The 72,089-nt window shown below is 37.7% G+C and overlaps 1 non-coding gene across 1 annotated transcript; it reads left to right on the top strand.

Annotated features, from left to right (window-relative positions):
- Window positions 1-30,316: 30,316 nt before the first annotated feature.
- LOC131250396 (small nucleolar RNA R71) lies at window positions 30,317-30,423 on the top strand. The gene has a single exon (XR_009173321.1). It is a non-coding gene; the product is annotated as a small nucleolar RNA R71 (small nucleolar RNA).
- Window positions 30,424-72,089: the final 41,666 nt, after the last annotated feature.

The following is a 72,089-nucleotide window of genomic DNA, read 5'->3' as shown; positions in this document are numbered from 1 at the left end:
AGTCAATGTTACAACTGCTATGAATATGGGCATTTAGCAAACAAGTGTCCTAAAAAGGACAAACATAAAAGGAAAGAAATGTTGGCTACTTGGGATGAATCTTTGGGCTCTGAAGCCTCTTCTGAATCAGAAGATTCTGAAACCGAGTTGGGTAATGAAGTCAATGAATAGTGATCATGAAAATGAAGAAGATCTTCAAGATGCTTATAATGCCCTTTACAAGGAAAGTTGTAAAATTTCTGTTAAACTAAAACTTCAAAACGAAAAGTTTTCAAAACTTAAAGATAATTTTGATTCTCTTGTTTTAGAAAAATCTCATATTTCAAATTGTTTTGAAAAAACTAAATGCGATTTAAATTTCAAAACTTCTCTTATTGAAAATCTTAAATCTAAAAATGAAAAACTTAAACTTGAAGTCTCTTCACTTTTGAGTTTAAAGGATACATGGAGGTATGCCCAAGGTGATCCAAAGTTAGAAAAGCTTCTTTCCGGATCTAGAAAATGTAGTGACCGATCCGGATTGGGCTACGACAAAAGTATTCCTCCCAAACATAAGAATACTCCTCCTAAATTTGTGAGAGGGGAGTCTTCAAACTCAAAAGGGAATAGTTTGAATCAAAATTATGCTAAACAGTCTAATACTTTTCAAAACTATAAACCTAAAAGCAACCATATCAACTATAAAAATTAGAACCGAAACCCTTTAGCAGAGAAAATAGTTGATTTACTCAAGGAGCTCTTAAAATCTAACTCAGTAGGTCAGTCTTACAATAACTACAAATACAAGAAGACCAACTATACTCTTAAACCCAAAACAGTTATGAAATGGGCTCCTAAGGTTACTAGCTTGGTTGCCCACACCACTTTCAAAGCTTCAAGCCATTCAAAGTGGTACCTAGATAGTGGATGCTCCAGGCACATGAATGGTGACAAAGGTCTGTTCACCACTCTTAAAGACATGACTAATGGTTCAGTCACATTTGGTGATGATAGCAACTGCAGGATTATTGGCCAAGGTACGGTTCAACTTTCTAACCTCCCTTTATTTGAGAATGTCTTATATGTAAAAGGTTTAAAACATAACTTATTAAGCATTTCTCAAATATGCAATAGAAATCATAGTGTAAAATTTTCTAACCTAGGATGTGAAATTTTAAATAAAAAGGATTCTGTAATATTAACTGGTTGCAGAACTTCTAAAAACTGCTATATTGTAAGCGACTCTAGCTCATCTAATTTATTGTGTTACATGGTCCATACCGATGAGACCAAATTATGGCATAAATGCCTTGAACATGTACACTACTGCAATTTGTATAGATTGAGCAAAAGAAAAATGATAAAAGGTCTACCTAAATTATAAAAAGTAGACAAAATATGTGGCGAATGCCAGATTGGCAAACAAACTAGGAGTGCTCACAAAAAGGTGGACTCCAATGCCACATCCAAACCGCTCGAACTTCTTCACATGGATCTTAAAGGACCAACCAGGACGGAGAGTCGAGGTGGCAAAAAATACATACTGGTAATCGTGGAAGATTTTACCAGATTCACTTGGGTAGCCTTCTTAAGAGATAAATCAGAAACCCTTGATGAAGTAAAAAGGATTCCTAAATGGATCCAAACGGAAAAAGGTTCTCAAGTCTGTAAGATCCGTAGTGATCATGGATCAGAATTTGAGAATAGTAGTTTTGAAAAATTCTATAGCGATCAGGGAATATCACATGAATTCTATGCACCCAAAATACCACAACAAAATGGAATTATTGAAAGAAAAAATAGAATGCTTCAAGAAATGGCAAATGTAATGTTGAATAGTATGAAGCTCCCTAGAAATCTTTGGGCTGAAGCCATAAATACTGCCTATTATATAATTAACCAGGTTTATACAAGTAAGTCAAATAATAAAATGACTTATGAAATGTGGTTTGATAAGAAGCCTACTGTCAAATACTTTCGAGTTTTTAGTAGCAATTGCTATATTTTACGTGACCATGAAAATCTGGGTAAGTTTGACACCAAAAGTGATGAAGGGATCTTTTTAGGATATGCTTTAAATAGTCGAGCGTATCGAGTACTGAATAAGAAGACTAGTGTAATTCAAGAGTTCATTAATGTGGTCATTGACGATCACTTGAATACACCTGCTTTAAGTTCAGATAATGATGAAATTTTTCTAATTGACAAACCAGATACTTCATCAAGTCAAAATAACTCTGAACTAAGGACTGTTAAAGATCATCCAACCACTTAGATTCTTGAAAACCCTCTCACAGGTGTGCACACTCGTAGACAACTAGAAGATATATGTAATTATGTATGCTTTACATCTCAGATAGAACTGGCTAACATAAAAGAAGTTCTTAGTGATGAAAACTAGTTTTTTTTTGTGATGCAAGAAGAGCTTAATCAATTTGTTAAAAATGATGTTTGGTACTTAGTTCCTGGACCTAAAGGTAAACATATTATCGGAACTAAGTGGATTTTTAAAAATAAGTCTGATGAACTTGGTAATATAATAAGAAACAAGGCTAGACTGGTTGTACAAGGGTACACTCAAATTGAAGGAATCGACTAGGATGACACCTTTACCCCAGTAGCTCATCTTGAATCAATCAGACTATTTATATCCATTTCATACTTTAGAAAGTTCAAAATATATCAAATGGATGTAAAAAGTGCCTTCTTAAATGGTGATCTGCATGAAGAAGTGTATGTTGAACAACCAATGGGTTTTGAAGACCCTAAGAATGCTGATCATGTTTATCGCCTAAAAAAGGCTCTCTATGGGTTGAAACAAGCTCCCAGGGCATGGTACGCAAAATTGACTAAATTTCTACTAAGTCATAATTTTCTAATGGGAAGTGTTGATAAGACTCTTTTTGTTAAGAAACATAATGATCATATCTTATTAGTGCAGATCTATGTTAATGATATTAGTTATGGATCTACCTGTACTAACATGACTGTTGAGTTTGCAGATCTTATGAAATCTAAGTTTGAAATGAGCATAGTTGGGGAATTGAATTATTTCATAGGGTTGCAAGTTAAACAACAACCTGATGGTATCTTTATTTCTCAAACCAAATATGCTCTGAACTTAGTTAAAAAGTTAGGATTTGAGAATGGGAAAATTTTTAATACTCCTATGAGTACAACATTAAGACTCTCAAAGGACTCTACAAGTAAAAATGTGGATCCTAAATTATATCGCAGTATGATTGGTAGTTTACTTTATTTAACTGCAAGTAGACCTAATATTGCTTTTAGCGTTGGAATTTACGTTAAATATCAATCTAACCCTAAAGAGTCACATTTAATTGTTGTTAAGCGGATTATGCTATATGTCGCAAGCACAACAAATTTGGGTCTCTAATATCCACATGATACTAGTGTTCAATTGGCTGGTTTCACAAATGTTGCTTGGGCTAGTAACGTTGATGATAGGAAATCAACCAGTGGTGGTTGTTTCTATGTTGGGAACTGCTTAGTTTCTTGGCAAAGTAAGAAACAAAGTTCGTATCTCTCTCCACTGCTGAAGTTGAATACATAGCAGCGGGTAATGCATGTACTCAGCTTGTATGGATGAATAGAATGTTAAACGATTACGGAATTGCACAGGATTTAATGATTTTATATTGTGATAATTTTAATACAATTAATATATCTAAAAATCCAATCCAGCATTCATGAACCAAGCACATTGATATTAGATATCATTATATTCATGAATTAGTGGAAGAAAAGCTAATTTCTTTGGAATACATTCTGACTGAGACTCAACTTGCTGACATTTTCACTAAACTGCTCGACAAAAACAGGTTTAACAAATTGAAATTTGATCTTAGAATGTGTAATTTAAATTGATTATTCATGCATTTCTGTATTATAGTATATATATTTGTTAATTTATTTGTTTAAATTTTAAATTTATGTGAAAAATGTATATTTTTAGCTATGCACGACCAATCGAGGACGTACTCGACTGGTCGAGGACGTCCCATGACCACTCGTGTTGCGATTTACCTCCAGATGATATAAACATAAATGATATCTTTAATGAGATTGAATCAGATTCTGAGGATGACCCTGACTATCAACCTTCTGATTTCGATGAGAGGTTGCATTCTCTTGAGGAACAGGTGGCTGAGATACGTGTAAACCAGAATTCTCAATTTGTTTATATGCATAAATATATGAGTTGCATTAACGAGGGTTTACACCAAATTGATCCATCTATTCATGCTCCCTCTTCTGGATCTGATTAAGTGTTTTCTCATTTGGCCTATAATAACTCTTATAATACTTTCCTTTCTTTTAGTTTGTGAGACTGACTTTGGAAGTACTTGGTTCATATTGGTTACTTAAATGTGAACATTATTTGCTTCTATCTTTCATATCTTGACTAGTTTGCTCCCTTATTCCTCTTTTGTTTATTATCCTCTTCCATATCTTAGTTGCTTCCTTTGTCATATTGTGACAAAAAGGGGGAGAATATTTTGTTGTGCTTATGCTTGCTTATGGATATGGATATGGATTATGAGTAGTAGCATTTTTTTTATGTGTGCTACTCAGGGGGAGTAAGTAAGAAGGTGTTTTGAATATTTCATGATAGTGTGTTCTACTTATTGTAACTGGTGCATTATACTTTCTTCTGTATATATGGTGCATGATTCTTTATTGAGCATGTAATGCTTCTCTTGTTTTTAATGGAGTGTGTTCGGTTACAAATTTGACAAAGGGGGAGATTATAAGTGCTATGATTTCTTGTTCCTTTGATTGTCAAATTTTGTGGTGCCAAAACCACAACTGTGTCTTGTGTAGCACAATGATATATATGTTCAAGGCAATGCATCACATGTACAAGGACAATGCTTCAAGTCAAGAATAAAGATCTACTTCAAGTAATACAAGATCAAGTACATTGTTCACTCCTTTAAGCTTCAAAGTTCAATGTTTTAAAGTGACATCGAAATTCAAGTCAACAGTTCATACTCAAGACTTAAGGTGAAGTGCAACTCATATACTACAAATTCAAGCTTCAAAAGAGCTCAAATTCAAGCTTCATCATGTGTTGAGATCTCAAGCTACATGAACTTCAAAGATCTTCTATCATTTGAAGAAAAGAAGGTTCAATGTTCATACATCATGTCCAAGGTAGGAAAGACCTTAGATTAACATTAGGGTAGGTCATTTTGTATACATAATTCAAATTGATTCTTTTTATAAGTGTTTGGAATGTTCTTCGACTAGTCTTGGACTCTATTCGACTATTCCTAGCACTGGCTCAACCAGTCCAAGAAATTCCACGTCCAGTCCTAAATTTGTTTAAAAATTTTTAAAATTTTTTGTTAAGCCACAACCAGTCTTGGAGACTGCTCGACCGGTCGTGTGAACAGTGCACAACTTGTTCACGACCAGTCCTGCAGCTATGACTCAAACTCCAACAACTATTTCTGGTTCTACACGACCAGTCGTGGACAAGCTACGACCAGTCGTGGAGGTCCCACGACCAGTTGTGGATGGCCTACGACTAGTTGTGGAACGGCTTTATCCGATCACGCTCAAAATGTTAAAAATCCATTGGTCCTATGACCAGTCGTGGTGTCCATAGGACCAGTCATGGACATGACTTCTGCACCTATAAATTGAGCACGATTTCCAGAGTTTCATATTCAATTCAAGTAAAATCAAGACATCATTCTGAGAGATAAGTTTGTAAACTTCTTAAGTTATATTATGCATATTTAATATTCACTTTTATTATCTTTTTATATTTGATTTTGTATTCTGCATTCCAATCTGATTTGAAAGAGGGATTGAAGAATTCCCACTTCCTGGAATCAAAATCAATTAGAGCTAGCCCAACTTGGTTTAATCTAAAATCAATTTAGAACCTAGAACCATTTCATAAGTGAGTGTGGACATTGAACTTCTATATTCGAACTTCTACTCCGATTTGGTTCTTCCGGGCTGTAACAAAAGGAGAATTTTCAGGTATTTTACATTAGTTTTGGTTGTCTGAGGTGATCCAGAAAACTCAGAGTGTGGGTTTTTTGAATTGTGTAAGCCCACTTGAAAGACACAATTATGAGGGTTTTAGGTGAACTTGGAAAAACCATTTTCATAGTGAACGCTAATATCCATTGTGTGAGGATATTAGGAGTGGAGTAGCTGTGTGGCTGTTGTTTAACAGTTGGTGTACACACAGGCGAACCACTATAATTCTTTGTATTTTGTGGATGTGTGGTTTATTTTTTATATTTTTTATCATTCAATATTGTGGGATGTATTTGTGGATGTGAATGTTGTAATCTTTTACATTTCAAGCATTGTGGGGAATATTGTAATAGCTTATATTTCCTTTCTAGCTATTTCCTTTTTACTCCTCTTCAGTTTGAGTTTTTTATACACAAATTGTTCTAGTAAGGTTGTCCTGTCATAAACCCTTGGTTTTTATGGTGTAAGGTTGTCCTTAGAACAAGATTTGTATTAACCTCTCAATACTAGAATTTTGAGGTTGTTTTACATTTCCGTATTGTGGATTGTTTAAAGTGTTATCTTTCCTTTAATTGTTTAAATTCCGCTGTTATCATTTTAATTTGGCATAGTCCTATTCACCCCCCCTCTAAGACATATAACTCGGCCTTTTCAAGTGGTATAAGAGCCTAATAGCTCATTTTAATTGTTATATTTTTGGATTAATTTCCTGAGCTAATTGATTTGAGTTATTTATAAGATTTCAAATTTTGATAGTCTTTCAGTCAATAGGCCTCCACCATTTGATGACACCAATTATGCCTATTGGAAAGCTAGAATAGGGATTTTCCTAAAATCTATGGATGAGAGTGTGTGACTAGCCACAGTGACTGAATGGATGATGCCTATTGGAAAGGAATCTCCTGTTCCAATCTCCACTAGCAATAACCAAATATTGACTGACCAAATTTAGCCTAAGTGAACAAGAGCTTTGCTAAGTTCGCTCTTGTTATTGCATGAAAATAAATATGTTCCATTCAGTAGGTGGGTAATGATTTTAGAAGCAGTTGGATGGGTAAAAAAAACTTCAGCCAAGTTATTAAAGTTTTTTTAAGTCATATATTGGTTTCATAAACTCTGAGTCACCTAGAAATAAAGCTTGCCTTCTTACCATTTCCGCTGCACAGAATAGATAATTGTATTAAGATCTAAATCATCCTAAATTAGAATCCATAGAGAGTGGACAGCTAAGATTTGTAGTTGTAAAGTCCCGAATTTTCAATCCTCTCCGACTAACGTAATTTCTCTCATATCTTGAAAAGGCCGAGCAATACGTCCTTAACGGGGGGGTGAATAGGACTATGCTAAATTAAAAAATAAATGTGAAATTGAAAGAAAGATAGCACAATCAAATAATAAATAAGCACAAGTAAATAGCAACCTCAAATGTACTAGTCTTGAGAGGTTGATACAAACTTAGTTCTAAGGATAACCTAACACCAAAAACTAAAGGCTTATGCTAGGGCAACCTTACTAGAACATTTGTAAGTATCAAAAACCCAAAACAATAAAGAGGCAAATGAAATAACAAATAAAATAAACTAAGTTATTACAACATTCCCACAAGTGCATAAAATAAATTACACCATTCACCATAAATGCTTAAAGAAAATTACAACATTCACACACATTGGCACATTAAATCAATCACCACAACTTCAGAAATTATAGTGGTTTGCTTGTGTGTACACCAACTATTAGACAACAGCCACACAACTACTCCACTCCTAATATTCACTCCCTCGGGATATTAGCGTTCACTATGAAAAAAAGGTTTTCCAAGGTTCACTTTAAAACCTTCACAATTATGTCTTTGATTGGGCTTACACAATCACAAAAACCCCACACTTTGAGATTTTTTGGATCTCCTAAGACAAAACCAAAAAGAGATTTTTCTGGCACACCTCAAAAACCAAAAAAGGATATACAAAATGTAAATGTACTTATCTGAAAATTATCCTTTGAAGAAGCCTGGTAGAACCGATCCGATGTAGACGAAGATGTTCAATGTCCAGTCTCATAGATGAAAAGGTTCTAGTTCTAAATGATTTTTAAATTAAATCAACCTAGGCTAGCTTGATTTAATTTTGAACTCAAGAAAGGGAAAATCACAAATCCCTTCTTAATGTAAGATTGGAATAAAGATCATAAAATCAAATTATAAAAGCTAATTAAAGAGAATCTAAAATGAGCACAATATAGCTTAATAAATTCACAAACTTATCTCTCAGAGTGGTATCTTGATTTAGCTTTGAATGAATGAAAAAACTCTGAAATTCGCGCTCTATTTATAGGTGAAAATATTGTTCACTCAACCGGTCTAAGGGTCGGTTCGACTGGTTAAAGGACCAACAAAATTTCAAATTTGCTGGTGCAATAAGATAAGATCATTACTCGACTGGTCAAGTGGGACTAGAAAAGCTTGCTAGACTTTGAGTCGAGCCTGCATGACTGGTAAAGCACTGTTCACTCGACTGGTCGAGAGTTCAACAGAAAATTCTGAAAATTCACAACAAATCTTAGACTGGTCGAGAAAACTCTTAAACTAGTCGAGCCACTACTTGGACTAGTCAAACAAGGACTAAGACTAGTCGAGAAAATGACCCATAAACATATGAAATGACTCACATCAAATATGCAATGAATATGACACAACCTATGGTCAATATAGGGTCATCCAAACCTATTTATGAGTAGGTATAAATGAAACATCATTCGCTTCCGAATCTTGATATCTTGTGAAGCTTGAAGCTTGAGTTTAATCTCTTGAACTTGAGCTTGAGTTACACTTGAGTTCTTGAGTCTTTAACGTACAGTCGTTGAACTTCAAACTTAAACTTGAGTTCTTGAATTTTAGCTTGAAACCATGAACTTTAACACTCTTCACTTCAACTTGAAGATGTAGGACGATGAAGATCTAGAGAACTTTAAAATGTACGAACCCGATCACTTCAACTCAAAGCATGATACAAATACTAAATGGTTTGGCACAACAAAATTTGACAACACTATGAGTGCTAGATTTTCACAATAGCATTTACGATATCCCCTTTTGTCAAATTTGTGACAAAACCAAATAAAAATTATGCACAATAAAGAATCATGCACCAGTCATGCACCAATAAGGAATCATGCATTGGTTATATAAGCACAATAAAGAATCATGCACCATTTGAGTAACAAATGATCAACAAACACAACTCCCCCTCATTCCATTACTCCCCCTCAATCCAGGAGAAGGGATTTGTAGAACCTGCAAAAAAAAAAATCCATACATACTACACTCCATATTCCACAATCACACATCTCTACAATTTCTCCCCCTTTTTGTCATGATAAGACAAAGGAAAGATATATAAAGAAAAGAGAAGTAAAGGAAATAAGATAGGAAATAGTATCATCATGATAATCAAAATATCAACGTAAGGCACAATAGCATGTACACAAACTAAAAAGTAAAAGTATGTCCAAAAAATATCCTAACATAGAGTAGAAAGTATTAATACATGTCCAGAATAATATAAAAAGCTAATCAGATCCAGATGAAGGAGCAGGAATAGAAGGATCTATCTGATGTAATCCCTTGTTAATGCACCTAAGATATTTAAGCATATATTTGAATTGATTTTCCTGGGACACATGCAGACCCTCTACCTTCTCCTCAAGGGATCGCAATCGCTCATCAAAGTCAGAAGGCTGAAAGTCTAGATCACTCGCAGAGTTTGACTCATCAATCTCACTAAATAAGTCATCCATATTAACATCATCAGGAGGTAAAGCATCCTTCTCTTCATTTGCTTCAGCAGCTCCTCCAACACCCACATCAACTTGGCCAGGAGCCAACCTCAGATTCATCTTATTTATGTTCGAGTTGTTGAAGGGAAGATGGTTAATGGGAGCTTCTCCAATAGGCATAGCCACAAGACTATGAGTGGCTAAGACAGTCATAAGATGGGCAAATGGAATATCATTATGACCCGGATGGAGACGAAACTGAATGATAATGTAACATATAAGAAATGGAAGACATATATGAACACCAGTAACAATAGAGTGAAGGATGCGAGCCATGAAAGTAGTAAGCTCAGTCTTGTTACCAAACCTAGGATAGACATTAGAAATGAAAATACGATGGAGAATCCTGTATCTGGGTAACATAAATTTGGAATTAAGTGCATTCCCGGAATTCCATTCCACATTCATGCTGCATAACACTCTAGCGAGCATTCATTTTTTTTATTCAGATGATTTTGCCACTAAAGTAGAAATAGGAATTCTGTCATCATTAACTAGAAGATCCATCAAGCCGATATTAAGTGACAGTCTACATCAATAGGACCTTCTCTTGTTGTAATAGTAAAAGTTAAATTCTTAGTAGAAAAGTCACTTATATAAGCAAACATGGCTTGCACAATGGAACGATATACAGGACTGTCCCAATTTAATATGTTAGGCCAACCTACAATTTGAAGGAGGGGAACAATACCGAAAGGTTCCAAATGATTAGAGCTGACTGTTCATTCAATGATCACGTTGCGAAGACGTATATCCCATACATACTCGGGGTCTTCTTCGGGTGACCGAAGATGGCGTACCATGATTGAAGCGGAACGAGAAGAAGAACCACGAGAGGCTCTCTTCTTATTTCTACCTTTCATAACAACAAGGAATAGAAGGAATACAAGCAACGCAAGAAAGGTAAGATGGGTTTCAAGTATATCAAATTTTATGCTAGAAACCCCAATAAGCCACCATAAACCTTGAAATAAACTACAAAAACAAGGAAAAGGAAGTGCAAAGTACTTAAATCCACAAGGAAATAAAAAAAGATGCACTAACCAAGAAGGAATCGAATGTGAGTTCGACCGGTCGTGGTAGGGTTGGTTAGGGAAGATGAAACAAATGAAGAAAAAGTACTTTTAGCATAATAAAAGGCCTCAAACCCGAGCGGCTCAACTGGTTGAGTACATACTCGATCGGTCGTGCCACGAATGGTCAAGCGTGTACTCGATAGGTCGTGCACCTCATAAATTCTGCATTTTTTCATATTTTAAAATTTTTAAAAATTTATAAAAATAAATAAAATAAAACCTTGCAATATATTGCAAATAAACAAATGCAATTCAGATCATAGTGCACATACCCATATCCAATTTCAACTTAGCAAACTTGTTTCTGTCAAGCGATTTTATAAATATGTCTGCAAGTTGATTTTCAGTCTGAATATAATCCACAGAAATAATCTTATCTTCTACTAATTCATGAATATAATAATATCTAATGTCAATATGCTTAGTTCATGAATGCTGAATTAGATTTTTAGAAATGTTAATTGCGCTAGAATTGTTACAATACAACACCATAGAATCTTGCGCAAATCCATAATCACTTAACATCCTTTTCATCCACACAAGTTGGGTGCATGCATTACCAACTGCAATATGCTGAACCTTAGCCATGGAAAGTGATACAGAACTCCGTTTCTAACTAAGCCAAGAAACTAGACAATTCCTGACATAAAAACATCTACCACCAGTAGACTTGCGATCATCAATATTACTGGCCCAATTAGCATCCGAATAATCGGATAATTAAACATTAGTATCATGATGATACCAAAGGCCAAGTTTGGATGAACTTGTGACATTATCAAAATGCGCTTTATAGCAATCAGGTGGGACTCTTTAGGGTCCGATTGATATCTAGCTTAGATTCCTACGTTGAATGCAATATCAAGTTCGCTCGCAGTTAAATATAATAAACTACCTATTATACTGCGATACAACTTAGGATCTACACTTTTACCTGTCGAATCTTTACAGAGTCTAAGTGTCATACTCATAGGAGTATCGAAATTTTTATTGCTCTCAAATCTAAACTTTTTAACCAAATTTAGAGCGTATTTGATTTGAGAGATAAAGAACCATCAAGAAGCTATTTTACTTACAAACCTTAGAAATAGTTCAGTTCTCCAGCCATGGTCATTTCAAATTTTGACTTCATTAAATCTGCAAACTCAACAGTCATGTTAGAACAGGTAGATCCATAGATAATGTCATCAACATCTATTTGTACTATCAATATGTGATCATTGTGTTTCTTTACAAAAAGTGTCTTATCAACACTCCCCATTATAAAGTTATGACTTAGTAAAAACTTAGTCAATTTCTCATACTATGCCCTAGGAGATTGTTTCAATCCATAGAGTGCCTTTTTCAAGCGATAAACATGATCAGAATGTTTAGGGTCTTCAAAACCCTTAAGTTGTTCAACATATACTTCCTCATGCAAATCACCATTCAAGAAAGCACTCTTAACATCCATTTGATAAATTTTGAACTTTTGTAATAAGAAATGGATATAAACAGTCTGATAGATTCAAGATGAGCTACTGGGGCAAAGTTTCATCATAATCGATGCCTTCTATTTGAGTGTACCCTTGTACAACTAGTCTAGCCTTGTTTCTTATAATGTTACCAAGTTCATCAGACTTATTTTTAAAGATCTATTTAGTTCCAATAATGTGTTTATCATTAGGTCTAGGAACTAAGTGCCATACATCATTCCTTAAAATTGATTAAGTTCATGTTGCATAGTTACCATCTAGTTTTCATCACCAAGAGCTTCTTTTACATTGGCCGGCTCAATCTGGGATGTAAAGCACACATAATTATAAATATTTTCTAATTGTCTACGAGTGCGCACACCAGTGAGAGGATTCCTAAGAATTTGATCAATTGGATGGTCTTTAACTGATAGCAATTCAGGGTCATTTTCACTAGACGAAGAGTTTGGTTTATCAAATAAAGAGACTTCATCATCTTCTGAACTTGAGACAGGTGTATTCAAGTGATCATCTATAACTACATTAATGGATTCTTAAATAACACCGGTCCTCTTATTAAGAACACGATACGCTTGATTATTTAGTGCATATCCTAGGAAAATACCCTCGTCACTCTTAGTGTCAAAATTTCCCACATTTTTTCAATCACATAAAATGTAGCACTTGCTACCAAAAACCCGAAAGTAATAGTAGTCTTCTTATTAAACCATAGTTTATATGCGATCTTATTATTAGACTTTCTAGTATAAACACAGTTAGTGATATAACACGCTATGTTCACAACTTCAACCCAAAGATTTTTAGGAAGTTTCATATTATTTAACATCACATTGGCCATTTCTTGAAGTACTCAATTTTTTCTTTCAACAACCCCATTCTATTGAGGTGTCTTGGGTGCAGAATACTCATACGATATTCCATGATCGCTACAGAACTTCTCAAAACTGCTATTATCAAATTCGAAACCATGATCACTATAGATTTTGGAGACATGTGATTCTTTCTCAGTTTGGATACGCTTAAGTACATTTTTCACTTCATCGAGAGTCTCAGATTTCTCCCTCATGAAAACTATCCATATATACCTAGTAAAATCATCTACAATTACTAGAATATATTTCTTACCACCTTGACTCTCCATTCTAGTCGGTCCAACGAGATCCATGTGGTGAAGTTCAAGGGGTTTGGATGTGGCATTGGAGTTTATTTTCTTGTGAGCACTCCTAGTTTATTTTACAATCTGGCATTCACCACAAATTTTATCCAATTTCTTTAACTTAGGTAAACCTCTTATTACTTCACTTTTTCTCAGTCTATAAAGAGTACGGTAGTGTACATGTCCTAGGCGTTTATGCCATAGTTCGGTCTTATCAGTTTGGACCACGTAACACGATAACTTAGACGAGCTAGAATCACTGACTATATAGCAGTTCTTAGATGTTCTGTGACCAATTAATATCATAGAACCATTCTCATTAGAAATCTCACACCCTTGGTTGGTGAATTTGACACTATGTTTGTTATCACAAATTTGAGAAATGCTTAAGAGATTATGCTTAATGCCCTCTACAAACAACACATTCTCAAATGAAGGAAGATTAACGAGTTGAACTGTACCTTGGCCAATAATTTTGTAGTTGCTACCATCACCAAATGTGACTGAGCCATCAGTCATATCTTTAAGATTGGTGAACAAATCTTTATCACCTGTCATGTGCCTAGAGAAACCACTGTCTAGGTACCACTTTGATTGACTCGAAGCCTTGAAAGCAGTGTGGGCAACCAAACAAGCAACCTTAGGAACCCATTTCATTACATTTTTGGGTTTTGGAGGATAGTTAGTTTTTCTATGCTTGTAGTTGTTATATATTCTACCATTTGAGTTAGATTTTAGAAGCTCCTTGAGTAAATCCATAATTTTCTTAGCTAATGGGTTATGATTCTAATTTCTATAATTGATATGGTTGATTTTAGGTTTCATAGCCTGAAAAGTTTTAGAATTTTTAAAAGTATTTTGATTCAGATTTTTCCCTTTTAAGTTAGAGGACTCCCCTTTAACAAACTTAGGAGGAGTGGACTTGCTTTTAGAAGGTGTATTTTTAGCGTAGCCTAGACTAGATCTATCACCACATTTCCTTGATCTGGTTAATAATCTTTCTAGTTTAGGATCACTCTAGGCATACCTCCAAGTATCCCTCAAACTCAAGAGAGAAGAGACTTCTACTTATAGTTTTTCATTTTCGGATTTTAGGTTTTCAACTTAGGAAGTTTTGAATTCTAAATCACATTTGGTTTCTTTCAAAATGATCTAAAAGGTGAGATTTTCTAATACTAGATTATCAAAATTTTCTTTTAATTTAAAAAAATTCTTTTTGAAGTTTTAATTTTACAGCTATCTTGCAACTTTTCCTGTATAGGGCATCATAGGCATCTTGTAAATCTTCATCATTTTCAGGATCACTTCTCAGATTTTCTTCATTAGTTGAATCACAACTGTCTGTGAAAGTAAATTTGGCTAGAGTCATTAAGGCTTTGACCTCATTAGTAGACTCAGGTTCAGAATCATCTAACTCAGAAGAGACTTCAAAGCAAGACGATTCATCCCATGTAGCCAACATGCCTTTCATTTTAGGTTTAACCCTCTTTGGACATTTGTTTACCAGATGCCCGTATTCATGGCAGTTGCAACATTGACTGTCTTTAATAGATTTCTAAGTTTTAGATCTAGTCCTTTTCTTTTCAAAAGGGTTTTAAAAATCTACCCTCTTTTTACTTTTAAAAATTTTATAAAACTTCTTGGCTAACAGTGTCATATCATCTTCAGAGTTTTCAAAATTAGAATTACTAACATTTTCATGAGAAATATTTTTAGAAGACTTAAGGGCGATGGACTTTCCTTTAGGAGCCTTAAAGTTTAACTTGTAGGTTTATAAAGAACCAACCAGCTCTTCAACCCTCATATTATCCATATCACAATGTTCCTGAATGGCAGTGACCTTCGAATTGAACTTATCAGGTAATGAGTGCAATATCTTTGCACAGACTTTGCTTTCTGGGATACTATCACCAAGACGCCACATAGAGTTGACTATGTCATTTAACTTAGTATAGAAGTCCATGAAAGTTTCACTTTCTTTCATACGTATCTCCTCAAACCGAGTGGTGAGGATTTGAAGTTTAGATTTCTTGACAATACTCGTACCCTCGTGTGTCATTCCTATAATGTCCCAATCTTGCTTTGCAGTATCATAGGATATAATTCTTTTGAATTCATCTGGTGATAGTGCGCAACTAATTGCATTTAAAGCCTTTGCATTGGCACTACTCTAATTTTTCTGAAGTGTGGTCCAAGAAAAATAAGGTGCAACCTCATAGTTTTAGTTCCATCAGTGCTTAGAACTTCAGTGGTAGGAGGGGTCCATCTAGTCACTGTGGCTTGTCACATGCTCTCATCTATGGACCTTAAAAAGATCCTCATTCTGGCTTTCCAATAGGCATAATTGGAGCCATCAAAAGGTGAAGGCCTAGTGATTAAGAGGCTATCAAAATTTGACATCTTATAAGCTCATATCGATTAGCATAGGAAATGAATCCAAAAAGAAGCTATTATGATACCACTTGAAAAGGTTGAGCAATACATCCTGGGGGGGGGGGTGGGGGGGAGGGGGATGAATGGGACTATGCCAAATTAAAAAATAAATGTGGAATTGAAAGAAAGATATCACAATCAAATAATAAATAAGCACAAGTAAATAGCAACCTTAAATGTACTAATCTTGAGAGGTTGATACAAACTTAGTCTACAGACAACGTAACACCAAAAATCGAAGGCTTATGGCAGGATAACCTTAGTAGAAAGTTTTTAAGTATCAAAAACCCAAAACAATAAAGAGGCAAAGAAAATAGCAAATAAAATAAACTAAGTTATTACAACATTCTCACAAGTGCATAAAATAAATTACACCATTCACCACAAATGCTTAAAGAAAATTACAACATTCACACACATTGACACATTAAATCAATCACCACAACTCCAGGAATTATAATGGTTCGCTTGTGTATACACCAACTGCTAGAAAACAGCCACACAACTACTCCACTCCTAATATCCACTCCCTCGGGATATTAGTGTTCACTATGAAAAAAGGTTTTCTAAGGTTCACTTTAAAACCTTCACAATTGTGTCTTTGATTGGGCTTACACAATCACAAAAACCCCACACTTTGAGATTTTTTGGATCACCTCAGACAAAACTAAAAAGAGATTTTTCGGGCACAACCTCAAAAACCAAAAAAAAAAGGATATACAAAATGTAATGTACTTATCTGGAAATTCTCCTTTGATGCAGACGAAAATGCTTAATGTCCAGTCTCACAGATGAAAAGGTTCGAGTTCTAAATGATTTTTAAATTAAATCAACTTGGGCTAGCTTGATTTGATTTTGATCTCAAAAAAGGGGAAATCACAAATCCCTTCTTAATGTAAGATTAGAATAAAGATCACAAAATCAAATTACAGTAGCTAATTAAAGAGAATCTAAAATGAGCACAATATAGCTTAATAAATTTACAAACTTATCTCTTAGAGTGGTGTCTTGATTTAGCTTTGAATGAATGAAAAAAGTCTGAAATTCGTGCTTTATTTATAGGTAAAAATACTGTTCACTCGACTAGTCTAAGGGTCGGTTCGACTGGTCGAAGGACCAATAAAATTTCAAATTTTCTGTCACGATAAGATAAGGTCGTTACTCAACTGGTCGAGTGGCTTGCTCAACTAGTCAAGCAATGCACTTGACTAGTCTAGCAATGCACTTGACTGGTCGAGTGGGACTAAAAAAGCTTGCTAGACTTTGAGTCGAGCCTACACGACTGGTCGAGCATTATTCACTCGACTAGTGGAGCAGTCTCCACGACTGGTCGAGAGTCCAACAGAAAATTCTAAAAATTCACAACAAACCTTAGACTGGTCGAGAAACGTCTTAGGCTGGTCGAGCCAGTACTTAGACTAGTCAAACAAGGACTAAGACTAGTCGAGAAAATGACGTATAAACATATGAAATGACCCACATCAAATATGCAATGAATATGACACAACCTATGGTCAATATAGGGTCATCCAAACCTGTTTGTGAGTAGGAACAAATGAAATATCATTCGCTTCCAAATCTTAATATCTTGTGATACTTGAAGCTTGAGTTTGATCTCTTGAACTTGAGCTTGAGTTATGCTTGAGTTCTTAAGTTTTTAGCGTACAGCCGTTGAACTTCAAACATGAACTTGAACTCTTGAATTTTAGCTTGAAACCATAAACTTCAACACTATTCACTTCAACTTGAAGTTGTAGGCAAGTTCGATGAAGATCCAGAGAACTTTAAAATGTATGAACCTGATCACTTCAACTCAAAGCATGATACAAATACTAAATGGTTTCACACAACAAAATTTGACAACACTACGGGTGCTAGATTTTCACAACAACATTTACATATCTCTCTAATAAAGATTAAGCAAAAAATCCAAGCCACCAAATATAATTTCCAATTTCTCATCAGATTGAAAATTCTGTTGCTAAATATAAGAGGTTATTTGGATGCCTATAAATGAGCTAGGTTGTAAATTATTTGCACATTTCATTTGGATTTTTTATTTTTTTTAAAAGATATTTATAGGCAGTAAATGATTTATAACATTTATCCTTATCTCATATATAGAGAGAGTTAGATTTCATTTACCACTCTCTATTTATAGCCCAATGGCTAGAAATGAAAAAATAGGCTCTCCGAGATAATTTAAAGGCTATCCAAACATCGATAATTATTTACCTGTAGATCATTTATAGCTTAATAGTCAATCTAACTTATAAACACATTTACCTTTAAATCATTTACAATTTAAATCATTTATGGGCATCGCCCTAACTGAATGATTGAAGAATCAGGATTTCTTAAGTTAGAAACCAAATCGAAGATGCAAAAAAACCACTTAGCAGAGTGTCAATTAATTTCCCATCTCTCTCTCAGAGTTTACATTAGTATACAAATAATTCAAATGAAACCATTCAAATATTGGGTACCAGATTTTAATAACTTAACCTCAAAGTGAATTGATCCATGAAAATTCTCATCATCTCAGGACCATCAAATGTGTAACATCTTATCTTGGCATTCCTTCTAAGAAATGGCATGATGGTCCATTCACCAAGGACCATCCTAGCAAAATTGTATCCAATGCAAGCTTTTAGGTCATATTATATTAAAGAGGCCACCTCCCATCAAGGTCAGTATGCAATCCTCAAATAAAGAGGCCACCTCTTCTGTTTGCTTTGGCTTACCTCACTTTTGTATGGCCTGGAGAGGTGTTTGGTTCAAAATAATGTGTTATTGGCTACTAGCTCATGCTTTGTTTATAGGAAGCTTTCCAATCTTGTAATTTGATCTTTTTAAGAAACTATTATACTTTGCAGATTGTGGGAGTTGTATTTGATCTTTTCTCATTATTTCAAGAAGCTATTATACTTTCACTTAGTAATGCTTAATATGTATTACATTTTTTTTCTTAAATTATTATTGTGACTTGTTAGTTTATAGTTGTGACTTGTGATTGTGATTTCTAAGTTACATAATTAGTTACCTATTTGAGGATTTCTATGTGGCTTTACATAGATATGGTGTGTTTTTGATAGCATAAAAATCACTCAAATTGTCTCATTTTGGACCATTCAAGGTTAGATAGATAGTATGCTTTCATATAATCTATTTAAATGTTTATGCCTAATCCGCAGTCCATCTCCTCATTTCTCTCTAGATATGTTTCTTCCGTTCCGTATCCAATGCCAAATATTTTTACATTACTTTAGATATTTGGCATCAGAATGTAACGTAAGATCAACTTATCGGGAGAGGCATGGGGAGATGCTGCCAGATTTTCGGCGTGGACGTTTAAATGAGAATATGAAAGTATTACAATCTATCCAACCTTGGATGGGTAACTAATTTAATATTTAATCGAGTGGTGATCCCTAGAAGGTGGGAACCGCTGTTATGACTGTGACAAAGCTATCCATTTCCTATGGACAACAACATGGGTGGCCTGGCCATTTGGACAGGCCCATGTTTATATATTAGCTTGAAATTAATGGAGCAGACCCGGATGTGCGTCGGAGCTATCCAGATGTTGAGTGGGGGTCCCTAGAAGGTGGGAACCGCTATTATGACCATGTGAAATTGTTCATTTCCTATGGACAACAATATTGGTGGCCTGGCCATTTGGACGGAACCGTGTTTATGTATTAGCTCGAAATTGATGGAGCAAACCCGGATGTGCGTCGGAGCTATCCGGATGTTGAGCGGGGGTCCATGGAAGGTGGGAACCACTGATATTTATTTTTTCCCTTCATCACTATCTGTGTGATCTTGTGAACAGGTTGGATGATAAATAAACATCACTATGGCCCTAGAAAGGTTTCAATGATGGAAATCATTATACCCACTGTTTCTTGTGGTATGGTCCACCTGAGTTTTGGATATGATTCAATTTTGGTTTCAACACCTTAAATGATCTAGAAAAGTAGATGAATGGTGTAGATAAACTACATATATTTACAGTAGGTATAATGATTTCCTAACCCTAAATCTAAACTTGAAAACCTAAGCCTAAACCTAAACCCGATCCCAAATTCCTAAACCTATAACCTATAACCTAAACCTAAACCTAAACCTATAACCTAAACCTAAACCTAAACCTATAACCTAAACCTAAACCTATAACCTATAACCTAAACCTAAACCTAAACCTATAACCAAAACCTAAACCTAAACCTATAACCTATAAATTAAACCTAAACTTGAAAACCTAAACTTAAACCGAACCTGAACCCGAATTCCTAAACCTAAACCTAAACCTAAACCTATTCTCAAATCCCTAAACCTACAACATAAACCTAAACCTATAACCTATAACATAAACTTAAACCTAAACCTATAACCTATAACATAAACCTAAACCTATAACCTATAACCTAAACCTAATCCTATAACCTATACCTATAACCTAAACCTAAACCTAAAACCAAAACCTAAACCTAAACCTATAACCTATAACCTAAACCTAAAGCAAAACGTATAACCTATAACCTAACCTAAACCTAAACCTATAACCTAAACCTAAACCTATGACAGAAACCTAAACCTATAACCTATAACCTTAACCTAAACCTAAACCTATAACCTAAACCTGTAACCTATAACCTAAACTTAAACCTATAACCTAAACCTAAACCTAAACATATAACCTATAACTTAAACCTAAACTTGAAAACCTAAACCTAAACCCGAACCCGAACCCAAATTCCTAAACCTAAACCTAAACCTATTCTCAAATCCCTAAACCTATAAACTATAACCTAAACCTATAACCTATAACCTTAACCTTAACCTAAACCTATAACCTATAACCTATAACCTATACCTACACCTAAACCTATAACCTAAACTTAAACCTAAACCTATAACCTATAACCTAAACCTATAACCTTAACCTGAACCTAAACCTAAACCTATAACCTAAACCTAAACCTATAACCTATAACCTAAACCTAAACTTGAAAACTAAAACCTAAACCCAAACCCGAACCTGAAATCCTAAACCTAAACCTAAACCTTTTCTCAAATCCCTAAACCTATAACCTAAACCTAAACCTTAAACCTATAACCTAAACCTAAACCTATAACCTAAACCTATAACTTATAACCTAAACCTATAACTTAAACCTGTAACCTATAACCTAAACCTAAACCTATAACCTATAACCTAAACCTAAACATGACAACCTAAACCCGAACCCGAACCCGAATTCCTAAACCTAAACCTACACCTATTCTCAAATCCCTAAACCTATAACCTATAACCTAAACCTATAACCCTAACATAAACCTAAACCTATACCTAAACTTGAAAATATAAACCTAAACCCAATCCCGAACCCAAAACCAAACCCGAATCCCTAAACCTAAACCTAAACCTAAACTCAAATCCCTAAACCTAAACCTAGACCTAAACTTGAAAACATAAACCTAAACCCGATCCTGAACCTGAAACCAAACTCGAATCCCTAAACCTAAATTTAAACCTAAACCTAAACTCAAATCTCTAAACCTAAAACTACACCTAATCCTAAACCTATAACCCTAACCCTAACCTAAACCTAAACTCGAAAACATAAACCTAAACCCAATCCTGAACCCGAACCCAAACGCAAATTCCTAAACCTAAACCTAAACCGTAACTCAAATCCCTAAACCTAAACCTACACCTAAACCTAAACCTATAACCCTAACCTAAACCTAGACCTAAACTCAAAAACATAAACCTAAACCCGATCCCGAACCCGAAATTGAACCCGAATCCCTAAACCTAAATTTAAACCTAAACCTAAACTCAAATCTCTACACCAAATCCTAAACCTATAACCCTAACCCTAACCTAAACCTAAACTCGAAAACCTAAACCTAAACCCGATCCCGAACCCGAATTCCTAAACCTAAACCTTAATTAAAACTCAAATTCCTAAACCTAAACCTACACCTAATCTTAAACCTATAACCCTAACATAAACCTAAACCTAAACTTCAAATCCTAATCTTAAACCTGATCCCAAACCCAAAACTGAACCTGAATCCCTAAACCTAAACTCAAACCTAAACCTATACCTATACCTAATCCTAAACCTATAACCCTAACCTAATCTTAAACCTATTTTCATAAACTGACTCTAATCTTTTTATTATAGAGATGGATAAGAGTTGGATGTAACTAAGAACAGATTTGGCCCAGAGTATAAACAAGGGGTTCAAGAGTTCATGGAATTTGTGCGAAATCGAGCAGATTCAGACAATAAGATTAGGTGTCCATGTTGAAAATGCAAGAACATAGTTCATAAGACTTTAGACAAAGTAGAAGATGATTTGTTCATAGTTGGGATTGACCAGGGTTACACTTGGTGGATCCATCATGGTGAAGAGTTTCACCAAAGAGTTGAGGCCACTGAAGTCCTTACTGACCTAATTATGCCGGATGATGAGGATGAAGACATTGACAAAATGTAAGATATTATAGGGGATGTGTTTAGGGGAACAATTGCAGATACTAATTTTGCAGCGACAAGTAGTAGCTAAGATATTCATCTTATGGGTGATGTCAAATCAGAAAAGTTTAGTAGGTTGTTAAGGGATGCGCAACGTCCACTTTATCCGGGGTATGAGAACTTCTCCAAGTTGAATTTTCTTACAAGGTTACTTCATTTGAAGATAATAAATCGTTGGAGTAACAAATTGTTCGACATGTTGCTTGATTTGTTGAAAGAAGCATTACTGGATGGTGAGACATTGCCTAAGTCTCATTACGAGGCAAAATCCTAGATGTGAGACTTGGGCCTTGGTTACATCCTCATACATGCATGTATAAATGATTGTTTATTGTATTGGAAAGATCATGAAAATGTTGAAGAGTGTCCAAAACGTGGAGAGTCTAAGTGGAAGTATGACGAAGCCAAGTGTAAGAAAATCCCACAAAAGGTGTTAAGGTACTTTCATTGAAACCCAGATTGCAAAGATTGTTTACGTCTCGCAAGACGGCTGAAGATATGAGGTGGCATAAGGAGAAATGCATTCATGATGATAGTACACTAAGGCACCCTGCGGACTCTGAAGCTTGGCAAAAATTTGACAAGCAATATGACTGGTTTGCGGAAGATTCTCGCATTGTTCAACTAGGTCTTCCAAGTGATGGTCTTAATCCATTTAGTAATATAAGTAGCTCGTACAGTATGTAGCCAGTGGTACTTATGCCCTACAATTTATCTCCTTGGTTGTTTATGAAGGAGTCATTTTTTATGATGTCATTGCTTATTCTTGGACTCAGGTCACCTGGGAATGACATTGATATATATTTGCAACAGTTAGTAGATGAGTTAAATGAGTTGTGGAGTCAAGATGTATAGACGTATGATACATTTGCAGGACAGACATTTCAATTGCATGCAGCGGTTCTGTGGACAATAAATGACTTCCTCGCGTATAGGAATTATTCTGAGTGGAGCACGAAGGGAAAGTTGGCTTGTCCTACATGTAGTATTGAGACTTGTTCATTGTCATTGAAACATGGTAAAAAAAAATATGTTATATGGGCCATCGTCCCTTCCTTCTAAGTAATTATAGTTGGCGCAGCAAAACGATGATAGTTGATGGCAAACAAGATCATAGGCCACCACCAAAAGAGGTATCTGGAGAAGATATGATTCAACAACTGAGTAACAATGGAGAAGTTAGAATTGGTAAGGCACCGCACTTGAAGAAGAGGAAATGTACAGTATTGGAGTATAACTGGAGGAAGAATAGTATTTTTTTAGTTGCCCTATTGGAGTGAACTGAAATTGTGACACAACTTGGATGTCATGAATATTAAGAAGAATATATGTGACAATGTCTTCAGAACATTAATGAACATAGAGAAGAAAATAAAAGACAATTTCAAAGCTTGATTAGATCTACAAGCACTGGGTTTAAGGAAAGAGTTGCACTTGCAACCACATGAAAATTCATATACTATACTAGCAGCCTGTTATACATTGACAAAACTAGAGAAAAAGCATTTATGTGAATAGTTGAGATCGGTGAAGTTTCTCGATGGGTATGCATCAAATATCTCTCGGCGCATAAACATTATAAACTGTGAGGTAACAGGAATGAAAAGTTATGATTGTCACGTCCTTTTGCAACATTTACTACTGGTTGCGATTCATGGATTCCCAAGTAAGGATATCAGTGTGGCGCTGATTGAGTTAGGGATATTCTTTAAGGATTTGTGTTCGAAATCGTTGAACGTAGAGGTTATTAAACGACTGAAGAGGGACATTTTCGTAATCATTTGCAAACTTGAAAGAATATTTTCACCTGCATTTTTTGATCTCATGGTACACCTAGGGATTCACTTACTGCACAAGGTGAAGTTTGCAGGCCTAGTACAATATCGTTGGAAGTATCTGATCAAAAGGTGGTAGAACCTATTAAAATTTTTATTCATTCCATAAACTATATATGTCCATGTTTTCATATGTATAACATAGTGGTTTTATGTACAGATACCTTCACACACTAAAACAATTTGTTAGGAATAAGGAACATCCAGAGGGATCCATTATTGAGGCGTACATTGATAATGAGTGCTTGACATTTTGCTCCATATATCTTCGTGGCATAGAGAATAGATTCAACCAAGAAGATCGGAATGCCGACGAAGGACAGGAGCATGAATAAGGACTCATATCTATATTCGCACATAATGTCTATCCTTTAGGATCCCGAACGTTTTAGGATATGGACCTTGGGGATCAAGTAAAGGTGCAGTGGTATGTGTTGCATAATTGTAAAGAAATAGAGTCGTACTTAGAGTAAGTCAAATCCCTCGATAATTGTATCTCTACATATGATGATCTTAATGTTTCTTATTGATGACATGCCAATTATGTGTAGCGAACACATCAAGGAGATGAAGTCCCAATACCCTACAAATTATGATCGAATGCATCAGGATCAGTTTCCAGAATGGTTTACAAAACGTGTAAGATTTCACCTTGTATCTCACCACACTTAGAATTTTATTGTATTGCACAATATTTAAACCTAAGAAAATTCGTAAACAATTACAATCTACGCATGATAATAGATGAAGACGTTGCATGCTAGCAACTCTGCGGATGCGTCTGATGCACTTTACTCATTGGTGTGTGGCCCTGATAGACGTGTATCTAGATATACAAGTTGTATTGTAAATGGGATTCGGTTCCACACCGAAGAGCGTGAGAAGTATAGGACCATACAAAATAGTGGGGTGGTTGTGAAGGGAATGCATGAGGAGGTAGAAATTGACTTTTATGACATTTTGACGGATATTATTGAACTGAGTTATTGTATGAGAAAGCGGGTATACTTATTTAAATGTGATTGGTGAGACATTGGAAATAAGAAGTTGGGAATACAGACTGACGACTATTTTATGAGCATAAATTAATCTCGGAAGTAGTTTAAGGACGACCCATTTGTCCTCGCCAGCCAAGCCGAATAAGTATTTTACCTCGCTGACACCAAGTTAGGCGGCTCTTGGCACGTGGTGCAGAAAATAAAGCCCAGGAATGTATTTGACGTTCTCGAACTAGACGTCGAAGATAGCGATGATGGGGGAAATGAAACATCTATGGTTGAACAAGCATATCAAGAAGACATGCTATCTGGGGATAGAGGGACTGATCTAAATGTTGATATTGATGTGGTGCAATTAGACAAAGATGATTTGCCACCTGATCATATTGATACCTCGATAATGTATGACATTGTTAGAGATGATAACGATTTCATTGATGACGACATTGCAGACGATGAAGAGGAAATACTGATCAGCGGTAGTGATGGTGAAGAAGAAATAGTCTAAGCGATAGCTATATAGACGACGATTATTAAATGTACACATGATTTACATGTCATTTTTTAATTCGAATAATTTGATTATTACATATATACATGTTTTACAAGTCATGATTTATTCCTTTAATTGACTTATTTATAATCCACATTTGCAGTTGAGTTAATTTTTTATCATGTCCTCCTCAAACCGAAGCGTAGCAGAAGCACGTAGCATACTTCATCAGCTGTTGTGGATGGACTTTCTGACCCTATCTTCTTCTGGTAGGTCCAAAGAGATACCCAGTCTGGTCGATGAGAGTAGGGAGGAATATATCGATGATGACTCATATGAAAGATTATATAATCTCAAAAAAAATTTGGACCTGATGGAGGAATATAACCGCAAAAAATTTCATATGGAAGATGCAGTTTTGTCACTTGCACATCTGAATGAAGTCCCGAGAGACCAGATTTCTCCTATTGTGACTAGCATGTTGGCTGTAACAATGTCGAGTGCTTCACACAGCTTAACATATACTTCTACAACATACGATAACTTACGTAGGGAGTACTTCAGATAGTTGATCCGAAGTTGTTTCGTATTACAATGAAATACATGTATTTAATATAAAATGACAATGTGTAATGAAAATTTCAAATTTTACTATAATGTTTACCGTTTTATTATATTCTGCTTGCATTATAATGTAATGGTATAATCATATTTTAATCATCTCTCTAAGCATAAGAACAAATTCATTCTACATCAACACTACTTGTATAATATTTTAGTACATTCCACTTGCACTATAAAGTTTAATGTGGTTGCTATATTGATGTTCGTACACTTATACTAACATTGTTTAAATTTATAAGTTCAAACTTCTCACATATTCAGTCATGGCACCAGGTGGGAGATCACGTCGTTCGCGCATTGGATATATCCCTTCCACCTGTGATATGGCGGAGACAGCATAGACGTCACATGCTACATCACAGGCATTTACGCCCTCGGTTGAGCATAGATCGGGCACTGTATGTAAGTGTAGACATATATTTCTTTTAGTGACTTCTGTTTATGTTTAGACTTACATATTTCTTTTGCGACAACATCATCGACCAGCTGACAAGGACATAGACCCACGTGTGGGTTAATTTTAAAGCAACTTACGCGTGAGGTTAGGGTGACGGTAGAGTTCCTACAGGACTGCTTTAGACTTGTTGGGAACAATGTCAGATTGTTTATGTCAGATGTCGATGTCCTATGCCAATCTCTAATCCCCGCCACCACACCCTGTTGGGCAAACGTGACAGATGATGTGCGGCAACTCATCCATCAGCGCCTTTAGGTAAATTTTAGTAAATTAAATTTTCTTTTGTGAAAGTTCATTTACGGTTAAGTTATTTTCTTAATAAGTTTATTACCTTAATCTATTGTTTACGAAACTGTAGGATAAATTTATCCTAAATCTGAGTGTTCCCTACATTTCTCATGCCATTGACGACATGGTCAGGGAGCGGTTCAAAGAGTACCGCGGGGAGTTACACTAGCGGTATAAGCGGTGCAGGACCCACAAGGAGGCCAATACTGTTCGCACCGCTGCAGGTGACTACAGACGACTGGCGTATACTCTGCGAGAGATTTTCATATGATGTCTTTCAGGTAATATTTATATATTTACGATATCTTAAGGTAACAATTAAATTCACAATTAATAACAATGTATTATGAATAATGTGTTCAGAAGAGGAGCAAAATAAATTCTGCAAATAACGGAAAGTTATAAGTGAACTACGTAACAGGTTCAAAGTCATTTGTACGACATCGTCACTATGTGGTAAGAAATTTTCGGTGATTATTAAGTTGATATATTCAAAGTCATTTATATTAACTCTATTGTCCTTTTAATTGCACAGCGAGATTCCGTCACCGGCCTGGAGTCCGGACCAGTAGACCTCTACAGGGGGACTCACCGTCAGTAGGCGACGGGATCTTGGGTTCATCCTAGAGCCAGTGAGAATTGGGTAAAAATCCTTACATTGTAAAATTTAATTGCAATGAATTATAATAATGTCATTCATTATGAAAATTCATATGTTTTCATTACAGGCGGTGATGGACACCATACGCAATCAACTCACTCCTGATGGTAGTCAGCGGAGTGAGCCAGATATCCTGAGCAAGGTGTTTGGCACCCGTTCGGGATATCTATGTGGGCTTAGCCATGGTGCCAAACTCATGGCACCCGCTAGATCTGCCTCTAGCCGATCCATCGCTGGCGAGAGCACCTTATGCTGAGCTGATAACATAGAGAGAGAGAGAGGTTCAGTAGCTACGGGTCATCGTTGATGAGATCAGAGAGCAGCTAGAAAGGCAGAGGGAGGAGGACAAGAGGCGACAGGAGGAGCAAGAGAGGAAGATCGAGGAGATGCGGGTGGAGCATGAGCGATAGATGCAGGAGATGTTTCAGGCTCTCGTTGCATGTTTGGCCACCAATGCCCCACCACCTCCGCCTTCATCTTTGTTATTTATTTTATTTTATTTATAATTTATTTTATGTACGAATGTTAAACTTATATATATTTGTGCATGGATGAATGTGATGTGGATAAGATTGTGTGTGTATGTATGGATGTGGTTTGTGTTTGGATGGATGTAGTCTGTGTTTGGATGGATGTAGATGTGAATATGATGAAAATATATTGTAACGGGTGTATATCAGAAATTTTTTCCTGAATTTTGAAAAAAAAGAGACTATTACCAATGAAATATTTCATAGGTAAAAAATACTACAAAGATTTATACCAACGAAACATTTTGTTGGTAATAATAGGTTGAAAACTTATATCGATTGAATATTTCGTAGGTAAAAATTAATACAAAAATTTAAACTTATACCGACGAAACATTTTGTAGCTAGAAATTAATACAAATAGTTTATACCAATGAAATATTTTGTAAGTAAATGTTTATACCGACGACCTATTTCATCGGAAAAAGTTTAATCCACAGTTTATATCGATGAAATATTTCGTAGGTAAAAGTTTAATCCATAGTTTTTACCTATGAAATATTTCATAGGTAAAAGTTTAATCCACATTTTTTACCTACGAAATATTTCGTAGGTAAAAGTTTCACCCACCTTTTTTACCTACGAAATATTTCGTAGGTAAAAGTTTAATCCATAGTTTTTTACCTACGAAATATTTCGTAAGTAAAAGTTAGTTTTACTGATGAAATATTTCATCAGTGAAAGCTGTGTTTACCGACAAAATATATTATTTTTTCTACTAAAAGTAACATGTTTTGCCAGTGATTTTTTTTGTCGGTAATTGTTTTAGCATTGCCGATGAAGTAATATTTCATTGGTAAAAGGCTTTAGCCACGGTCTTATCACGACAATCTTTTCGACGACATATTTCATCGGTAATAATCATTACGAACGAAAAAAGATTAAATAACAAAGAATTATTTCATCAATAAAAGAACAATTTCCTGTAGTGCTTAGGCTAGCCAACCAACACTTGTGCTAGCCGAAGCAGAGCTTTTGCTAGCCGAACTTTCGCAAGTTCTAAAAGAACATGTTTCTGGATTTTTAGCCGAACTTTCTTGGGCTAGCCGAATTCTTGGGCTAGCTGAACTAAGACTCGGGCTAGCCGACCGATACTTCAAATCTTGGATTCTCTTCATTCCTCACTTAGTTTTCTTTAATCTTTGGCACGTGAAGAGCTTAAATTACTTATCTCATACTGTGGTTTGGGACTGGGGAGAGGTTGAGCAGGAAGTATCCCCTTTCCCCCCAATTGTTAAGTGCGACTCTATCCTTTGAATAAATGACACAAGCATTCCTAATGCTGATCTGATATTCTAGTTAAGTAGCTCTTGGTCTTAAATATGTTTTTGAACTGGATCCTCTTGATGTTTCCCTTGAATTGAAATTTGATTAGGGAATCCTTGAGGTGTAACCGTTTGTCTATTCCTCCAACTGAAGTTTGGATGATTTCTCCAACTAGGATTATATGTATTGGATGTGGGTCCATTGAAAAGTCTTTGGTAATTATTCACGGCATTAGATTGCTCATTCAATGCCTCTTGAAAAGCAGGTATTGTTAGACAATTCTCAGTTGTGTGAACATTACAAGCACAAATACAGCAAACAGTTTCTTTAGCCTTATCCTTCTTTAGTTCCATGGTCTCAAATTTTCTTATGAGATTAGCCACTTTAGCATTGATATCATCATCCTCTTTCAGAAGGTATATTCCGCCCCTTTCCTTTGATTGAGTGGGCCTAGAGGTGGTGCTCGATTTTGGGGAGATGTCTCATGATTGTTCGGTTTCAGCGAGTTTTTCAAAGTAAGCCCACACTTCATCAACATTTTTATTCATGAATTCCCCATTGCACATCGTCTCAACGAATTGGTGCATGGAAGATGTCAATCCATTATGAAAGAAACTTGTTCTGTGTCACGTTTCAAAACCATGTTGTGGCCATGAATTAACGAGATCCTTGAACTGCTCCTAATATTGGAAGAATATTTCATCTTCCTTTTGGGAAAAGTTCATGATCAACTTCCTGATAGCGTTCGTCTTATGATATGGAATGAATTTTTTTATGAACTTCATCATGTCTTTCCATGTGCCAATAGATCGTGGACATAGTGAGTGCAACTATGTCTTAGCCTTTTTGTTTAAGGAGAAAGGAAATATTTTTAGCCTAACTGTGTCCTCAGACACGTTAGGAAAATATAAAGTGGCTACAATCTTGTCAAACTCTTTCAAGTGTAGATATGGACTTTCATATTCAAGTCCAAGAAACTCTGGAAGGAGTTGGATCACACCTGGCTTGATATCCACGTTTCCTATATTTTTTAAAAAAACCATACAGGATGTAAAGCCCGTATCCTAAACCGTACCATTTCGTAAGCTTCTGCGGCCCTCCCGGTCAAATTCCGGTGACCTGTGATTTGTTATAGGCATTTGCGCACGATCCTAAGTCACGTCCCATATATTAGAGTCAGTGCAACCTGAGACTTGTACACTAGTGACCGCGCCATCGCCGCGGTTCCAACACCATGTATTACGCGCCGAGGCGATACCCGGGCCAGGAGATGTGGGCCCATGATCAGTTCGAGAAAACACCGCGCGTTACAAATTTGAAGAGAATCTATCAAATCCATCACATCAATCACTTCACTTGTCAAAAGTACACCCATCACTCAACCCATTACTCTCCCCGTGCCCAAGTACAAAAGTAACCCCAAAAAAAGTCAACAAGTACCTTACCACTCATGTCACTCCACCATCCCTCTCTCCCATCATCTCTCTCTCTCTCTCATTCTCTCTTCACTCAAGCAACTCCCAAGAGAAGCCAACATCCAAGGCATTTCCTAGCTCCATGAGAGGCTTTGTGTGGCCCACTTCCTATCTCTCATCCCCACCCTCCAAAAAAACAATCTCAACCGTTGAAGTTCATCCTTTGGAGCTCTAAATCACGTTGGCGGAAGAAGGAAAAGGAGATCAAAGGTGGGTGCTTTTATTTATTGATTTTATGATTTGAGGGCCCACATATGTGGGTCCCATCTTGATGTATGTATTATATAAGGAGGGCCCATAGTGGCGGGGTCCCTCCCCTCCTCACCGCTTCTCTCTCTCTCTCATGATGTGTGGCCCACCATGATTTTATTCGTGTTATCCCATTTGTGGGACCCACCTCGCTGACATCCAGGGCAGCGGCCCATTGTGATGATTTGATCCAAGCTGCACGTTTAACAGGCCACACCACGTAGCAGCAGCTGCTGTTGGGCGTCAGTAAGCCCTGTGGGTCTTCACGAGGTATGCGTTATATCCATGCCATCTCCCATTCACAGCTCGTGGGGCCCACCCCACACGTGTGGTGCATGTGGAGTGGGACCCACCATGATGGATGCACTTTGTATTTGGACCGTCCATCCAGTGGACGGCTAATAGCTAAGCTACCCATTGACGTCGGCAAGTCCTATGGGTCCCCTTGACATATATGTTATATCCCACTGTCCGTCCAACGTGCAGTCCACCCCACACGTGTGGGTGAGACCCACCTGACATATGTGGTAATCCACACCGTCCACCATGAAATATGTGTTTCACTCATGCCATCCATCTGCTTTGCCATGGGGGTGGGGCCCACCTTACCGTATGAGTTCTTTATGCACCGTCCATTCGGACGGGTGCTAGTGAGGCCCTATCATGATATATGTGTTTACCCGCACTGTCCGTCCAGCAACAATATAGCTGTTGGAGTGACGCCAATAGGTTCTATGGGTCCCACCTTGGCTGCAGGGGTTTGATCCACACCGTCCATCCATTTAGACGAGGCCCCACATGATACTTGTGTTTTATCAACACCGTCCATCCATTTAGACGAGGCCCCACATGATACTTGTGTTTTATCAACACCGTCTATTGTATCCAGGCCGTCCGTCAACAACAGTCCAGGCCTCGACGTTTAAACAACAATATTATAAATAAAATAACATAATATAATATTATATATACATCATATATTATTATTATAATGGTCTCACGTGGGACCAACCTTTATGTATGAGGGTGTGTACTCTACAGTGTCCTGAGGACCGGACTGTGTTATACGTGGGGCCCTCCATGATGTGTATGTGCCATCTGAACGGTGTTGTGCAAGCCCTTCTATGATGTATGTGTGTGCACCGTCCATCTAGATGGTGGATGTGGGCGCCAATCACCAGGTATGTGTTATCTCTACATCGTCCACCCTCAGTCGTCCACGTGTGGGACGTGTGGACCCCAGGCCTGATGCAAGTGTTTTATTAATGCCATCCATCCGTACTTCATATCTGGGCTGTCCATCTAGGTGGCAAGTGGCATTAACTGCTGCAAAACGTCAGCAAGCTCCGTGGGTCTGATCACATCCCAACCATTCATCTGTGGACCCCACGCAACTAATTAGCTGCTGTTGTACGTCAGCAAGGTCTGTGGAGCCCAAGTGATGTATGTGTTTCATCCTATGCCTTTTGTCCTAATTAGTGGGACCCACACATGATATATGTATTTTATCATGCTGATGGATGGTGCTGATTTACATAGGCAGTATTTAGATAGTGACGTGGGCTCCACCATGATGTATGTTATATATGTTGTACCCATGCTACCCACCTAACGAGGCCCACCTGCTATGTAAGCGCAGGGCTCACTTGCTTGTCGTGCAGGGCCCACCTACTCTGTGGCCTAATGTGATATATATGGGGCTCGATATGTGGCCCACTTGATGTGTATCAGGCCTATGAGATGCAGCCCATTGCGATGTGTATGGTGATGTATTTGAGGCCCATGTGCAGGGCCCACCTATGATGTATATTAGGCCCATGTGTAGGGCCCACCTATTGTGTATTTGAAGCCCATGTGTTATGGCCCATTGTGATGTATTCGAGGCTCATGGGCAAGGCCTGATGTAATGTGATTATGGCACATATAATGAGGCCCATTGAGATGTATTTCCGGCCCATGGATGAGGCCCGATGTGTTGTATATGAGGCCCATGCATGTGGCCCATTTAGATTGTATGTAGCCCACTATGTTATGTATGAGGCCCTTGTGTGAGACCATGGGCCTAATATATGTTTGGCCCTATGAAGACCGCTCCTTGAGAGCAATGATGGTTAAATGTCCACATTGTTGGGCAATGATGGTTAAATGTCCACATTGTAACCTTTCCTCAAGCCTAGTTAGGTCCATTCTCATCATTCTCTAATAGGTTAACCCAAATGAATGGGCCCCATTGATATTGCTTGGTCCATCATCGATCGTCCATCTATGGACCCCACCTTGTGTCGAGATCGATTCTAATTGGTCGTGGCCGTTTGCAGATTATCGATCGAGGCCGATTACCGTTTCTGATTTGTCGTGGCTGATTACCGATTATTGATCGAGGTCGATTATCGATTCTAATTTGTCGTGGCCGTTTACCGATTATCGATCGAAGCCAATTACTGATTCTGATTTGTCGTGGCCGTTTGCCGATTATCAATCGAGGGTGATTACTGATTTTAATTTGTCGTGGTCATTTATCGATTATCAATCGAGGTCAATTATCGATTCTGATTTGTCATGGCTGATTGCCGATTATCGATCAAGGCCGATTGCCGATTCTGATTTGTTGTGGCCGTTTGTCGATTATCGATTGAGGTCGATTATCGATTCTGATTTGTCGTGGCCATTTGCCGATTATCGATCAAGGCTGATTACCGATTCTGATTTGCCGTGGCTGATTGCCAATTATCGATCGAGGTCGATTATCGATTCTGATTTGTCGTGGCTGATTGCCAATTATCGATCGAGGTCGATTATCAATTCTGATTGTCGATTATTGATTCTGATTTGTCATGGCCATTTGCCGATTATCGATCGAGGCCGATTACCAATTCTGATTTGTCGTGCCTAATTGCCGATTATCAATCGAGGTCAATTATCGATTCTGATTTGTCGTGGTCGTTTGCTGATTATCGATCAAGGCCGATTACTGATTCTGATTTGTCGTGGCCGTTTGCCAATTATCGATCGAGGTCGATTATCGATTCTGATCTATCGTGGTTGATTACCGATTATTGATCGAGGTCGATTATCGAGTTGATTGCCGATTATCAATCGAGGCCGATTATCAATTCTGATTTGTCGTGGCCATTTATCGATTATCGATCGAGGTCGATTATCGATTCTGATTTGTCGTAGCTGATTGCCGATTATCGATCGAGGTTGATTATCGATTCTGATTTGTCGTGGCCGTTTGTCGATTATCAATCGAGGCCGATTACCAATTATGATTTGTTGTGGCCGATTGCCGATTATTGATCGAGGTCGATTACCGATTCCGATTATCGTGGTCAATTGCTGATTAGCGATCAAGGCCGATTATCATTACCGATTGCTGATTCCGGTTGACGTGACCGATTTGCCGATTCCGATTATCGATCGATTTCGAATCGAGGGCGATTCTGATTGTCAATGCCGATTATTGAGGCCGATTATTGATACTGATTATGAGCATGTGATAGCGTAGCATCATGATACATGCTCATACGCATCATCTACATGTTTGTTATGGGATGTGATTGACCGTTGCATATGTTATAGGGCAGGTGTTCATGGGGCTCCCTGATAGGCAGAGTTGTCCCACATGAGTAAATGGTATGCGTAGGATTGATGCATGATTGGACTGTGTGACTCATGCCTCTCGCATTTATGTGACATGACCACCGTATGCCCTAACGACATCAGGGCTGTAGCCTCCACAGGTATTTATGGATGGATAGATGGGACACCGAAAATCTGTTCTACATGGGGTGTTATAGATATCCCTGGGTGAAAGTCCCTAAACTCTCTTGGTTACAGAGATTGCTCCAACGTCTAGACCAAGTGGATGTATGAGCGCATGAGGGCCGTATACCGTTAGGCCGCGTCTCCCACTGTGTCGTGGTCGGTTGGAAGAGGGTACGACCTTACCTGCCCGAGAGGAAGGGGTAATGTTAGGCTGATTCTGACCAGCTCGAGGAATGGGTCCGCTATCGATGAGTCGTGCCGGATATTGGCAGGCAGATAGTGAGATCTCTTCCACTCATCTTGTTGCACGCGATGGGATGGCAATCTGGTTTGGAGTGTAATAGACCCCGGTGATTTCTTAGAGAGGAACCGTACTGATACGTGGACTTATTGAGCAGGAGTTGCATACTCATTCAGTCATTCATTCACTATTCACTCAGGTTGGTGGTGCGCAACTATTTGTCATGTGTACCTTCGCAATGGCCAGAATTTCGGTTGGGGCGCGCGACTAAACTGAGATTAGGAGCTTACCACATTGAGTCTGACTATCCAAATTTAGGTATGGGACTAGTTTGGGTAGAAGTCCCTTGTGATGGACCCCATAGCCTGCGATACTACATAGTATCATCCCGACTTCACACTCCAGCATGGTCATTCCATTCGCACCGCATATTGCATTACATCCGCAGTATATGGGATTTTGGGTTCCCATGTTTCTGCATTTATACAGTCTGAATATGATGATGGTATTCGTGGACTCATCAGAATTTACATATTGCATTGCATCATCAGCATCTAATAATTGGCTTGTTGTCTCCGCATTGCATAATTGATCTAAATTGCCTTTTCAGTATATGATATTGTTTTTATTATATTTATGTATCACATAACATGGATAAGGCTGATGGTATTTATGGGCCTATTAGTATGTTTTCACATTACTCTGATATTGTATGATCTATGAACTTATCAGTATTTCCGCTTACTCTGATTTCCTGATATTGCTAACTTGGCACTTACCTTGTGCACACACTTTCACCACCCACTAAGCTTTCTATAAGCTTATGCACGATAGATGTGTGCAGGTGGCGTTAGCTTGCAGCAGCATTGAGCTTGGAACGTGCAGCGGACTTATGGAGCTTTGGTTTTTGACATATGTATTTCCCTTTCAGCACTGTATTCAACTATTTATATTAGTAGATATGTGATGATGATATTGCCTTTAAGAATTGGGTATACTTGTGGTTATGCTTATTACGGGATAAATGTACACTGAAAAATCCTCCTTGTACGATCTCAAGATCGGAATCTGGCGTATAGGCGCTGGGAGCCGAGAATGGGGTATTACAGAGGCTGTCGGCACCGGATTTGGCGATCGGGGTTCTTGTGAATCCGATCTCCTGGTTTGGGGCATGACACAGAAAGGTGTGCTCACCCCCGCCAGTTGTAAATAATCTCGTAAAGTACGAGGCGGGGGTGCTTGATGCACCTTATTCTCATCCTGGACTTCCTCAATCCGAGGTTGAGGTTGTCTTCCCAGTTGATTGACCAGTTGATTGACAGCCATCACTTCAATTGACTCTGAGGATCTTGGGTGGTGTCTAATCCTGTGATGGATAGATAACCCCTCAACTAATCCTCCTTCACTCAAAAGACGTCGAGTGTTGTCATGGAGCCACTTGGGCAAGAAACACTCTCAGCCCTCAATTTCAAATTCTAACCTAAACCTAAAATGGAAAGAGGGAATAAGAATTTTAGAAAAAGAAATTAAGAGAATTAGAAAGAAGTTACCAAATTGGAACTTCCTAATTTAAGATCCTACAAAACAAAACAAAAGAAATCAGTTTCTAAAAACAGAAATTCCAAAATTTGAAAGTTTTTAAAAATAGAAAACAAACCCTAATATTAAAATTAGAAAGTAAATAAATCTTAATCTTGACTTATTTCTAAAACTAATCAATCTAAAAAAAACACAGTCGTTAATCCCAGGCAACGACGCCAAAAACTTGTTCATAACTCCAAGTGCAAGGTCGCGATGTAGTAATAATCTCGGTAAGACTGAGGTCAAATCCACATAGACTAATCATGTGTATATTCTGAAAGTAACTAGAACTATAACTAGAAGAAGATGTGAATCTAAATATGAATTAATTGAGAGAGCAATTGTGATTAAAGTGATTAAAACTAACAAATCTAAAGGTGGTAACTAGGGTTTCCAAGGATCCACTTGTAGATATCAGGGATCCCTCTTACTTGATTCAAGTCATATGATTGAAATTGGAGTCCTACTATATCCAATTGGAAGATATACAATTAAGATCAATCTGAACTTTCCTTGACCTAATTCTCAATGGAAGAGAATTGTGATAATTGGAAGAGATTCCATCACCAAACCATGCCTATGAGACGATGGCTAACAATAGGATTTACCAATCCCATAATCTCAAAATCAGGAAAAGAAGATACTCAAAGCTATTATAGATCTTCTGTAATTTGAGTCACAATAAACTATTAAGAAATGAAAGTATTTCTTCAAAATCAAACTAGAATCAAATAAGATTCAATATAAACATGAATCAAAGTAAAAGAAACATCTCGTCACGTTACAAGCTTCACCTCTTAGCCCTAGCTAAGAGGTTTAGCCAAGCATAGACATGATTGAACTGAAATCTCTTTAAAAAAGCATAAAAACAACTAAGGAAAAGGAAGAAAAACTCTTGGCGACATCTTCTTCAAGCTTTTGTTCCACTCCTCAAACCCTAGAAGATGCTTTAGAGCATCCTAGAAACTCTTATTTATAGTTGGGGAACTCAAACTTTCCCATTGAGTTGGAAGAATCTAGAAATCACATCAAATTTACGCAGTCTACACAGAATTCGCGTAACCTCATGCTAGTCGAGAGTCAATAAAATCCATATTGGGCCACTTACTTCCAGTTACCATTTTTTACTAAGGGTTGTTTCTTCATCTGGTAGTTAATATTTACTTCATTCATATTATCTTCTAAATGAAAATCCGCAAAAATCCATATTGGATTGTGCTGGTGGAATTGACGGGACACATACTCCTGCACATGTACAAGCATCACAGCACGCAAGCTTCCGCAACATGAAGAATATCTTGTCTCAAAATGTACCTACTACTTGTTCTTTCGATATGTCAATGTTATACATGTTAGCCGGATGAGAAGATTCTGCTTCGGATGCAAGTATCCTACATAATGCTTTGATGCGAAGTGATGATTCGCTAATTGTGCCACATGGTAATCGCTATTCACCAACATCTGCTCATCATTCGGTCTTTGATCTTTGGATTTTTGACCTGGAGATAAAGCTTGAATCTTTGATTTGGGTTTCTTTTTTTTCTTATTAGGGACGTGTTTCTAGAGGGGAATTTAAAATAGCCATCTAGAGATATAGATTGGAGTGCTTGAATTTAGTGGTTTTTCGGTCTTTTGGTGTTTAGTCTTTTTCGTCAAAATTGAATCAGATGAACTACCCATCTGGAGAAATAACTGAAAAGGCTTGACTTTTTATTGATTTTTTATTCACTGTGATCTTGGTTCCTTTTTTCCCCTTCATTTTCTACTAAGAAATTTGAATTGCCCATCTCACAATTTAAGACAGAAATCTCAATTTTTTTAGTAGATTTTCTTTTCTTCTCCGAGAGATTTGATCAAGTGATAATTAAGTTCAAATCTTCATTTTTTTGAGAACTTGATGTTGGATGTCCTTTGAATTTGATTCATCAGGTCAGGAATTGGGTTTGACGGGTTTCACACATCCCTATTTGGCTCCAACTACTGCTGGAGCTGCAGTTCTCCACGGGGTCAATTACGCGTCCGGCAGAGGAGGAATCCTCGACGAGTTTTATGTCATTGGAAAACCATAACTTTCTTGTTTATCTTCATTGCATTCCATGATTCTGTGCATAAATAGGAAACAGTTCGAAGGTTTGAATGGAAGTGGATGGTTATGCAGGTGTGTTGCTGTTTTTTCTTATTGGGGACGTGTTTCTAGAGGGGAATTTCTTCATGGCGCACATATATCTAGTCCCTTGGTACCGATTAGAGGGTTCCAAAACGCAAGTATTTAGTTTTTTCACTCACAAGATCATGTACTCAACTATTGATGTAATGTTGGGTAATTTGCCGAACTGGTTTCAAGTTATCAGAACAATTTTTGCAACCCAATGATAGGTTTTGGTCAACCTTTCCTCCCATTTCCTCTCTAATGTAGGGGATTTACAGTCGCATCCATGGGACCCACACGTTGGCTGGTCTACAAGTTCATGGGGGTAATCAGTCTGACCATTCTTCTGAACCCTTCCAAACACCCAGAGCATATTCATGCGCTGTATCGGCTTGAAACTCACAACCGAGCCAAATATGGCCACTCCCAAATTCCATGGGATTGTGGACTGTACCGTGCAATCCAAACGTGGCACGCGGGAACCACTATGGATCTCGAATGGAAGATCGCCCATCCAAACACAGTCGCCCATCCTGCATTAATGGCAATTTTTACTTACCATCCAACGTGTTGATAATTAACGGGAACTAGATGAAGGGAAAGTACAAATATTAGATTGATCCAAAACTTTCGTTACCTAAAAAAAGCTTTCAAAGGTCATTCACCACTTTTTCCAGTGTAGTCCAATTGGGATTTAGATCGTCATTAAATGAGCTGGAAAAAACGGATGGGCGGTGGGCCCCGCACGGTTAGAGGGGAACACTTAATCCGCTCTCCACCCACTAGACTGTTACCCCGATTCCAAGTAGGAAAAAATTCTGAACCGTTTAATGATAAGAACACTCACTTCTAAAATTCTCAAATACCCCTGGCTTTTATTGAGCCTCCTTCCTCCTGAATTTTGAAACTGCAATGATTACTACTCCTTTAAAACTAGTTGCGTTGGCAAACTTATCCCTTTGCCACTCGCTACATAAAGTGGAGATTTACAAAGATAAGATTAACTTTGATACTCAAGTAAAGCATGGTGGATGACTTCACCAAAGTGGGTCCCACCAATTAGACGGTTGAATTTGAGTTAAATGTAAGCCATGTGTATAATTTCTTGAGTGACTGTGTATCAACTGCAATTAGCAGGGTATCATTAAACTCCCCTTGGAAATTCTAAATAAATCAGTGGGCAGGTTAGGAATAAATAGCATGCATTTGGGGGGAATGACTGAGCAAGCTTGTTCTTATTTAATAATAGCAAAGATATCAGGCAGAGGTAGAAAGCATGCATGGATAGCCTTCGAAGAAAAACAGAGCCAACGTAATCCTTGCATGATCCATGAGAAACGAGTGAAAGAGGAACCGCCCATGAGTACAACAATGACAATTTCTTATCCATACATGAGATCCTAGCTTTCCATCAGGTGGCCACACAGACTAGATCATCTGCTAAAAAAATAAAAAATTGGCCATTTCAATCCTCAGGTGGGCCACAATGAACAATTAAAAGGCTTAGGGTTGTTTGGCACCATGAATTTTGGGGGATTGGAGGGGATTTCAAATCCCCTAGTTGTTTGGGAGCATAAAATAAATGGGGGTTTCAAATCGCGCCGGGGGGGGGGGGTGTTGGTGGTGGTTTCTAAATCTCTCAAACAAACGGTGAGTGCTTGGACTGCACCTAAAATCCTTTCAATAGTTGCATATGTAACATGTGTATCACCGTACTATTATTTTATTGGGCACATGGCCCACTAATGATATCACTATTAATTACTTTAATATGATGATCAACATCGACCAAACATTGTCCATGTAAATCAATGGCTATAAATCATTGGTTAGTCGCTCAGGCATAATCTTGTGCCTGTGGCCCATCTGAGACTTTGAATTTCATCGTTTTTGGGCAAAGCATATATTTTAGCGGGCTTATTACAACCATTGTGTCAAACATTACATACATCACTAATTAGAGATATTAAAGTTGAATTAGTAATTAAATTCAAACACTTTTGAATATACCATGCATAGCTACTTTTGGATTAAAAGTTATTCCCAAGGTGCCAAACACAGTAAGAGGATTTCAAATCAAGGGGGTTCCAAATCCAGGCTCCCAAACAGGCTCTTAGTCAAATTTTTGTAGCCGTTCGTTTGTTCCTATGGCCCAGCGAGGTTTGATCAGCCCGCACTTCTATATAAGCTTATGTGCATGAGATCCAAGACATCCATTGTGGATGTCCCGCTATGTAAATCCTCCGCCCTGAAATGAGGCCCACCCCCTCGTCAGGTATGCTAAAACGTTAAAAATACTTGGACGGCTTAGAAAATTTGCGAAAGTTTTTCTCATCCGTCCATTCTTTGTAAATTGTGGACCCACCAGCTTTTTGAACGGCCTGATTTTTTTACAGTAGCATCAAAAGATCATATCTAAGGACTTTGAACAGTGAGGCCACCCTGATTGAAATCCTGAATACATGCTAGTGGAGATTTGTAATTGTGGATGTGCACCACTTGCACGCGTGTGGGCAAAAGCAAAATCCCATGAGGAAACAATTCAAGGGATGAAATTGTAAACAGCTCATATTTTTCAACAATTGTAAATATCTCCCTTCCCACCTACGAGAGACATTGAAGAATTTTTACCAAGTGACAAAAATGCCCTCATTTTAATAGTTCCTTCTAAGTGTTTGTGGGCCCACCGTGTATAAACGGCACCCAACCCTCAAGAATGGTTTCTTCACTATAAAAGTTGGACACTAAAAAAATCAACTAATTAAATCATCAGACGTAGATGCATGAATTATACCATGTCCACACATCCATAACTAGAAGCACACGATAAAGGAAAAGTGGCTATTTGCTCGAAGATAATGGTGTTGTTTACTTGTTTACTTATATATATATATATATATATAATAGAGAGGATGTATGTGTGATAATCTCTAAGAGAGGTGTTTACAATTTTCAGAAAAGCAGTGCATGCATTTACAATTATCTTATAAATGATCTTTGTTGGGGTTTGGACCGCCCAACAAACTCAAATCAACCATAGGTAATAGAAATTAGGATCTATCCGTGCTATTGTCAATATGAGCAATTTATGAAAGCACATATAATGAAGATAGAACAATCACAATAATGTAGAATAACTAATAGAGCAATTATACGCAAAACACATTTTTTATGTGAAAAACTCTTGCATGAAAAAAAAAAAAAAAAAAAAAAACCATGACAAAAAGTGATAGAAATTCACCTTCTTAGATTACAAATGTACTCAATTTCCCCTCGTGATGTGCAACCCCTTAAGAAACCCTTCTCAAGCCCTTACAAGTATTGAAAACTCCTCTCACCTCACGAAAACCATTGCCCCTTAGAGAGAAAACTCGTAAATATGATGATACAAAGCTCTAATCCCATATTAGCCTTTAAATAATGTGATTTGCACAACTTTATGTAACAGATCCGGTCAGATTGAACATAACCTTCAGTCGAACCGAATCAACCCGATTGGAATTTTGGTCAAACCGAAATCAATCAAAACTTTACAGCAAGCAACCTAAGAACTCTCTAATTTTCTGTCGAACCAAAAATGATTTCAAAGGAACTAAACCTAAACTTCTATGCACAACGAATTTAACAGAAGCAATGCATCCTACAAAAAAATCTCGACCTTAACTTGTATTATACTAAGTAACCTTGAAGACCTCCTATGAAACCTCTACCTTAAGCGTAGACGGCTCCCTGCATTCTTCCCCTAGAACACAACTCCATCCGCACCCGTTCAAGGTTGGGCAATCTCATTAATGGCTAGTGAGATTGATCAAGTCCAAGCAGTGCTCGAACCTTTCTATGGTCACCAGATTTATCCACATGTTCACGGCATTTTTGTCAGTATAAATCTTCTGAAACAAAATTTCTCCTGAAGTAATGAGTTCCTGTATCTTGTAGAAGCTCATGTCAATGTGCTTAGTTCGTGCGTGATATAGTTAATTCATCGCTACATAGATAACACGTTGACTATCGCAATGCAACTGAATTGCATTTTGCTTCAACTCGAGTTCTCCTATCATAGCTTTCAACCACAATACCTCCTTTAATGCTTTTGTCATAGTCATGTATTTTGTCTCAATTGTAAACAACATTATCGTAGACTATAGTATAGACCTCCAATATATTGGTCCACCTGCTAAAAGTTGGAGGGATCTCCACTCCCTGTGAAAAATGTAAAAGATATCATGTCCTCGAACCTGTATTGAACTGAGCCTCTAATGTTTCTATTCTCCCTATTCCTGGATATACATTCATGTGTATATTACTGATTATTTTGCTCGATTTCTTACATCTGCTGTATTTCCTTTTAATAACAAGTTCAATTGGCTCCACCTACATTGATAATTTTCCTGTCTCACCATGTTTTTCTGACTTTTGTGCAACTTCCTTATTGGCCTTTAACATTAATGCCTCATCAAAGATAACATTTCTGCTAATGACCACCTTCTATGAAATTGGATCCCAAAACTTATAGTCATTGATACATTTTTTATACCCAACAAAGATACACTTCATAGACTTTAGGTCCAACTTCGACCTTTGTCCACTCTACACGTGGACGTATGTTGAACACCCGAAAATCCTAAATCCTGAGTAATCGATGTTCTTGCTTGTCTATACTTCCTCTGCAACCTTAGAGTCTTATGTTGTATATGGTGATTGATTTACTATATGACATGCCATATTTACTGGTTTTTCCTGTAAGCTTTTAAGTAACCCCACATGCAATCGTATACTTCTCGCCCTTTTCAATAGATTTATATTAATCTTCTCTGCCACCCCATTTTGCTGTGGGGTTTTTGTAGTTGAAAAGTACCTCATAATGCCTTGTTCCTTTTAGAATACCATAAATCCTATAACTATGTACTCCGTACAATTATCTGATCCAAGATACCTAAGTTGTCTCCCAGTTTGCTTCTCTACCTTCGCCTTCCATTACTTAAATCTGATAAGCACCTTAGACTTGTGTTTCAAGAATTAAACCCAAACCTTCATTGATTAATCATCTATGAAAGTCATGAAGTATCGTGTCTCCCCCTTAGATGATACTGTCACTAGCCCCAGACATCGAAATGTATATGGTTGAACACCAAATTGCTAATGTGAGTAGCAGTTTTGAACCTTACCATACATTGCTTCCCATTAACACAATACTCACAGAAATCTATATTGCATGCCTTAACTCCCTTTAGCAATTTTTGTTTATGGAGTTTCATCATGCCCCTCTTGCTCATATGCCCTAGCTGCATATGTTACAGATTAGTATTATTTGTTCCTTATTCTACGTGTGAGGTAGTAGCAACCTCATCCATAACCGTGCTCTCATCCAACTTATACATATTTCTAACCTTGTGTCCCTTCATCAACACCAATGCACCTTTAGTGACTTTGATTACATCCCCATTGCGGCGAAAGTGCAAATATTTGTATCTAAAACTCCGAAGGATATCAAGTTTTTCTTTAGATCTGGGATATGTCTGATATCACCTAGAGTCTAAATGACTCTGTCAAATATCTTTACCTTTATCGTCCATATTCTAATGGCATTACAGGCTGCTTCATTTCCTATCTGAGCACATATGATACAAAATCCTGATTCTAATATCCAAGTGTTTGAGAGACGACTTGTACTTGAAGAGACTGAGATAGGGTATCTATTTTTGCTCTGTTCCCCTACACTCGTTGATTCACTTGTATTTCATTTTCTCTTATATTTCAGGTCATCCTTCCATTTATGGGAGTCTCTTTTGAGATACTCTTTTATGCCATAATAGAAGCATTTATCATTTGCATTCGAATTCAATTTAGACATTTTCTTCCTATTAGACTAAGATCGCTCCACAAATCGCCCACGTCTCTAACCCCCTTTCGCGACTAGCCCTTCCGCTTGAGAGTCCTCAGCGCTTGACTTCTTCTCCATCTCATTAGAAAAGAGAGTCGTAATGATTTCTTCCAGCTTCATTGTATTCTTCTCATATAATAGAGTAGTGACGAGATGGTTGTACGATTTGGGAAGCAATGCTAAAAGTAACACTACTTTGTCTTCTTCATCAACCGTCAGTCTAAGCCTTAACAATTCGTTATATAGCTTTGTAAACATGTTTATATGCTCTAAGAGATCCAATCCTTCATTCATCTGTAGCCTTAAAAATAATTTTTCGTAAACATCTTATTTTTAAGGAACTTCAACATGTATATGTTTTCCAGTTTCTTCCACATCTGCCGGGGAGATTCCTTATCAATGACATTGTATATGACCTCATTCAACAGACATAAATGGATGATGCTCATAACTTTTTCCCCGAAATCACTCCAATTATCATCTAACATCTTTTCCGGTTTCGTCTCCAACAACGCCTTGATCAACTATTGTAAGACTAGAATATCCTATACCTGTCGCTGCTACAAATTGAATTTTTCCAATTAAAGTTCTATATATATATATCGAATTTCGACCCTAACATCTTCGTTGAAATACGAACGTCCTTAGACCTTACTCTCTGATACCACTTTGTTGGGATTTAAACCACCTGATAAACCTAGATCAACCTTAAGTATTAGAAATTTGGATCTAAAACCATTGTCAATCTATACACTTTGTGAAAGAACGTAAAATGAAGATAGAGCAATCACAATAAAGAAGAATAACTAATAAAGCAACCACACACAGAACACAGAGAAACTTTTACATAGAAAACCTTTGAAAGAAGAAAACCATGACACAAAGTGACCGAGATCCACTATAATCAAAACCTTAGAGTTTTACTGACTAGTCTTCTTATATTACAAATATACCCGATCTTCCCTTACAATGTGCAACCCCTTGAGAAACCCTTCTCATGCCCTTACATAAATTGAAAACCTCTCTCACCTCGCAAAAACCCTTGCCCCTTAGAGAGAAAACTCATAAGTATGATGATACAAAGCTCTAATTTCGCATTAGGTTTTAAATAGCCTGATTAGCACAACTCTGCATAATAGATCCGAACATAACCTTCAGTCAGATCAAATCCACCTAACTGGAATATCGGTCGAACCGAAATTGGGCAAAAGTACAGAGTGAGCAACTTAAAAATTCTCCAATTTTCAGTCGAATCAAAAATAGTTTCGGTGGAACCGAACCTGAATTTCTCTCTACACCAAATTTGGCAAAATCAAGGCATCTTGCTTAACAATCTTACACGGGTGAAGTGATTTACATAACTTGGACGAAAGACTCGGTGTGGTTTAAGACTCGGCCCAGTCCTGCAGGACTCGTGATGGTCGACTCATATTCAACACGATTATTCACCCGGATGAGCCAACCCTGACTAGCGTGAGTCGGGCCTATTAACCCGTGACTCAACCGTATCGCGGCTCGACTCAGTCCAAATTCCTAACTCTTATCTGCTAGGTGAAAGTGCGGCAAATTTCATCTCTTTGGATGGCTTTTGGTCTTTTATGAGCTCTTCCGAAACGGATAAGATGCATCAACACTCTTTTGGAGTTTTATGAAGCAGTGGCGATGTCGATTGGTTTTTCTGTTATTTTATTTGGATATCGTTGGGGCTCATTTTCATTTCTTAAGATTGTAGCGATGTGGACAATCTCAAGTGGGTGTTTTTTAGTGGTAGACGTGACTTTGAAGTGGCCCACCTTAGTTATGGAGCGAAACATGGCCCACGTTAGCATTGATAGCTCTTAAGACACTTGACGTGGACGACGCGGTACTACCCACATGGTCTCTTTGTAATACCACTGGAAGAGTCCAGGTCCCCAGCTTGGATGCTGTTCAGGTAGGTCACGTCATCCACGTGTCCTTATATGGTAGACTCTGCTCGTGTCCTTTGCACCATCCTGATGCCGCGTCAGGAAGAGATCCTGAATTGAATTTTTCTTGCCTAATTGGGGCCATCTCGTGATTGGAAACCTCCATGCTATCGGCACTATCCATGGTTTAAATACTCGGGACTCGACCCAACTCGTTCGGCCTTGAGTCAGTCGTTAGTTACTCTAGTCTTAAAACCATGGCCTTACCATGAATATGATGATCCAATCATCAAATTGAAAGGACGATACTGACAATAGAATTACAGTTTCAGTGGGCCAGAAGATGGACGGTCCATAACAAACCTTTCCTCTGAAGTTTCTTTTGTAGCCCATCCATGGAAGCACCTAAAAGATGGACGGTTGAGATCATTGAATAATCTCAAACTGTGGGCTGAAAAGTTGCAGTGAGCGCTAAATGCCATTGAGAAAAAATAAAACAAACTAGGCTCCATTAAAGGCAGTTTGGATGTAAACTTCGAAAAGAAATATTTACAAATAAGGTAGGCCATCCGTGTCGGGTTGGTTTTTGTCTGTTGTTTGGAGGGTACTGAAATCCTCTACAACACCTGACATAGGAAGAGCATGGAACACCCTAACCCTGTGGGCCTACCTTGTGTTTTTGTGGAATCTGATCCGTGCATCAGTTGGGGAACCTCATGTTAGGACTTGAACTTAATAACAAGGCCGATGCAAAACTTCGATGGGTCACACCACAGGGAACAATGGGAAGGGGGACGGCCACCATAGAAACCTTCCTGGGCCGACCTTATTGCTTATATACCATCCAAATCGTTTATCAGATGACCCCACCAGAAGGAAGAGATATACAATTAAAATTAATCTCATCCAAAACTCAGATGGGCTACACCTTGTAAATTTCAAAGAATTATTTGTGATTTTACATTTTTGTCGGTCGTGTCTCCAACCTGACATTTGGATAGAGGTCACTTTTGTTGTCAGAGGTGAAAATAACGCGATCCAACTGATGAACGGAAATGATGTAACCTAGAAATAATTTTAGGCCACACAGAGCTCGGGTGTTGCACCGGCTTCCTAGTAGAGATGCTTTTAGAGTATGGTTCATTCGGAGAGTCTGAGCTGTTACAGAAAAATAAGGTGGTCACGCAGAAGCCATGGACCCCGCAGTATTTGCAAAGATTTTATTTTATTTTTATTTTTTTCTAGAATTTTCGTTCAAATAAAATTTAATTTAGATAAATGCACCAATGCCCTAGGTAGCCGGTCTGTTGATAAGGACGGTCACTAGGTCTTTTGTACATATTCGTGGGGCCACTATAAAGAGTCACAAGATTTGATGATATAATCTGCCTATTAATTAACTTCTTTTTTTTTTTTTTTTTCCTCATAGTTATCCTTTTTCCAGCCTATAGATGGTTCGTTCGTATCACCTTGTTAATAACATACAGCGTATAGGAGAACATGCATGCATGTATGGTCCATGTAGAGATCGAAGCACTCAAATAGTATCAATGATGGGTGACCTATTCTCACCCTCTTCCTTTGATGGGCCGCTTAATCATCCAATCTACCGTATTTCTAAGTAAATGTCTTAACTGGGTCCTTACTCTTGCCCGGGTGGTAGACTCTCAGGAGTTTCAACTCCCGGTCAAGGGTTCGAGTACCCATAGGTGGTGAAATTCCACCTGTGTGAGTGTGTGGGGTTATGTGTGCGTGTGTAAAAAAAATAAAATAAAATAAAAATAAATAAAATACAATAAAAGTAAATGTCCTAGCTGTTGGCTGTCTAGTTTATCCTTTGTCATGTGTAATGTGTGCGCCAGCATGTCAAAATTAATAACGGAATTGATCCAAACCAAACAACTTCAACCTCAGGTGTCGAAATAAACAAGTATGTCCAATATGAACATATATGAGATTCTAAAAAGATCAGTCCCGTATACAACCACTTAAAGAACTTTATAATGATCAGGTAATATTTGAAGGGCGGGGTTCTTCTTTAGGAGATGGGTTGTTTTGTGCCTTTCACAAGAAATGACTTTTAAAATACCCATAGCAATTAAACAAAAGGAAAAACTCACACTCTATCACTAGGAGCAACTCCAAGAATGCATCTCTTGAAAGAACCATGTGATATTGGATAGAGAACAAATCCGACGTATGAACGTAGATTTGGATTACAACTAAATATTATATTTAAGAATTACCACTACTTGATTACCCCTACTCATAAGATAAGCTGATATAAAAGATAAATTTGTTTGATTTGTAAATGATTGGTTGTTGTTGGATTGAAGATATATTTCATGTTAAATTCCTTTGCTATTTATTAAGTTCCGTTGAACGACTTACTCTTTCGGATCCTTCTTCCATTACTGTAATTGTTATAGTAGTCAAAAAGTCATTCTCTATATCCTTCTTTTGTTACGTTTTCCTTTTTTGACTGTTCCTCTTCTGTCTGCCAAACTTTGTTCCTCTCGGTCACCTTCTATATCTTGAATTGTTTCGATTGTATTTCTCTCTTCGCTCGTTAAACTTTTGGATAATTCGACTACATCATTCCGTCGACCATCCACTGATGTATAAAATTGGATTCACGTCAACTATGATACTGCAAAAAGCGCTCCGAGTATTTTTCAAGATCTCTTCATTCACCTCCTTATTAGCTTTTCCTAGAATGACTAGAAATATGATACAATATGTTGCTCTCTTATTGACTTTTCCCAGAATGACTAGAAATATGGTACAATATTTGCCCCCACATCATTTCGCCTTTATGTAAAAGGTGAAAGAAACATTATTCTGTTGCCTAATGCAATAAATGCAATTAGTCATTATTTCATGTGTTATCTCCTTATTAATTTTACCTGATCGAGGGCATACCGAAAGATATTCTTTGCCTCACCCTTTCTAGTTGTCTATATGACACGTCGCATAGAATTGTATCGTACGAGGAGTAATGATGATTCTTTCATTAATACGAACGTATAATGGTCGATACATAAACAAGACTCTAAGTCAGTGCTTCTCTTCATTTACCCTTTGCTTGTTCTTTCTTATGTCAAAACTACCTTTTCAATTTTCTCATCTCAATTATCATGGCTGCATCTTCTTCTTCTTCTACTCCACTTTTCATTTAGAATCATTCATCAAAGATCTAGATGTTTTGTTATCGGGAATGGTCAACGACCTATTGAATACTCTAATCGAACCAGACAAGGCATTGTTGACACTTGGTCCAGCCTTTCATACCGTAGTCACTCACGAATAGCTTCGTGAGATCAAACCCAGTTTTCTTAAGTGTCCTGATGAAGTCCTTCTTATCCAATTTGATAATTTCCTGGATCCTTCCAACACGTTTAAATCTCTCCGAGCCTGGACGAAACTGATGAATGGGTGGGCCGAATGATTCACACACGTTAAAGCACAACATGGTGATGGCAAGCCTATGAGTCGACCAACACTGAGATGGCAAGCCTCAGGGATGCGGCTTGGAAAAGCTATCTAATCTGAAGAGACCTACCATATGGTGGCAGAATAGATATAATTGTTAATGCAAAGGCCAACATCAAATAATACTGCCCCAATTTTCTTGCTCGTCAATTTGGTTTGGCTCAAGGCATCTCCTTTCCATTTATTCACTGAATATGCAACCAATAAATAACTCATTGACCACTTGTAGACTCATTTATCACTTTTCGTACTCTCTATAGAGGGTTTGATTTCATAAGCTCTTCTTTCATACTTCCACTCTTCACTAACTATCCGCAACAAATAGAGTCATTCTACTAATGGTAGAAAAACTACAATAGGACTTTGATTAGTGGGTCCCATTAATTGATCATTAGCCGTCTTTTTTCTTCATCTAAAGTGGAGAAACTATGGCTAAGAAGAATAAGAAGAATAAACAAGGCACCAAAAAATCAACCGCCCCTCAGTCAGTCATGTCTCCTACCCAGAGGAAGACATGATTAAGGAAGACGACCTCAGTCACATTGACTGTCTCATCCCCAACAACAATGAAGATGATTGAGCCTTCTTTAACATTAATAAGAATGGTCGAGCTAACTCATCTTGAATTGAAGCATCAAAAGATCACAGTGGCAGGTCCAAATAAGGTGGTTCTAGCTACTGCTACAATCCTAGTACCTACAGCTCATTCAACAATTTTGGGGATTTCTGAGCTTGAGCTCTCAGTTCCTTGCCCTACACTTCCTGTAACATCTGGTTGATCCGTGCTAGGTATTTCTTTTTCGGCCAAAGCAATCGCAAACTTCGAAAAATATTACAAAACCAAATTCTGACCTAACTATTACTCCTTCAAAATATTCTTGGGAGCTGGAAGATGTGTATAAGAGACATAAAGATGCTCACTTCAATGGGGCCTTTAATAAATGACAGAGTGAAAAGGAAAGATTAAACAATCACAATCTTCCATTTGATCGATTTCTCAAGCCATGTCGTCCTTACCCTCCTCCTTTTCATCGTTCCAACCAAGCTCTCTCTTTGGTCGTCGACCCCACCAAAATGTCACCAGCGGTAGGCCAATTTACTAATGTTGTTGTTCAGTCAGATTTAGGTGGATGTTGCTTCAACATTTTGTTCTTTTCTTTTGTAAATATTTTTTAATTCTCCTGTCTTTTTTTATAGTAATCATAGAGCTCTTAGCCTCTAAAAAGTTAGTCTCTATGCCATCTTCTCATGCTAAGGAATCTATTCCAGACACTTTAATCAACGTTGCTCAGTCTCCTAACAAAAGAGTTGAAGTTTCTAACTTAGAAGAGACTATGAGCGACATTCGTCGATCAAAGAATTAGACATAAAGTCAAGCTTAAGAGGAGGTAATAATATACCAACCTATGGAGTCCTTTAGTCTTCTTTTATAATTTATATCTTCATTGCTCGCACCTGATCAGGATCAGGGAGTTGTGGAATTGGTTGCACCAACAACCTTATCTTCTATTTAACCTTCTCCATCTACAAAACTAATCGATCAAGTAGCCCTTGTCCCAGTCGATGAACATAGGATGGTTCCTTTGGACAAAGCAGGAGTACTAGAAGCTGAAATATCTCGGCTAGCTGAACTTTCTCCTAGTCGAGCTAAGAAATTCCTGTGGTTAATGTTTCTGCCTCTCTGGCCCTATCAATCGATATCTCCCATGCCTTATACTTTTCTTCTGAGGAGTTGCTTCTCATAAAAGACATCTTATCCTCCTTCAATAAGGCCTTCCCGTATGATATCCTTATGGCCGAATCCCTTGCACCTTCATCAAAGATTTACTAGCCGCAGCAGGAATTAGAAGTTCTTATTTATTTTGGTACCACTGACATCATTGTGTCGAGATCAATCGAGAGACTTAACTTCCTCATTCATCTGTATCAATCTCTCACTCGATCGGATGAGTCTCTATCAACCAAAATGCCTGCACTCTATGAATTTCTAAGCTTGATTCACAAGCATCTGGATACAATTGCCGAGGTCAATAGACTTCAAGCTAAGTATTCAGTTGTCTCTCTCAGAATGACTGAGATCGCAACTGCTAGAGAACAACTTGCTATTGTATACAACAACCTAAAGGAGTCAGACATAACCTTGATCGATCTAAAAGTTCAAATCTTGGGCATGGAGGATAAACTAAATGTGTTAAGAGAAGAGGAAAAATCTATAGCTATGCAAAGACATAGTTAGAAGGTTTAAATCAATCAACTGGACGCCTATATGTAAGAGCGCACTCCACTTATTGGTGAAATTGCATGTTTAAAAGCTAAAATCAGAGTTGCCCTCCATTGACAGGAAGCCAAGTGGTCGAAGCTTCAAGAAGCGATTCCCTCTTTTTAAACTTTTGAATTCTGATTGCTTTGTATTTATTTACTATCGATCTGTAATTTTCTTTACCTTTATTATAATCGCTAGAATATTTTCTTTCAACCTATCTTGTATTATCTCAAGTACTTAGTTTTTTTTTATGGCATAACTATATTAATGATACGACACATTCATAAGAAGTTATGTGCCTGTTCGTTCCCTCTTCCTAGGGAACATTTTGTGCAATTAATGGGGCACTTCAACCATCACGACGCCTTATCTTCGAGCGTGACTCTTGATTTTGAGCCCCTATATAAGGAATTTCTTGGTGCTTTCTCCCCCACGCACTCAAATTTTCTCACTTCCCATCTTCAAAAACTCTTTATTTTCTCCTTACTTTCCCTTTTCAATGTTCGCTGCACCCATGTCTGTTATCGATCGTGCTTAAAGGTTCTTAAGGAAAATCCTTTCCCTGCATGTTAAGACCTTCGCTCACTCCATCCTTTAGTATGACATATATCCGTTCATTCTCAACCTTCGGATTATTGTTAGACATGGCATTCCCATAACCAAATTACTAGATGCTTTGACTAAACTTCAGAGCATCTACGACGCATACTTCATTAGTGAGAAAGACTTGGAAAATTTTGATGCTCATGCAAATGAGCAGTCTACCATCCATAGGGAAACAAACGATTGGGTTTGGTACAACCGCATGCACTGGATTCGGTAGATGAACCCAATCGTATAGATGAACTCATCAGAGAATGTGTTGCTAAACAATTTGATAAGATGAAGGTTACTTATGCCCAATTCACACTCCAGCCAAGCCCTTACTTTTTTACTTTATTTTATTTTTAAATAAATACGTAATTGGCTGATTGGCCATATTTTGTTAGTCCCGGCCTTATAATATAATATTTATATTTTTGTTTACTTTAGTCTTTTGACCGATTTCGCTCTTTACAAATCATTTGTGATTATTCTAACCATCGTTTAGCCTAATCTTTCCATATCTCCCATAAACTGAGATGAAATGCTTTTAGAAATCAACCATTTATTAAAAATTTTACTATATTTTCATCAATATCACCAAGGATATAAACTCCTCCATAGAGAACCTTTATCATTCTATATGGTCCATCCCATGTAGGCGACCATTTACAAAATTTAGCAACCTTAGTCCCAAGAGGTAATATCACTTTGCAAACCATATCTCCTTCACCGAAAGCTTTCTTTTTTACCTTTTCATTGTACGCTCGAGCAACCCTAGCATTATTTTCCATGATGGAATTTAAGGCTCTTAGCCGAATTTCATCTAAGTCCTTAAGTTCAACCAGCATAGCTTCTTTAAACTCGACGTAGGTCAAGTCAACCTGATAGGCTACCCATAATGATGGCACAGTCACCTCTAATGGAAACACAACATCATGTCCATATATTAGTCTGAATGGACTTATCCCTGTGTTGTTCGAAATGAGTTGTGATAAACCCAAAGAGCCTTTAATAACTTAATGTGTCGTGGTTTAGGATTCCCATCAATTATTTTCTATAAAATATTTTTGATGACCTTGATACTAGCCTCAACTTGGCCATTGGCCTGAGATTAATAAGGTGATGAATGCATCAGCTTGATTTTATACCGATCGTCTATTGCGTTGACCTGCTTGGATGAAAATGTTGCTCTTCGGTTCATAGTACTTGATTCAGGAATTCCAAACTGATGAATTATATGAGTCTCGATAAACTCAATAATTTCTTGATGATCTGTTCCCAACATAGGTTTTGCTTTCACCTATTCTGTAAAGTAATTGTCGCTAAAATAAAAAATCGTTCCCCTTAAATGATAGAGGATAAATTTTTCCTATCAAATCAATGACCCATCCTTAAAGTGACCAAGGTTTGACAATAGGATATAAATTAGTCACGAGCACATGCTGTATCGACCATGTTTTTGACATACTTAATACACTTTAGCATATTTGTTACAATCGGTAGAGACGGTAGTAAAAAAAATATCCATAATATCAAAGTATAAGCCTAATTTTTCTTTCAACCTGATGTGCTCCACAAATTCCTTCATGCACTTCACCCATAGCCAATATAAACTCATTTTTGCTCAAACATTGAAATAATACTCCATTGACCCCCTTTCGATATATCTCCTAATCGACCAACACATGACTTACAATTGTTCTCCTAATTTCTCGGCTGACCTTTGTCTTTTAAGACTGAAGATATTCTATGGTTGGAGCTCTCTAGTTGTTAAAATTATAGTTTATACCGCTGATACTGAAGAATGAATATGAGAGAAGGTCCTAGTGGGGGGTGAATAGGACTTTTTAATTATTTCTCCTATTTTAAAAATCTTAATTGCCTAACTTGAACAATCATTCAGTTTAAAAACAAGTAAAGCAATATAACTCTAAAGGCTTCCAAGCTAATAGAGGATCTAATCACAAAGGCTATTAAATATATACGAATATAACAGCTACATAGTGTTGTGAGCTTGTGTGTGCATTGTGCTTCCTATTAAGTTATAGCATTCATTGAATCATGTATAAGGATTTAAACATTCAAGCATATATAAATATGATTAAACAGATGCACAAATGACAATTGCAAACACAAGCATGTATAGTGGTTCGGTTATGTGCCTACTCCACTTCCAACATCCACACTCAATCCCAGAGTACACCGGATTTCACTATTAATGGTTTTAAAACAAGTTCTCCAGTAACCTTTACAGTCCTACACTAAGGACACAAATTTATGCTCTCCACAAGAGCAAAGGTCCTACACTAAGAACCCACGTTTAGACCCACCGACCAAGGTCCCACACAAGGTACTTATGTTTAGGCCCACCGACCAAGGTACCACACAAGATACCTACGTTTAAGCCCACCGGCCAAGGTTCCACACTAGGAACCTAATCGAGTTTATTGATAGCAAACTCTTAGCCTCAATCCTACATGAGGAAAGAGACTAAACTGTGAACTTTTAACAATAACACTTATTTGTCGGATTGAGTTCTCTTTGTATTTTGTCTTGGGTTGCTTGATCTTCACGCTCTCGTACTTGAATCAGCTTCCTAGTGCTCCCCTGATCACGTAACTTAAATTTTCCTGTTAATTCAGCTTCACGATCAAGAACCTTGCATAAGATATACCTATAAAGGTGACCAAGGTAATGGGAGTTGGTTGAACACTACCGGAAAACTGGGAAAAGGCTACGGATAAAAACCGTAGCTAAAAGCCTATGGCTACGGTTAGAGTCCGTAGCACGGCCGTAGCCATTGGTACCGTAGCCATAGGTCTTAAAGCTATGGCTACGGATTAAATCCGTAGCCATATAAACAATAGGTACGAATTAAATCGGTAGCCATAGCTTTCGTAGCTCTAAAGTATATATAGCTACAGATTATTTATGTAGCTAAAAGTAGAGTGAGGACCGTAGCAATAGGCTGAAATTAGCAAGAGCTACGGTTTCTAGATAAAGGGCTACGGTTAATAGCCATAGCTAATGCCTATTTTTTTTAAAAAAATATATATATATATAATAATGGTGTCTCTTACCATAGTAGTACATGCCCTGATAGATCAACTCATATAAGCTAATATAGATAAATACTTCATGGCTAAATCATTCATTTATTCATTCAATCAAACACAATCATTCATTCATTCAATCAAATACAATCATTCATTTCAATCCATTCACAAAAGTACAATGCCAACATAATAGTTATGTCTATTTAAAGTTCTCATTGACAGCAAGATCCAATGCCTTCTTGCAGCTAAATAACTTCTCAACAATCACAAGTGAGAACTCCATGGATGTGCCTCTACTGGTTATCAATTCGCCATCAACTAACACCCAATTATCAGCTTCTCTTTTATCCGAAAGCTTACTGCACATGGCTGAGACAAAGAAAGATGACGACGAGATGACATAAAAAAGAATATTATTTCATGGCACGAGACAAAGAAAGAGGCAGATCCACAGCAGTAGTAGATCCCAGCATAGAAAACAATGGGGAGAGTGACTCCCACCATTAAAACCTTCCTAAAGTCTACCACGTTATTTATTTGAGATTCAACTTGTATTTCGGACTGTGGGTGTGTTTAGGGTGTGTAAACAACATGATAAAAATAAGAACTTCACCTGTAGGGAGTGATCTCAGTTTCATCAAGTGAAATCCATTGAAATCCATATGAATTTTCAACTTTCAAATAGAGTGAAACTGGATGGTGCTGAAAGTTTTATGATCCTTGCAAGTTCCTGAAGCAGATGCAGTTTCCATCGCTAGTGGAACAGCCTTTGATCAAGATCATATGCTTGTTCTGGAAAAGGAATGAAAAAAAAAAAAACATTAGCAGCAAAGAATAATGATTTAGAACTCAAATCCTCCTAAAACCAAGCAAGCAAGCACAGGATATGAAAGAATGCAAGCCTTACTAATAGAATGCTCAATAGTTTTCACTCCTTGAAACTGTGGATGTGCAATATGTCTCAAACTGTATGGTCTTCATGACTTACCAACAAAACAATAAGGTCATATTGCAGCTTGTTAGCCTCCTTAAGGAGCATGTCAGCCACTAGTTTCACTTTTCTAGCTACCACTATTTCTAATTTATCTTCAATAGATGCTACCACCACATTTGCCTTTGCTCTCCGCAGAATATCAACTATCATAACAACTTCCATCTTCATTAAGCCATTGGATATTGGTAATTGGTACCAAAATCTGCAAGAAAGTACCAACTGTTCAGAACACAGGAAATCTGTGAATCCATCAAATCACAAGTACAAAGAGATGACATATGAGTAGCAGCTGCAGATGAAATCATAGTTCTAAAATTTGCCAAATCAACCCGAAATTTAGCCAAGTCAACTCGTCTCAACAAAATTTCTAACCAAGTCATTAGGAAACCCAGTAGTAGGAGCAACTCAATGCGACTCGCTGTGGCTCTCTGTTTGGTTTTATAAAAAAAATAATAATAAGTAAAGAGCAAGAATTGAACCCCATCTTCCCTTTAACTAAGCAGAACTCCTAACCAGCAAAGCACACATCCTCAATTGTTGTTACACATTATGTTTTGTACTACTTATGCTATATGAATTTATTTTACATATTTATTAAATTGTTTGATAATAATTTATAAAGAACGCCAAGGAGGTCAAGACTTATTTCCTAGTCAACATGTTGCTAAGAGCCATCTTCTTCAGTCCATATCAATGGAAGAAGTGTGCAATTGGACGTCTTTCTCCATGCCGAGATTTCAGTTTCAATTGCATGAAGGTTACAAGCTGGATGTGCATGTGCAAGAACAATGTCACATCAATCATTAAAAAGCTGCTCCACTAAATCATGCTCTATCGATCATCCCACTTGAAACTTGCTTCCTTTAGAATTGAGTTTTAACCACATTGTTGAATACATAATGAAGCCAACAGAATTTCATCTTTAGATTCCTTCTAGATGCTCATAAGGTAGAACGGATGAAATACACTATGTCATGTCATTACCAATTGACTGGCACCAAGCAGATCACCACTATAGAAGTAGATCAAAAGTTGTAAGTATACTTGCGGAAGCCCTATTCAATTAGGAAGATGATAGTTTTCCATGTTTCCTATTATTGTCTAGCGATTTTGGACCGAATGCTAGCCCATTAGTTACTTTCTCCAATGGTGTTGTATATTTACTCTATATGTTGTAATATGCTAGCCCATTGGTGTTCTTTTTAATAAAATTCTCTTTACCTGTCAATGAAATACAAATTTATGTATGTATGAACATATGTGCCTTACATACCTGAGATAACTGAGATATTAGCACCTAGCACTGGATACTTGATGATTCATACAACAATGAAGCACTTTGGCATCTGCAAAAAACAAAATGACAAGCAGAATTTTGCATACATTTACTAGTTTGCATTGGAACAAATAACCAACCAATTAAAAATTAGACACTTCCAACCAATTAAAAGAACAAAATTCTTGTCAATTACAAGAGATGAATTGATAATTTGAAGATATACCTTCCAACAGGAATGCTCTTTGGAACCTATGACCATGCATAAGCTTCTAATATGCAAAGATAAAATGTAAATCAGTAAATTCTAGCTGGTTCTCAATGCAAATATCTGAGTTAGCTATAAAGCACTCAAGTGTTAGTACATGTGCATGCCAAGAAACACCATTATTTTTGTTATTTCCTCTTCATTTAAATGACCATAAGAAATTCAATTCGCATATGTTATTTCTTAAGGCAATCCCAATGAGATTGCCTTGGGAAATTTAAGTTAGCGTGGATCTCCATATTTATTAGTTTTATATGCAGAAATGTCACTTGACAAGAATCAAGTAACAAGCTGCCCCTACCTCCATGATTCAAAAGTTTCAACTTTAGTACAAAAGTTCCAGAATAACAATGTCAACCTTACTCATTTCTTGCTTACATTGGCAATTTGGCATGTATGTTGTGAAGATCCTCTTCAATCCTCTTCGATGAATCCTCTTGGCATTTTTCTCATAAATCATATTTCAAATAAACTTAGAAAAAGAAATCTAAAAGAATCAGATGATAACCAAGAATACCCAAGAAAGGCTAGAAAAAGAGGTTTATTTTCTGTATAAAACATTCCAAAAGGTAGTTTCCACTTTACTGAACTACTAGTTATTTTAATTCAATTCAATACTAGATAATACAGACTAAAGCTAGCTTGAAGCAGTCTGAACCTATTAGGGCCTGTTTGGCCAATTGCATTGGAAAGGATTAGGTGGGATTGGATTTAAAAAACATAATTATTGCCCATGGCAGGGATTGTTCCCGGTTACCATGGGATAAGCTTAATTCCCTACTTTGTTTGTAATACGGTGGCACATTAAAAGGATATACATACCATCATTTGAAACTATTGAGAATAACATACATGTGTTATATTTAAACCGTTCAATTGTTTTGTAACCTCATTTTATGGCATGGGCCTAAAAATGAGGCAGATCCAAAACTTATGTGGCCCCAAAGAAGTTTTCAATGGTAAGTATCCAATCCCCATTGCTTTCTATGGTGGGGTTCACTTGAGCTTTAGATCTACCTGATTTTTTGGTCCATGCTCTAAATTGATCTTTAAAAATGGGTGGACGGTGTGGATATAGCCCACACATCATGGTGGGACCTACACAACTTGCTAACATTGAGTAAAATTGGCATAGGACCCAATACGATTCCATCTAACCAACTTCCAAGCTTTTCTACCCTTCCCAAACATGGAGTGGAATTGGCACAGGACCAGATGCAATTCCATCCCACATAAGCCTATCCAATCCAGCCGGCCAAACAGGCCCTTAACAACCTTTCTGCTACCTTTCTTAATCAGATTTCTAACCTGAAGCAATCTGAACTTATTAAAATATAGTTACTAGTATGTAGCCATCAAGGTATGAGGTTTTGTAGGTCTTAATGAAAGTGGGAAAGAAAAATCCATACAACTTTGTCCAAATGCTTAAGAATAGATGATTGATCATTGGGGTCAATGTCCACCTCATCCTTTAAAATGACCTGCTTAGAAAGCATGACATGGTATGAAAATACTCAAAAATATGAAAACCAAATTCTGTAGAACTCTGTACCTCAACATATTCAAAAGACCTCACTGACTTAAAAGGTATTTTAGTTGGACAATATTGATTCCCCTATAAATAGAAATCACCAGTTGTATTTCACATGTATGACCATTGACGAAAAAGATGAAAGGAGGTAAAAAGAAACAGGCTCCTTCACCAAAACAACCTTAATTTCTAAAAGAATGATATGCTTAAGCTTTGCTTCCCCATTAATTAATGATGTTCCAACAGATGACCCTGGTTGAGTTATATGAAAGCCCATCCCAGGAACTTCCTATGAAATTAGAAGCTACCCTCAATAAGATGCAATAAGAAGGAAGAAATCCACAGGCAACAAAAAAATGTTATCAGCAATACCTGTGGATCAACGAGGCATTCATGTTCATGCCCCCACACTTTAAAGTTCAGGAATCGTGGCAGGAAATGTTCATTTATCGCGTTTTGGGATTTGTCTTGATCATGCAATGCACAGACGAACAATTATGTGCAACAACTAATTAGGTAAGCATTTAATTTCCCACTGAAAATATCTAGCAACTCACAAAAAATACTCATCACGAATCAATTTAAGTTGAGGAGATTGATTATGTTGCTCTTTTTTTGTTTCATGTGTTCTAACTTCTAGGTTACTCTCAAAGACAATGTCTAACCTGTTTTGATGGAGTACTATAAGGTTGAACCAATCTGACACATCACACCCTTCTTGAGCTTTAGGCCTTACCCATTGTAGTTTTTTGCCCTTCTGTATACCTTGTTATACGGCTCTGTTTTCCAAATACAAAGGGTTAGACACAAATAATAAGAATATGAAGAGAGCCAACATCCTTAAGCAGTGACAAATAGCAGAGCACATAAGAAAATATGCCTTGATAACATTGGGAACCATGAGAAGAACTCAAAAATGCTAATTAAAGAAACCAATGTTCCAGGAGCAGCATATAAAAAATACACCAAATGCACACTAGCTCAAAGCTTTCCTTATACAGGGTTCCTTCATATGACCATGTTGGACCAACAAACTAGAGAGATATGTTGCTACCTTGTCCTAGAGTGACTTGCAGTGTTTCTAACAAACTAATAAAAGATTCACAGAGAGAGAGAGAGAGAGAGAGAGAGAGAGAGGGAGGGAGATAGTGACACAAATTATTCCAAACAGATGACCTTGTCCCCAGAACAAAATGCACAAAAAGACAGACTCGAAGACAACCAATGGACTCCCAGAACCGGTGATTAGCAAATGGATTTCTTACACATTCTACAATAAGAAATGAGATGAAAGGTCTGCAAAATTGGACTTCTCAACAGTCACATGAGTAGTTCAAAGGTCATTATGAGTTCTAGTTTCTGGAAATGCAAAAGTCCTAGTTATGAAAACACGGCTAGGGCTGATGTGCATGGGAGATTTTAGATGATGCAGAGGAATGAGTCTACATATTCAAGAAATGAGTAGTTTGTGATGTGCATAGAATTTGCAGAATTTGAGAATTGTCATTGGTTCGCCAACCATGAACTGCTAATTCATTTTTTTTCTTATTATGCTCAGATATTCATGTTGAACAAGTGCAGAAAAGGCAATCAGATTGAAGCATCATCTAGCTCTCTATATAGTTTTCAGTAGGGCTGTCAATGGGCAGGTATAGGGTCTGGATCTGTCCAAGTCCAGCCTTTAAGATGAAACCTGGGACCAAGCTGCTTGCTGTCAGACTCGGACATAAATATAAGGCCATGTTTGAATAATAGGGATTCCATGCCAAACAATGGAACAGAAAAAAAGTTTTCCTTTGATGTGACAATTTTTATTGTTTGGATAGCAAAGAAAAGGATGGAATCCACTAAGCAATTATTACACTTTTCCATAATTTGAATCTTGGCACAAGAACCTAAGTGACTGTCGTTGTGAGAGGAATACGATCTTTCCACTTACTATGCAAACAAGAACCCAAAAACTGAAATCCATGTTTCAATAGTGCTCATAAAAATCATTATTAGATATCAATTGTAGAAAGGTTATCCTGTCACCCAAGTATAAAACATAATGTTGACTGTTCTAAGAAGTGGCTACAAAAATAACAATAACCATCATCATAAACATTGATAGACACAAAGTAAATGGCCGGTGTACAAATTGTACAGGAAATGAAAATCCTTAAATGTCAATCAACAATGGATCAATTGAGAGAAATAAAGAGAGAGATAGAGAGAGAGAAAGAGACCTGTAAATGTCAATCGACACTGGATCAATTGAATAGAGGAAGATTGAAAGCCCTAAGTGTACAAAAAAAAAAAATCCTTAAATACCTTGTGAAAAAAAACTTTCCCATTTTCTCCTGTTATAGAATTTACCGAACCCTAAATCCTTTTCCTGTTACAAATTTTACAGGAAACGAAACCCTAATCTGTGTATTTGAAGATTTAGAAATAAAAACTCAAAATCAAACTTAGAATATATGGTGAGAGAAATGGATACCTGGTCAGAGAGGAAAGACGGAGAAGAGGTGAAGGGTGGGGGTCGCAGGGGTGGATTTTCGCCCAGGTGAAGGGGGTGCATCGCTCAAGGGTTGTAGTCGAGAGGGAGAGGGAGAGGGAACGAGAGAGGGAGAGGGAGAGGGAGTGACAGAGGGAGGTAGGGATTAGGGTTGAGAGGGAGAGGGAGAGGAAGTGACCGAGGGATGTAGGGATTAGGGTCGAGAGGGAGAGGGAGAGGGAGAGGGAGTGAGAGAGGGAGAGTGGGGGGGGGGGAGAGAGAGAGAGAGAGAGAGAGAGAGAGAGAGAGAGAGAGAGAGAGAGCACGAGAGAGAAAAGGGATGCGTGAATTTGGGTCTTTTTCCTTGGAGCGGATCGAGAGAAATTTTAGAAAGTTTCGTTTGAGGGAGAAGGAGAAAAAGGGCAGCACGCGGGCTGAGTTTTCGTATTTTTTCTGCTACGGTTTTAGATCGTAGCTAAAATCCTACTAGCCGTAGCTGTTGTGCCATCCTTCACAGCCCCTCCGCGTTTGCATGTTTGACGGGTTCTGGGCAGACAGTCCAATCAGGAGCTTTGTGGGGTCCATCATGATGCATTTTATATATCCAGTCCGTCTATTAATTTTGTAAATTCTTTTTATAGAGAATGGCCCAAAAATCTAGAAAAATCGAAGGTCCAATTGAACCACACCATCGATCAATGGTACGTATATAATCTCCACTGTTTCCTACCATGTGGTCCACTTGAGCCTTTGATCTACTTCCTTTTTTAGGATCTTGCCCTAAAATGATCTTTCAAAATGTATAGACGTATTAGATGGATCATAAACATTTTAATGGGCCTCATAGAGTTCCTTATGGGGCTGTCACATGGTGTAGGCACAGGTGGTGGCATTAGCTTTTAGCTACGGTTTTATTATTTTTCGCTACGGTTTTAAGCTGTAGCAATAGAGCTACAATTTATATCCGTAGTTAAAAACTAGCATGGTCCGTAGCCTTTAGTCATTTTTTTGGTAGTGGAATCTCCTATCTAGGATAATGAGTAGATTTCCTAAGGGATTCAACTTATGGATGCTCGAGAGTATAAAAAAGACTAAAGGTTTTCCTATTGGTTTGGTCTTTGTACTCAAGAGAAGGCATGAGTTCATGTTCTTCATTAATAAGAGCTTTGAATGCTTATAGAAGTGAAAGATCACAATGAAGAGAGAATGAAACTCATATGGATAAAGTCTAGATGGGCTAAGATAAGCTTGGGATACACTGGAGACTTTATGATGCCTATTTCCACTAATTTTGCAAGTTTCTACAAGCCTCTTTTATAGATAAAAGGTTTCAACGGATAGATAACAGCTAGTTTACGGTACTATTAAATCCATCTTCGGTATCGCCGAACTTGCTTTGGTGGTATCAAAAAAATCATTCAATAGTACTGAATTAATTCTTCAAGTTGCTAAATGAAAAAGGTCCCTTTAAGTGACACCGAAGTTTGTTCATCGGTGGTAGTCGGTGTCACCGAAATATGTAGTCGGTGACAACGAATTATCATTGTAATCTTGCTGGATTGTTTTGAGCCCCTTTGGTAACACCAAAGGTATCTTCGGTGATACCGAAGGTGCTATTCGATGACACCTTCTTCCTATCGAAAGTGGAGAGATTTTCCTATTTGTCCATTTAATCATTCATTGACTTGGGACTTGCTAAAAGCCAAGATTAAATGATAGAAAATATGAACTCAGAATTGGCTTTGAATAGATGACCTAAGTAGGTTTTCCTATTTAGGTTGGGATTATCTATTTGCAAGGTCAAGATCGTAGAAGCAGTTCTTTGTCTTCAATGTGGCTTCGATGCTTCTAATCCAATTGCATCATCGGTCTTCATTTGCCAATAACTCGTCCGGTTACTCAACACAACTAGTCACATGATTGACAAACAAGTGTGCAAAGTTGGGTGCACTTACAGTTGTCATGGCTCACCTCGACATAAAAAATTTCGTTGGTCGATTCCTTCTGAAAAACTGAGGGTAATGACTTCCTTTGAACGGTCACCACTCTTTCTTCAAATTCCTGGACAATTCGAAGCCTTGATGCTAACTGTATCATTTCAGTTACATCAATATTATTTTCTCAAGCTATATGTTTTAACCTGACGTCATTGAATCTATCTAGCAACTATGTCACTAAAAGATGATATGATTGCAGAACTGTACCAGTACAATTAAACAAACCAATTAACTACTTTACCACTAATAAAGAATTATCCATAACCAATATTTCTTTTGCTCCTAGATCATCCAACATCTTTAAATCAATTATTAAAGATTTGTATTTGACTTGGTTATTGGTGCAATTAAACTCATGCTAGAAGGTAAATTCTTATTTTTTACCAGCTAGATCGATAAGGACAATCCTTGCTTTTAATCCTTTGTTGGTCCTTGAACCATCAAATATCAGTCTTTAAGGTGATCGACAAACCACATATAAATCTAAGGTTTCTAAGGGTAATCAATTTTCTATGTATGAATGATAATCAGCCAGAAAATCTGATATGCCTTGTCCTTTTACAACCTTTTGTAGCACATAAACTAAATTGAACTCAGATATTATGAGAATCTATTTGCCAATTCAGTTATTCAAAATCATTCGATTTAAAAAATATTAAATTAAATCAGTTACTGCATTTACATTTACTATTACAGCCAATAAATAATGTCATAATTTTGTAGCAGTGAAGTACAATGATAAACATAACCTTTTATAACACCCCGGATTTCGAGGGTTGAGCAAAGCTTAACTCCCGAGACCCCGAGACCCAACGCATCACTTATGTAACATATATAATGATGTTTAAATGTTGTCCATATTAATGGATTAAACATGAGAGGGATTATACTAAATCAACATATCACACTCCAGGTGAAATTAAATTAAGCAAGCGGAAGACTTAAGTACACGTATTTACACCTGAAAGTGTTTCACAAACCAGAGTATGCATATGTACCAAGCTGAATGTATATAAGTGTTGTTTCAAAATATACAAAATATCAAAATATAAATGTCTAACTAGTCCATGTATTCCTATAATTCCATCAAAGCAGCACGAGGTCTACATAGACCTGCTAGAGAGCTGAACATAGGAGAACTCTTCCTCCTCATCTACAAAGTCCGACTCCACTACGTATGCATCTTCATCACCTACATATATAACAGATTTTGGTTGGTGTTTTAAAACACTATTCTAGAGTGGGAGTGATTGATCAACTCAGTGGTACTATAAGGCATGGGTTAACATGTAATCAATTCAATCAAGTAGGAAAGATAAAGTAATACAACAATCACTTCCTAAATACTCTAGTTAATGCAAGAATGGAGTGTAGTAATGATGCATGCACTCACACAAAGCTCCCTCACAAGTGCTAACATTAGCTATTCGCACATGACAAGCTCCCTCATCGTGCCCTTCATCTACAAAGGCACATGCAATGTGGTGCATGGTTGTGTTAGCCAGGTTCTTAATTAGGCTTATTCACACAGCAGATTTAGGAAGCTAAGGTACCTCCCTTTAAATCATTTACCCAAACAAAGGATCTATCTAAGGTTATCAATCCTAGTTAACCACATACGATAAAGAAGTTGTAGGGTATTACCTCTTAACGAAGAACAATGGATGAGCAAGTTTAAGAGTTTATACTCGAGGTCACTATGGGGAAGCTCGTCACCTTAGCGCAGGCTGACAGCTTGAATACAGTATCCTATACCACCATATTTAGCTCATGAGTTTGGGTTGCTCACTGGTCACTACAGGGAGGCTCGTCACCCCAGCATAGGCCGACAACTCGACCACGGTATCCCATACCACCATGCCCGGCTCATGAGTCTTAGTGGATCATAGTACCATAGTTGAAATGGGTCTTACATTGCTAAGTGGTACCTTAGATTCAAGCAATGATGTCCATACATGGTAAACATATGAAAGGCTAATCAATTTGTTGGATAAGTACGATTGGTACGAGCGCACGCTGAATTAATCGACATAGAGCGCATAAGCACTTCACGTGGCCTAACCACTGTCGACAATCGTCGTACCACCCGGATTCACTGAACATATCAAACGTGGTAAGTCTAATTCTGCCACTCAACTGGAATTGTTACCAATTGCCTGGGCCAGGGTATGGCCCCAATCCTACTCAAGTGCAGTAGGCAGAACACATGTAATAATCATAATAGCAATTAACAAACAATTCAAATACAATTCTCATTTGAGCATTTTGTTAAACACATTGAACATGTTACCCAATATTTGCATTTCATCCATAAATTGCATAATCGAAATTATGATTACATGACGAAACTATACATATAGATAAGATAGTTGAGAATCCTATCCAATACCCTTAATAAATACAATCCATCAACAAACTCTCATTTAGACATTTTATTAAACACTTAGACTACACCTTAGTAAATACATAGACTAAATTAGTTACAAGATGTATCATAACAATTCATTACAAAACATCAGTCATAAGGCATGTAACATACATGGATCTTAAATTATAAATCATGTCAAGCACAAATCAGGATTTGACGTTCATTCAAACATTTCAACAAACACATGGAATGCATCTTATATTTAACATAGTTCACACATGTGTAATTTATCTAAAACGTCATAACTAAGATCATAGGGTAGCAATCAAGTCAAACATAAATCATTACTGATATTGAGAGCATTGAAAACCATAACCTAAATGTTTATAGTCCACACCTTCCGTCGGAATTCTCGTTTTGAACGTGGTTCGAATCCTACGTTCCCAATGCAAAACAACAGGTACCTAAATCATGGAATAGGTTAGTTATTTCATTATTTACGCTATTTGGATCCCTAAATCAAGATTAGGGTTAGGATTTCTTACCCAAATCATAGTTGAAATGAATCGGTTAGCTAGATGGAAAGGCGATCCAGTGCGTGGAGTAGTAGGAAGGAATTACTGCAACAAACTCTAAGGATCTCTCTTCTTTCCCTCACACTTTTCTCCTCTTTTCTCTCTTCTCTCTCCTAGAGTTAGAGAAATTCGTATGAAATGGGAATAGGGTGGTTTAAGGGCTTTATATAGGCTCAGAAGTGATGTCAATGGCCCTAAGGCCGTGGTATACTTAGGTTACAGCCAAAGGGTGTCTGTTTCTGACAAACAGGGCCCTTAAGAAGGTTCATTTCTCACTTACGGTGTAGGGTAAGTTCCCTGACTATGGATCTAAGCCAGGTTATGATTTCAGTGCGATCGGATTAGCAGATCATCCGTGGAGGACCCGTGTCAGATCAACGGTCGTTGTCGCTCGATCAGGGCCACAAGTATATAGATATGTGCAGGAAAATTTCCCTAATCCATGGGTGAAATTTGGTTAAAAATTGACAGTCTGAAATCTTCAACTTCGCCCACAAGCGAATGACCCAATTCACTTAAGTTCTAGTTCATTTTCTAATGATATTCACGTTTCTCACACACCTTGCTCAGGGCTCAAGTTGTACATTTTTTGACACTATTTGGGCTCGATTTCTGCGATAATTGTCAAGCCCAGTAAGGTGGACATAACCCTATATTTTCGCAGTCATTGGACTTTCGACGTGCGGTCTAGGTCCGATACAGGGTTTCAATGTGCTCTTGAGAGCAACTGGCATTTGGGATTTCTCCTACGTTTTTAAGTAGTGTTGAGTTAGTGATTTTGACGGGTTTGTATAGATAGTGGTTTAAGTTAATCCACTGCCTATTTAGTTTAATACTTAATCAATTTTCGTCTAATTTCTATAGAATACGGTCCTTAGGGATTTCTACCTGAGTTGGTACTCGGGCCTTTGTATGGATTTTTTCGAGACGTTACAATCTACCCCCCTTTAAGAAAAATTTCATCCCTGAAATTAGTACCTTCTCGTACTCCTTGAGGATCTGAGGGTAGTTCTTATAGACTTCGGCTTCTGTTTCCCAAGTAGCATCTTACTCAGTGTGGTGTGTCCATAATACTTTCACGAGCGGGATAACCTTGCTACGTAGTACTTGTTCCTTCCTATCTAGAATACGTGTTGGTTGAAGTACATAGGTAGCATCTTCACTTAGCTGCACCTGCTCCCACTTAATAATATGAGTAGGATCAGGAACGTATTTCTTTAGCATCGGTACATTAAATACATTGTACACGCCTACAAGTCGTGCGGGCAAAGCAAGGTAGTATGCTACCACACCCACTTGGTCTAGAATCTAGAATGGGCTAATGAATCTCGGCGTAAGCTTCCCTTTCTTGCCAAAATGAAGGACTCCCTTCATTAGGAAAACTTTCAGGAATACGTGGCCCCGAACTTTAAATTCCAACTGTCGCCGTCGGGTATTGACGTAACTCTTCTGTTTGCTCTGGGCTGTAAGAAGTCGACGCCTGATAATGTCGATCTTCTCTAAAGTTGCTTGAACTAGTCTGGGCCAACTAAGCTCTTCTCGCCAACTTCTGCCTAACAATGTGGTTCTCGATATGGGCGCCCATACAATGCTTCGTAGGGAGCCATGTCAATGCTTGCTTGGAAGCTATTGTTATAAGCGAACTCAGCATAGGGAAGACAGTCATCTCAACTGTCCTTAAAATCGAGCACACACGCTCACAACATATCTTCTAAATTTGATTTACCCATTTCGTCTGCCCATCGGTCTGCAGGTAGAATACGGTACTGAACTTCAGTTTCACTCCCATTGCTTCCTGGATTCGAGTCCAGAAAATAGGCGTGAATCACGTGTCCCGATCCGACACAATCTCCATAGGAACTCCATACAGCCGTACAATCTCCTTGATGTACAAGATGACTAAATCATCTACTGAGTTCGAAACTCTAATCGGGAGGAAATGAGCTGATTTCATCAATCTGTCCACAATCACCCAAATGGAGTCATGCTCCTTTCTCATCTTTGGTAACCCAAAAATGAAGTTCATAGATATGAAATCCAATTTCCATTTAGTGATGGGCATGGGCTAAAGTAAACCAGTAGGTCAGCGATGCTCGGCCTTGACCTGCTGGCATGTGAGACAACGGGACACGAAGTCTGCTATCTGGGCCTTCATGTTGTCTCACCAGTACGAACGCTTCATGTCTCTATACATCTTCGTAATACCTGGATGCATTGCCAACCTTGAATTGTGTACGGCCTCTAAAACTTCCCTTCTCAAGTCATGACGGTTCGCGATGTATAAGTGGCCACGATATCGCAAACCTCCATCTGAGCCAATTCTCCATTCAGATTCTTCACTGTCACTTACTCGTTCTCTCATTTTCACCAACAGTTCATCCTCTTTCTGAGCCACGATGATTTTGTCATTAATAAGCGGCTGTACATGGATGTGTGCGACGCTCTTGAACGACTCATCTACTGTAAGCTTCAGTTCGAAGTCTCGCACAAACTCTACCATATTTCATTCTTCCATTATCAGCGGAGCTGCAAATTCTATTATCTTCTTGCGGCTCAAAGAGTCGGCCACAAGGTTGGCCTTGCTAGGATGGTAGGAGACTTCAAACTTGAAGTCTTTCAAGGTTTCCATCCAACGTCGCTGCCTCATATTCAGGTCTCTCTACATGAAGATGTACTTGAGGCTCTTGTGGTCATAAAAGAGCTCGAACTCCTTTCCGTAAAGGTAATGTCTCCAGAGCTTTAATACAAAAATGACTGCCACCAATTCCAGGTCGTGCGTGGGTAGTTTTCTTCGTGTTTCCTCAATTGCCACGATGCATAGGTAATCACTCTGTCCTTTTGCATAAGAATAAAATCCAAACCAATGTGAGATGCGTCGGTGTATATAGTATATTTGACCCCCTGCTTTGGTAATACTAGCATGGGTGCGGACGTTAGCTTGTCCTTTAATTCCTAAAAAGCTGCTTCTGCTTTCTCATTCCAGGTAAACTTAAGATCTTTTTGAGTGATTTGCGATAATGGACGGGCTATCTTGGAAAAGTCTTTATTGAATTGGCGATAGTAGCCGGCCAGTCCGAAGAAACTCTTCACTTTTGTAACAGAACTAGGCTGCTCCTAATCTTACACCACGGTCACCTTGGCGAGGTCCACGACAATTCCTACCTTGGACACCACGTGTCCAAGAAACTTGACTTTCTCCTTCCAAAAGTTGTATTTCCAGTATTACACAAACAATTGATTCTTCGTGAGAGTATTGAAGACTGCTCATAGGTGTTCTTCGTGATCTTTTCAACTCTTGGAGTATATCAAAATGTCATCTATAAACACGATGACGAACTGGAATAGATACGGCCAAAACACCCGATTCATGAGGTCTATGAACACAGCCAGTGCATTCGTAAGCCCGAACGACATCACAAGAAACTCATAGTGCCCAAAACTAGTTCTGAATGTTGTTTTTTACACATCTTTATCCTTGACATGCAACTGATGATACCCTGATTGCAGGTCGATCTTATAGAAATATTGTGCCCCGTTCAACTGGCCAAACAAGTCATCTATCCTAGGCAGAGGTACTTATTCTTGACAGTGATGTGATTTAGCCTGCGATAATCAATACACAACCGCAGCGACCCGTCCTTCTTCTTTACAAACAATATCAGTGCTCCCCAAGAGGATACATTAGGCCATATAAAACCTGATTCCAGCAGATCATCTATCTTCCTCCTCAATTTCTCCATTTCACACAGAGGCATGCGGTATATTGGTAGGGAAATAGGCGTCGCACCAGGCACAAGGTCGATAATAAAGTCGATCTCATGCCGAGGAGGTAGTCCAGGTATCATTCTGAACACGTCCATGAAATCTTGGACTACAAACATGTCCCCAATCGTCAGATTATCAACATTCTCCAATAAGGAAGCATAACAACTTATGCGGTAGGGCCAACTAACCTGAATTGGGAAAGTAAAGGTCGTGCCCTTGGGTCCATGTGCCGTCACTGGTCGGGTTTCGCAGTCAATCTCTGCCTTCATTAGGGTGAGCCTATCCATGTTGAGGATGACTTCGTAATGATACAGTGGGGTGACGATCAGGTTAATGTATATCGTTCTGCTTCCTAAGTTTATCGAGCAACCTTTACAAAGCTTAGTAGTGTTGGAGAAGGTCTCTGTTGTGCTAAGGACTCTCACCCCAACCATAGGGATAGTGTTCAGCCCTAAGTGCTTAACTGTAGAGTACGATATTATCAAAATAGTAGACCCGGTGTCCACCAA

Source organism: Magnolia sinica, chromosome 6 (genome assembly GCF_029962835.1).
Source record: "Magnolia sinica isolate HGM2019 chromosome 6, MsV1, whole genome shotgun sequence".
In the NCBI taxonomy this organism is placed as follows: domain Eukaryota; kingdom Viridiplantae; phylum Streptophyta; class Magnoliopsida; order Magnoliales; family Magnoliaceae; genus Magnolia; species Magnolia sinica.
Note: the sequence above shows the minus strand (reverse complement) of the source record. Positions and strands in the feature narration are given on the sequence as shown.